This window comes from Lactuca serriola, chromosome 5 (genome assembly GCF_051521515.1).
Source record: "Lactuca serriola cultivar US96UC23 chromosome 5, Lser_US96UC23_V15, whole genome shotgun sequence".
Lineage (NCBI taxonomy): Eukaryota > Viridiplantae > Streptophyta > Magnoliopsida > Asterales > Asteraceae > Lactuca > Lactuca serriola.
The window spans coordinates 263231960-263304048 of record NC_136412.1 but is presented as its reverse complement, the minus strand read 5'-3'; the positions used below and the strand labels follow the sequence as shown (position 1 = coordinate 263304048).

General features: G+C 36.9%; 2 protein-coding genes and 1 pseudogene across 4 annotated transcripts in view; all 3 read right to left on the bottom strand.

The window, feature by feature from the left end:
* LOC145054172 (uncharacterized) overlaps positions 1-2962 on the bottom strand; it is a 3276-nt gene extending 314 nt beyond the window's left edge. Inside the window, exons 1-3 of one of the 2 annotated variants that reach the window (XM_079002319.1) lie at positions 2827-2962; positions 1233-1627; positions 207-1090 (exon numbers count right to left, since the gene is read on the bottom strand). In XM_079002319.1, coding sequence (XP_078858445.1) covers positions 240-1090; positions 1233-1560 — 1179 coding nt within the window. In that variant the 5' untranslated portion in view covers positions 1561-1627; positions 2827-2962 and the 3' untranslated portion in view covers positions 207-239. Of the gene's footprint in view, positions 1-206; positions 1091-1232; positions 1628-2776 lie in introns of both variants that reach the window. The other variant, XM_079002320.1, reaches the window with a different exon arrangement.
* Positions 2963-30586: 27624 nt separating this feature from the next.
* LOC145050439 (putative mitochondrial protein AtMg00820 pseudogene) lies at positions 30587-31027 on the bottom strand (annotated as a pseudogene).
* Positions 31028-38223: 7196 nt separating this feature from the next.
* On the bottom strand, positions 38224-40744 carry LOC145054171 (TATA-box-binding protein). Of its 2 annotated transcripts, none has more exons than XM_079002317.1 (10): positions 40492-40744; positions 40164-40275; positions 39713-39800; positions 39355-39426; positions 39216-39266; positions 39084-39128; positions 38892-38984; positions 38696-38797; positions 38521-38594; positions 38224-38439 (listed from the first exon to the last, which is right to left on the bottom strand). In XM_079002317.1, coding segments are annotated over exons 2-10 (603 nt in total). In that variant the 5' UTR covers positions 40241-40275; positions 40492-40744; the 3' UTR covers positions 38224-38438. The 2 variants fall into 2 exon arrangements, with proteins under 2 accessions (XP_078858443.1, XP_078858444.1); XM_079002318.1 differs by having other exon boundaries at positions 40164-40273; positions 40522-40744.
* Between the last annotated feature and the right edge of the window lie 31345 nt (positions 40745-72089).

The following is a 72089-nucleotide window of genomic DNA, read 5'->3' as shown; positions in this document are numbered from 1 at the left end:
AAACAAAATCACCCACTTAAAATAAAACACCACATGTTAATATATCATGATATTAAACCTGCATTGATTATGTGTCTTTCACACAAAAACATGAGATCTAGTAGAGGAATCAAAAGTTGGGACAAAAAATGGAATTTTTGTTTTCAACTGTCAAAATTAGTCCTTGTTTGATTTCACAATATAATATGTTGGTAATGATATTGTACCTTTTAGAGGGAAAAAGGTGAGGTGAGGTGAGGTCACTCCTTATTTGATTTAGTCCAGAAAAACCCTTTTCTCCGGGAAAAATCATTATCCGACATTGACATGGATCGACTCCCTTTGGAACCACCGAAAGAGAAGTGTCTCTTTAAAAAAGGTGTTTTTGGTTTCCCCATAGAATTCTTCATGCTAGAGCTTGAACTCATCTTATTATTATTATTATTATTATTATTATTATGGCTTCTACTCTTGCTACCACTATTATCAAACATAATAATATCATCATCATCACCATCAACCACCCGGCTTCTAGTTCTTGATTTCTTCCTACTAATCTTAGCCTTCAATTCCATCTCCGCTTTTATTGCTTTTTCCGACATTTTAAAAGTCTGTTTCTCACCAAAAGTACAAACAGGACATGCAGGATCATACTTGTTCATCTCATCCGTCATATTTTCCAAACACTCCGCATGATAAACATGCCCGCATATCAAAATAGCCACAACCGCCAGCTCGTTATTGGCTATAATCTTCTGTGTTCCCCATGACGACTTTTCTGTTAAGAGCTTGGAACACGCGCCACATGTCTGCATATCAATGGACGAAACACCCCCACTTGATCGGCTCATTTTAAAGTTGAGAGACTCGCTATCAAAAGAGTCGTTGGAAGCGGGTACGGGTACGGGTATGGATATGGACCACCCGTCTGAAGATCCACGGTTTAATTCGTTGCTCCACCCGGACCCGGGGCCTTCTTCTGAGATTGAGAGATTTGAGGACTTTGTAGATGGGATCCGGCTGTGTGACACCTGGCAACCCGGGGAACATGTGGGATGTCTTGATGGGGATGATGATAACTTGGTTGGGTTTTTAGAGAGAGACAGGTCTTCTGAAAGGACAAGTGGAAAAACATGAGATATGCTGCTCATTTGGCAAATACAGTATATAATAAAGCATCAAGATACTAAGTAAATGTAACAAGATTAAGGTAGTGTTTGCCAAGTCATTTTATTTACTGAGATAAAATTGACCTGATTGAGGAACTGGATATCCTTCAGAAGGTGATGACTTTTGCCACGTCAGATTTCTAAAACTTTCCAAAGGACTACTACCCTCTTCTGATGCATAAGCAGTTCCAACTGTTGTTTGAGATTTATTGTCCAGCCTGTCATTTGTGGCAACAGTAACACTATCAGAATACCAAGTCATGGAAGCTTCTTCACCTGCTACACGCCTCCTATTCTCCCACCTAACACCCCATGATGGAGAATACCGGATATTTCTTGGGATCACATCACTAATTGATCCATTTGTTATAGCTCTTCTGTCTCTAGCAGCAACACAACAAGCAGACCCCATTTTCAATCGATCACTTTCAAAATGTGTAACAGTTACTTTGGCCAATCAGTATGCCATCTTCTGTAATCTGAATATTCATGAGAAAGATGATTTTGTTAAGAAAAACTATTGAAATGATGGAAGATTGAAGCTGGATATGGCTAAAGATGATGACTTTTTTTTTTTTTTTTGGGGGGGGGGGGGGGGGGGGGTAGAAGGAGAGATTGAGTAAAATTAAGCATCAAACTATGGTAAAACTGTAAACGTTAGAGGGTTAAGTATTAAGAAAAGATAAGAAAGTGATGGGATGCATTTAATGATGTTTGGGACTGGGGAGACTTGCTTTTACTGAAATACAGAGGGACTGATTGAACAATAATTCAGACATTAATAGCTCTTTGTTTGGATAAGTAAATCATTAAGAAATTATGGAAAGCATATGATATTCTGCTTAAATATTGAAGTCCTGGTACTATTTCAGTCAATAATACAAGCTCAATTAAGCATATGTCAGCCTGGACCCATGTAAAGACAAAAATAGCAGAAGATACAAGTTTAGATTTTCACATATGACTGTAGCAGTAGTACTCTACTACTTTATGATGTGAGCCTATCAAATTAAAACACCAAATGAGGATAAATGAACGAACACTGCCAAATAAGTATTTGCTAATTACAAATACGGTATATTTGTAAATGAAAAGGTCATGTTTCTGATTCAAGTATGGTTCAGAAATGCAAGATACAGCTTGAAACACCATGCAATTTGGAGCTAAATATAGTTAATTTCCAATTCAATAATGATTTAGCAAAACTCACTTTCTACTGCAACAATTTTACCAGAGTTCTATGACTTCTATACCTAGAAAACTCTACAATCAATGAAACGCCAGATAATCGATAAAAATTTGATTAATAGAAACAATCAAAAATTATTCCCTAGAAAAAAATATATATCGAGTATATAGCGTCTGCTAATTTGCAGGGTAAAGGAGCTTAAAGTTGGTACATCAGTCACAGTAACCCTAGAAATAAAGCGAATCAAACACTAAATAGCAAGTAGAGATCCGAAATAACTGCCGATGAACAAATAGTACAGTCGATTTGTCAAATGACAAAATTAAAATTATAAAAAAAAAAACCTAATTATTTCGACATCAAATTAACGAAAACCCCAAGCAATCCTCGTAGACATGTACAGATAATGCATCATTTACATCCATATGTATGTACGCACCTACACATATCAAAATTGCAACCAGCGGAAACTGATGTCACAGAACATACCTATTCACCGGTTGCCGGAGACACCAGAGAGAAAGAAGTGTCTGCTCCAGGTGAGAAAAAGGTTATATAGTGAGAGAGAGAGAGAGAGAGAGAGAGAGAATCCGATTCTTCTTCTACGGAGGAATTGGACGAGCGATGGCCGTCAAATATGGTTTTCAGTAAAGTCGTTAACGATCTGCCGTTTGATTAGGATTTATTTACATTATTACTCCTTAAACTCTTTTCATTTGACTCTACAAGTACAAATACTTCGTAAGAAATTCATTTTCGCCCTTGTAGTATACTTTACCAGTATTTTAGACTATTACTATAAAAGATCTAGATGATTATTTGTCAGTATATATAGTTAATGTGCACCAATATTGTTTTTAGACCAGATTTTAGGGTACTTATTACATTGATGTTTTAGACATGTATCATTAATGCTTACAACATGAAGTTTTTATGATGTGTATTTATATGTTTTTTTTTCTTTAAATATCTAATAAACTTAATGGGAATCATTGTGTCTAACTATCTTTGTCTAAATTATTGAAATTTTAGTGGAAATATAGGTCATTAATTTGAATTATATACTTAGTTGTTCCCCCCATTGAATTACAATGGGTGCACCAAATTTTATGTACTGTAAAAACAATTGTAATGGTAGTATATTCTCATAAATTTATTATTAATAGTGGTGCATATAAAACTTAAAAAAAAAAAAATCAGAGTCTACATTGCATTAGCCATTATATGGTTTTTAGAAAAATAGTGACATGTAATTCCTTGATAAATTTTAGTAGCAATGTCTCAATGTGTTTTGTAACAACTTATTTTTTTTACATAACTCGTCTAATTTTTATGGAATTTAATTAGTTCCAACTAAAACATTTATGTAGTAATTGTCGATATCCATTGTGCCTACCTTAATTGTTTAAAAAAAAAAGAAAAAAAAACATGTTGTGGTCATATGAAAATTCCCTTTATTGGTAAGGAAAAACTAAGCATTAATACAAGAATGTAATTTGTATATACATGCCACATAATATAGTACTATTGAGTATTGATCCTACCAAACAACATATTCCCACCTAAACTCAACCAAGTTTAATGGATAATGTTTTATAAATGGTTTTTTATCGGAGGATAGTTTGTATCTATACATTTAATCTCATATCATTTCAACTCATTGCGAATTATGAAAAATACCAAATCCATACCATTAAAGTGATGGGCAACTAGAAGTGGCTAAAAAATTGAGGGACTTCTTTGTCATTTTCTATTTCATGATGGACTATAAATGAGGATTTCTTACACATGTGTGAAAGAAAGCATGGACAAAAATATAAGAAAAAAAAATAGTCAATTTTGTAATACTCCATAATTCTAATGTCAAATACTCCATAGTTCTAATGTCATCATGAATAAGGTTGAAATTTGTGGGTTCGGGCCACGTATCGCAATGGATGTTGTATTTTATGCATTGGTGGGTTTTATGTCGACACGAGGGGAAATGTATACGTGCCATATATTTTGGAAACGGATGTCGGTTGTGCTTTTGAGTTGCCAAGTTTAAATGAGGAAATGTGATGTCAAAGGCATCCGAAGACTTCTAAGGTACGCGGAGTGCACAGTACACATTCTACTTCGGAAAATTACAAAATAGCCCTCAACTACTTTTGAGAGGGAAATCAACAAGATTTTAATTATGTCGCGTTTATCATATCAATATATGTGATAAAACGGGGAAAAGAACTTTTTGTTTGTTTTTTCTTTTTATTTTTATTATTTCATAAATAAATAACAATTATTTTAACTGTCTCGCGTGGGGAAAAGAACTTTTTATTTCATAAATAACTTTTTTAGAGAGACTAACTTATATTTTTATCTAATCCTATTCTTAAATTTATATATTTTATCCACATAGGAATCTTCAAGCTTTTGGAGATGGGCATATTTTCAACACTTTTAATCATATTATCCCACAAGATGGAGCTTAACCTCTTTCGCAAACATGAAAGTTGTACACTGACCGCTAACTAAGTGGTTATGGGTTAAATCCTTAAAACAGTAAAAAAAGTTATTTACTCTTCCAAGAAAACATGATTAATGTTTTTTTAATTTGTATTGAAAAAAAACTCATTTTTCTATCACGACTATTACAGCCTACAAATTCCCATCGAACAAGTAATGCGCCCTTGTTTTCGTTAAAAAAAAACCATTTGGTTTTGGTTTCTATGATTAGTTCAGGAAGACTTTAATATTCTTTAGACAATATTATAGAAATGGTTCATGTGTTTATATGAAAGTTGCAATCCCATATTAAATTATAGAACTCAAATTTTGCGGTTTGGTTTTCAACACAAAACAATGTTTTTCAAATCAAATAAACCAAAATCAAATAATTTTCAGTCCAAAAAAAAACTAAATTAAAGAAATCGAAACCGAATGGTTTTTCAACAAAAAAGTCGATTTTTTCATCAACATATATTGGTACATATATAAAATAAAAGATTATAAATAATGATATACTAAAAAAATTCGATAAAAAAATCCCTAAAAATAGAAAAAAAATGAATTCTATGTCCTAAACGTGACATGAACCTTCAACCTCAATGAGTGATGACAACACTTAATATCGTCGGACTTCAAAATATAAAAGATATACTTCATATTAAAAAAGGTTAGAAATTTTCAATAACGTACATAATGATCAGGTTAAGACTTATAACGGACCTAACAAAACCGAAACCAGTTTTTCCATAACTGGTTCAACTAGAACTAAACCACCGGCTCGATATAGGTTTTATAAATAATTGAAACTAATCTTTTACTCGGTTTTTCTAAAAAATACCGAACCGAAGTGTTTTTTAACCGAAAAAATAGTAAAGTTTCACTTACAAAAAACACTAAAGAAACCGAATCGATTATAACCGAAACCGGTCTAAAAAAATGGGTTTTGAAAAAACCGAAGCCGCTTTAAAACCTATACATTGCACCTCTGATTACATTAATTAGTTATTTGTGGGTCTTGTTGATTTAGGATCTCATATGGCTATGAAGTATGGTCACAAGATGTTCACTAGAAAAGTGATGTCACTTATGTGTTACATCACCTCCACTACATGTTCATTAACCCTTGAAAATGGTTATCATTCCACCTTGTTTATATTTTTATTTTATTTTTTTTATATTTAGATTAAATAAAAAACATAATTAATAAAAATAAATAAATATTTCACATTACATAAAAACACATTATGTAACATCCCAAAATTTAAAACAAAAAATTTCATTTTTAGTTTAATAATTCATAAAACCAGTGATATAAAAACATCCCATGTCAAAAGTGTCAATAATCAAAACATGTTTTCATAAAACAATATCAGAGTGTAATCCCAAAGATCTCATGTGCGAAAAACATAGTGTGATGCGCTGCGATCGAGCCGACTCATTTCCTTTGAAAACGAGGTACCAGAAACCAAAACTGAAAACCGTAAGCACGAAGTTTAGTGAGTTCCCCCATCATACCACATACCATACATAACACATACTGTATAACATATCCAGATACTAGCTACCCCTCCGGTCTCTTTTAACCGATAACTTGCCTAGCATATTAAGGTGCTGGCCTACCCCTTCGGCCCTGTCGACCGGTAACTTGCCTAACATACCAGGGTGCTGGCTTACCCCTTCGGCCCTGTCGACCACTACCTCGCCTAGCATATCAGGGTGTTGGTCTACCCCTTCGGTCCTTTCGACCGGTATTGAGGACTATTTTACCCCTACTCTACCACATAACATCCTAGTGCATAAACATAAAAGTTGTATACTGCCTAGCTTATCTGGGTGCTGGCTTACCCCTTTGGTCCTTTCAACCGGTACTGGGGTCTATTCTACCCCTCCTATCACATTTCACATTACATCATAGTATACCAGCATATAATCATAACAGACAACAACATACCATATAATTATCACAAAGACAATCATCTCTACTACAACTCTTACTAGTGTGTCGCCCTTGGTGCCTTAGACCCACTTCTACAGGAAGGTAACTCACCTCGCACTGCTGAAGTCCCGTAGACAAAACTCTAGTTGCTGGATGATAGGTTCTCGAACTGTCAATCATCAAAATAACACCCAATCAATAATTGGGTTCCAATACATATCCATAAGTCCATGCTTGGGGTAAAAGACTACTTTACCCCCATCTTAGCTTGATTCAAACTCAAGGCCCAATCCAAAGGCCCAAAAGTCCAACTATGAATCGGAGCCCAACATATAGCCCAATTTTCCAAATTGGGCCCAAACCTTTACATGGTCTTACCCTAAGGCACAACCATTTATTCCAGTCCAAACATTTAGCATTCTAATGGCCTAATATCTCATAATCATAAAGGCCCAATTATGGCCCACTTATGACCTAATTTTCCAAATTGGGCCCAAACCCTCACATGGGCCTTACCTAAAGCCCATCCTTATATTCTTAGAGGGTGTTTGGGATTACTTTTGAGCATCAAAAGTCCTTCTTGTAAAATGACTTTTTGCAAAAGAAGGTATTTAAGATGTGTTTGGATTGGCAAAAAGACTTTTGGTTTAACTTTTATAGGTAAAACAACAAAAGGTCAGGTTTTTGTGACTTTTAGAAACTCCTTATTTTCTTCTTTGCCAAAAGTCATTTCCAGAAGATCTTTTGAATTATCCAAACACCTTTTGACTTTTTTTTTAAACTTTTTGGAAAAGTTAAAAGCCAAAAGTTATTTTAAAAGCAACCGCAAACACCCTCTTAGTCCATATGATTGTTCTTGGATGGCCCATCAATAGCCCAATCACCAAAGCTCAATAGAAATGCCCAACTTAAGGCCCAAGTAAGGTTAGGGTTTTCACATAAAATGACGATTAGGGTTAAATGTTTCCTACATAAACCATTAAGGACTAAATCCATTAAATCCATCAATCTATTGAGTGTATCTTGTAGTGTGGTCAGCTTAATACATAATCCCAATTTGGTCATCTAAAAAATGCGGGCCCCGACACTCCAAAACCCATATATCCAAAATTAGGGTTTTCTAAACCCTAATTAGGGTTTCCAACCCAATCACACCCCAATTAGGCCTAAAAGGTAAGTCTTTAGGTCAATTAGGGTTTCATTAGGTCAACTAGGGTTAAACAAGTCGGGCACCACCCACTACCACCTCGGGTAGTGGTGGTCAATGGCGGCTCGCGGCGGCGGCCACCACCTCACGGTGATGGTTATGGTTCTAGTCTAATTATGTCCAAGGATTCCAAAAAGCGGTCTAAACACAAACAAAAGCTCACTGTCACCCAACACGGCGGCTGGTGGTGGTTATGAGTTTTCTTGATTATACTAGTCACTAATTACAATTTACAATGCCAAAATCCCAAATAGCACACACACACACACTAAGATAAACACACACAACCACCCTTGTGGTGGCCGTCGGTGGTACATGGTGGTAGCCACCACCTCACGGTGGTGGTGGTGGTTGTTCTTGGTTTTTCGGCCAAACAAAACCACACACAAACACACCAGAAACAGAAACACACCCACCCACGCTTTTGTTCACAAAGCACCCAACCACCCTCTTGGTAGCGGTGGTGACGATGACACGAGTGTTGGGTTTTGAGCATTCTAACACTCCTATGGTGTACATGCAACCCTATAAACCTTGGATCTATGTTTTCTCTATTATACATGCAAATAAGAACTTTCCAAGGCTTTAATCCTAGCTAGCATATTATGAAGCTCCTATACTACAAAGTACTAGTTGGATGACATACCTTTTGATGTAGCTTGATGTCTTCAAGCTTTAAGAGCTTAGCCCCAATAGTGTGGAAGCCTCAAGTGGAATCACAAATCACCAAAACACCTTGGAAGACTTTGAGAATATGGATACTTTGGTTCTCTCTAGTGAAATCGGCTAGCCCTTCTTAGTATACCCACACTAGTGCCAATTTCACCAACCAAGGACATCTTTATATAGTATGGAGACTAAGGTTAAACCCATGACCTTTCATTTCATATGATCCATGGGTTAAACACTCCATGGACTATCCATGAAAGCTTAGCCCAACCTAAATGAACTTGGCCCATTCCATATATATAAGAGTCCATATTTAATTAGTTCATTTTGATCACTTAATTAATTCTAAATTAAGTCTTGATCAATACTAATTAAATAATATGATTCCATATTAATATATTAGAACTTATAATATATTAATATAAATCATAAATATACTATTCTCAAAAGACTATCCATATAAATTGTGTCGGTGAAGTGCAACCCAAATGGACCATGCCGAGTCGGGTCAAGTACATACTAAATATAGTTATGGACTTAGACATTAATCCAACAGTCTCCCACTTGGATAAGTCTAAAACTATTATTGAGTATGACTTCAAAACCTAACTGGCAATCGTAGCTCTTAAAGCCGCTGTCGAACTTTGACCTTGTAAATGACTTGTCCATTAGATAAGGGATTATATATTCCTCCATTCTAGATATCATATGGACTGAGACATTGGATTATAATCCTTCTCTCTGTCCATTTGTTGTTTCCTGATTTCCGATTCATGACGAATGACTGATTGAACAAATCAAATCAGTCATGGCTTGGCCAAGCACTCACATGTGTCATCATTAAATCATTGAGGGGCCCACATATATTGCTTTTATCCCGAAGGTAAAATGAATGGATAAACTTCGACTCATATGGCTTGTTCTGCTACTTGTTGAATCATACACAAAGGCACGTTTTATAACATCGAGTTACCAATGCGTTTTCGTGCAATCAATGTACTATCAACTCATAGTAACAACTCATATCTCTAGGTTTGAATAAAATAAGATATTATCGTCTCATGATCACTCGTGATAAAATCCATGAAGAGATTCAAATGAGCGCGGGTTGAATCCAATACTCAGAACTTATGAGCACTCATGAGTGTTGTAGCACAACTTTGTCCACCAACTTGGACCTCTACAAGCCAACCAATGACAGTCTTGATTCATATCTACTTCCAACATATGACCGACTGTGGATGGTTTGAATAACTTAGTCATTCCGGAAGAATAACCTAGTTATTATGGAAGTCAAAACATGCAAAGTGAAACACAGGAATAAATGAATCTAATATGGTATCAAAACCTATGAATATAAATAAAACACTTTCTATTTATCACCATACTGATTACTCATTATTCATTGTTTTGGTTTTATCAACTTTATATTTGAATTAAAACACTAGGTGTCCCATGCTCCAAGCATGTACACTATGTTTTTCTAAACAATAGTTTTGCCATACACCAAGTATGCACTCTATGTTTGTCTATGATCCTTATTTTTGTGAAATAGACCAATTGACCAAACTTTCAATGATTCTAATTTCACACTCCCAAATCGAAATTTGTTAGATTTTTAAACTTAAATGCACTACCCTCTTGCAATGAATGTGTACAAAGACTTGTCAACAACCATTACAGGGTATTTCAATGAAGATCAACTTCACGGAAATTAAGTTTCTTTAACCTTACACAGATTGCTTCCACCTATGAAGACAACTCTATATTCCCATTTAAACTAACACTTCTGAACAAGAGTTGCCTCTTTTCAGACTATGTCAATATGGTCCTTCCAATATTAATAGTATACTTCCAACTGTCCTTGAGTAACCAATATTTGGTAAACCTTAGATTGTCCTCGACAATTGCTTAATCACTTTAGTCATATCCAATTCTAGACATTGTTCCCCTTAATACCCCAAGGCATTTGGAAAATTTTAGAAAGGATAAATATTATAGCACATGTAATCGGCCTTGTACCCAAAGTAAAATGGGACACAATTCATGATGTTTCACATAAAGACATGGTTCTAGACCAGTCTTTTGCCACAATATTTTTTATTTGCCATGTTCTCAAGATTTGACTATGAAGAGGGATGTCGTAATCATAATCGAATTTTGAGAACGCAATATATAGAATTTTCTTAAGTTGAACCAATCCAACATGAAATTCATATATATATATATATATATATATATATATATATATATATATATATATATATATATATATTCTTGACTAAAGGTGATTAAAATCTCAATATAAGCTCTTTAGAATGGTTATAAACTCAATCTAAGCTTTTTAGAATGAAATGAAGTATAATTTCCTGTAACGATCGAAAAATACAACAAATTTTAAATTTTTCAAAAACATCTCAATTCTAATAATTCTTTACAAAAAGGTTTTCAATACAAAACATTTATCGTATTCCCAGAATCATAACACTACAAAATCATGAGGAGCGGTACGATCACGCCTTCGCCTTGCCACGATCTCCTGAAGAACCTGAAAAACATGAAACCACAACTGTAAGCCCGAAAGCTTAGTGAGATACCCCCAAAATACCAACCACAAATACCATACACGCATAACATGCCATAACATATCCGATCATAGATCAGTCATGCTCTCCGGGTCTACTGTGTGACTGGTCCGCCGCACCGGCCAACAGTCCACCTGGTCCACCCTCTGAGTCTATCCGCATACATCGAGTCTACAGTGTGATTGGTCCGCCCGTTCCCGGGCCTTCAATCCACCTGGTCCACTCTCTGAGTCTACAGTATGACTGGTCCGCCCGCATCGGGCCTTCAGTCTGTCTGGTCCACTCTCCGAGCCTTCGGCACGTCTGGTCCGCCCCTACCGGGACCTACAGCCTATCCGGACCGCTCGCTGGGCCTACGGGACAACCGGTCCGCCCTGGGTATCTTGGCCTACTGCACACAGCAGGACCCGCCTCAACCCAACTCCAGTCCAAACATCCATGTGCACATATACATACAATCATCTAATAATTCACAGATAACAAGCAGATCAACAGATCACATAACATGCCACTATCCTAACCAGGATACCGACCTAACAGGTCACTAACATATCATCTCCCTATCTCTTTGGATACCGATCTCAATCAGGTCTCTGGCATATACCATCCTAACTCACAGGATGCAACATGATAAAGCAGCAACATAAAAACAACTACCCGGATCTCAATCCGATAAGGGCCGGCCTTGGTGCCTTGGACCCCTTTGATATAGTGAGGATAACTCACCTCGAAGCTGCCGACTGAACAGATAATCCAAGCTACTCCGATCACTGATACGATCTCCACCACTGGTCAACCACCAATGCTGAACTCAAAACAACAAACAATAATTACCAAAATGCCCCTGGACACCATTGGTCAACCCTTGGACAAAGACAAGGTCAAAGTCAACTCCTGACTGACCCCACTCGCCGAGTCAACCCTATGACTCGCCGAGTTCCCATACTCAGACTTCACTCCATCCGCGACCTAACTCGCCGAGTCACCCCGAGACTCGCCGAGTCCAACAACTCAGAGTCCACTCGCACACAACTCACCGAGTCATCCCTTGACTCACCGATTCTCGACTCGACCAGAGAATATCGGAACTCTTCGACAAGACTCGCCGAGTCCAAAAACAGACTCGCCGAGTCTAAGGCTATCATCAACCTACTCGCCGAGTTGTTCATACAACTCGTCGAGTTCCAGGCTATCTTCATCCGACTCGCCGAGTTGTTCTTCCAACTCGTCGAGTCCCAGCTCATCTTCAAGCAACTCGTCGAGTTCACCCATGTGACTCGCCGAGTATCACCGATCTGAATCCATTCAGAAGCATTCCAGGCCATGCAAATGACCCAAAACATAGATCTAGCCTTATATAACCCATCCATCACGTAAAGTGGCAAACTTTACGTGAATCCCAAGAGATCTAGGCTTCATTCACTTATAAATAGGGTTTGGGACTTGCAAGCTTCACCAAACACTCCAACACAGGGACTTTCATGCTCTCTGATTCTCCTCCCTTCTAGATCTGAGGTAGCAACCTCAGATCTAACCTCTAGACTTCCATTTACATCCTTAGGCAAGATCCCACAAACCCCAAATTGAAGGAACAACATACAATCAGGCCAAGAACAAGATATTACCTCCAATGGACGCCCCCAACTGAAATGAAGTTGATTCCAAGCAAAGCCCCTTGCCCCAAGCCTTCAATTCCCACAAAATTCCTTCAATAACTTCTTCAATGCTCCAATCCACTCAAAAATGGAGCTCCTCTGCGATTTAGGGTTTCTGGTACTCAAGAGGGGAGATAAAGAGGCTGGGGAAGGAACATAATGTTCCTTATATAGGGCTCAACCCCGAGAATTAGGGTTTTCTCCACCCAGCGCCTACTCGCCGAGTCCATCTCATCGACTCGCCGAGTCGGCTACTTAACACGCGACCAAGTCGCGACTCTACTCGCCGAGTCCAGCCATGGACTCGCCGAGTCACTCTTTCCCAAATAACACCTTTAGCCCTTCAACTCTACTCTTGCTATTTCGGGATGTTAAAATTCTCCCCCACTTATATTAGGCTTCGCCCTCGAAGCCTATAGCAGTTCAACTCCAAGATACTCCCGCAACGCGCCACTTGGCCTCGACCAGACCAGGTCCCACAAGGCATACCCAAACGAAACTCGAACACACTTTCCTTCCCTCACGGTGTCCTGACCACCGTATCAAATAGGGCACCGGATTCACCCTCTAATAACTTCACTTAACCCCTGAGCATTACCCATAATGTAACACTGCTCCAAATCACAATCATCACTCGACTCATAATTGCTAGAAAACCATGAACCATTGGATCCCCGATCCGAATCCCACTCTATCCATTCCGACGATGGAAAACCCATTCTCTATCTCAGAGCACTCCCACGAGTCCTCCTCTTACAAACACATACACATGCTGAACTAGCTCCAGTATCCTCAGGTTTGGAAAATCTGACACACTGATGACACCCTCAAACATCCCTCAGGATGGACCACTAATACATAAGCAATACCCTGAACAGAATCATACCGAGAGTCCAGGACTCTCCCCCCCTGCATCCTTTCCAAACCTCAGGGCTCTACACCTACGGAATTCCCTCCGCAACCTCAGCAGACATCCCAAACCGGATGAGCTCCTACTTCACTGCCGTGAACACGATGCTCAAAACCATACTCGAAATACTCTAATCATAACTCTGCTCTGCAACTTTCACTTTCGTGAACTTGCACTCCCTTTCGGAGTTACACACCTTTCTCTCTTCCTTTTCTAAGGAATCCACTTAGCCACATTGCCACCCCCAACAAGTGCCACGGTGCTCGCCCAACGCGACACCACCCCTTTGCGTAACCGCTATTCACATACCCAGGCTTCTCATTGCAGGGGCTCTCAAGCCCATGCATTCTCTCAACACAACAAAGTCACTATCCGGGGCCAGACCTTCCAATGTAATCACACTGCAACATACACATACAGCAATCTCACACTGATCCAACAATACCTGCAGAGTCTTCAGCATGACTGGACCGCCTCATCAGGCCTTCAGTCCATCTGAACCACTCTCTCAGAACCTTCAGCCAATCTGGACCGCTCTCAGAGCCCTCAATTTGGCTGGGCCGTTCTCCGAGCCTTCGGTCTGACTGGTACGCCTTCCGGCCTTCAGTCTATCCGGTCCGCTCACTATCAACCAACATTCCATGCTATCCCCCTCGGAATTCCTCCCATGCATACCGTTCTAGCCCTCTAGGGGTTCCGAACTCTAACTCCATCGACATACTCGATCCCGGCCTGCATCAGGCCTCCATAACCCACGCCCTAGGTCTGTATCCCGCCCCACATGCCCGACACTCGCTCTTATCAGCCTATACTCTAGGCTGACAGAACACTGCTGAAACCCAATAGCTAAGCTCCCTCAAATACTCATCGATCTCCCGGAGAATTCTCCAATTCTCCCCCACTATAGCACTGACTAATAACCGCCAGTCGCCATCAACAACCTTCCAAAACAACCCTGCACAAAGAGACTACTTACACTCGGGCCGCTTCCACAAGCATAAACAACCTTAGCAAAACACATCTCCTCACTGATCAATCCGCTCAAGAAGAATCCGGTCTCCAATTATCCCTTCCACGAACGAAGATGCTACCTGAAGTATAACCCAACGCCGCACCTCCACTAACCACCCTTACGAATGATAACCAGCGAAAGCACCAAAACACTAACCATAATCATATCGAACCCTCAAGAAACAACAGATACCAAGACGAAAACCCGGAACACAATCCATAACCCAAACCACAACCCGCAAAACAAAGAATATCACAAGGAAAACCAAACAATTACCGGCTCATGAACATTACACCACAATAATCACAAGATAACAAGACATCAAGAAAGAAACATACCCGCAGCTGTCTCTGGCACTGCTCTGACCTCCTCTGCAACAAGCTGAAAAACACGACCCTGGGCCCTTGGGGGCTCCGCTCCACCCTGACCTCCACCTGTGATCCTCAAAGTGGCCGGTGCCGGAGCCTGCACCGATCCAGCAGCAACCTGCGGACAGTTGGCCCTCAAATGTCCAACCTGATGACAATGATAGCAGATCCTCAAATCCCGAACTGGCGTTGACTGTCGACAATCCCTCGCATAGTGCCCATCCCTTCCGCACTTGCGGCATGCACCCCCTGTCCTACAAATCCCGGTGTGACCCTTCCCACACTTCCCACAAGTGTGGCTGCTCAAATCCCCCACTCTAACGTCAACGGTCTTGGACCGTTTCGGCGCCGGCTGCGACTGCACCGGAGCCTGCCTCAACTCACGCATCTGCAAATCAATCTTTAACTCACGCCGCCTAGCGGCCTCCGGCAACTCCAACAATGTCTCGCACCTCTGTGCAGACACAAACTGTCTGATGTCTCTCTTGAGCATGCTCATATATCGGGACATCTGGGCCTGCTCCGAAGCGAACTGTGGGCAAAACATCGCCCTCTCAGTGAACATCCTGGTGATCTCAGTCACCGACTCCGAGTCCTGCTTCAGCTCAAGGAACTCCTGAGCCAATCTCTCCCTCTCAACCTGTGGAACATAACGAGTACTGAACATTTCTCTGAACTGATCCCATGAAACCGCAACCCTCTGCGCCTCCGAAAATGACCCCGTGGTCAATCTCCACCAATCCTTCGCCCCGAGCCTTAACAGGTTCAGAGCACACCTCACCCTATGATCAGCAGGGCATGAACACGTGAAGAAACATCCCTCCACGTCTGACAACCACCTCATAGCAACAATCGGGTCCTGAACTCCGTCGAATGTGGGAGGCTTCGTCCTATCGAAGTCCCGATACTGAAAATCCCGACTAGCTCCTCCCCCTGCCGCTGCTACAGCTGTTGTAGCCGCCACGGCAGCCGTCTCAGTGAGAGCCGCATAACGCTCATCAAAATACTAGACCATGGCGGTCTTAATCGACCCAAACAGCTCTGGCAACTCAGCCCGGAACAACTCCGCAATCTCCTCACGCAGGATCTCACGAATCCTCGCGTCCAACTCGCTCGTGCTCATCTGACCAACAACCTCGGGCGGCACCGATTCGCCCGGAACCCTCTCTCGAGCTCCCGATCCTGACCCGGATCCACTCTCATCATGCCCCGGAATCTCCATACTGAAAAGAAACACCACATAAAATCTCAGACTCTTCCCACACCCTGGGATCCAACTCTCTCTCAACCCACCCTAGAGATCATGGTTTCCCTGATACGCGTATGGGTCCTGTGCTTTCAGTAGTACGGGCCCATACTACCTTCCACACCTACCCACATTTGTATGAAGTACTACCACAATACCCTAGAGAACAAGCATAACAATAATCAACCCTCACCACTAGAGAAACACTGAGAATCTCCCATAAGAGACCCTAGGCTACAGGCATCACAAATCAGGCAACATATCATGAAATCCTGAAGATCCCTAGCCTAACACTAGCATGTTGTTCTATCAAAGCTCAAAAACAAATAACATGCATGGTATTTTGGGGTTACTTACTGGCTCCGGCTGATCGTACCTCCGCGTCCTCCTTTACTCATTTTTGAAAACCGTTTTTAATTACTCTTTCTAAAACTCTCCTCGATTTGAGACTGGAGTCACACGAGTGTTTCTCCAATTCACTCAAACCAAGGCTCTGATACCAACTTGTAACGACCGAAAAATACAACAAATTTTAAATTTTTCAAAAACATCTCAATTCTAATAATTCTTTACAAAAAGGTTTTCAATACAAAACATTTATCGTATTCCCAGAATCATAACACTACAAAATCATGAGGAGCGGTACGATCACGCCTTCGCCTTGCCACGATCTCCTGAAGAACCTGAAAAACATGAAACCACAACTGTAAGCCCGAAAGCTTAGTGAGATACCCCCAAAATACCAACCATAAATACCATACACGCATAACATGCCATAACATATCCGATCATAGATCAGTCATGCTCTCCGGGTCTACTGTGTGACTGGTCCGCCGCATCGGCCAACAGTCCACCTGGTCCACCCTCTGAGTCTATCCGCATACATCGAGTCTACAGTGTGATTGGTCCGCCCGTTCCCGGGCCTTCAATCCACCTGGTCCACTCTCTGAGTCTACAGTATGACTGGTCCGCCCGTATCGGGCCTTCAGTCTGTCTGGTCCACTCTCCGAGCCTTCGGCACGTCTGGTCCGCCCCTACCGGGACCTACAGCCTATCCGGACAGCTCGCTGGGCCTACGGGACAACCGGTCTGCCCTGGGTATCTTGGCCTACTGCACACAGCAGGACCCGCCTCAACCCAACTCCAGTCCAAACATCCATGTGCACATATATATACAATCATCTAATAATTCACAGATAACAAGCAGATCAACAGATCACATAACATGCCACTATCCTAAGCAGGATACCGACCTAACAGGTCACTAACATATCATCTCCCTATCTCTTTGGATACCGATCTCAATCAGGTCTCTGGCATATACCATCCTAACTCACAGGATGCAACATGATAAAGCAGCAACATAAAAACAACTACCCGGATCTCAATCCGATAAGGGCCGGCCTTGGTGCCTTGGACCCCTTTGATATAGTGAGGATAACTCACCTCGAAGCTGCCGACTGAACAGATAATCCAAGCTACTCCGATCACTGATACGATCTCCACCACTGGTCAACCACCAATGCTGAACTCAAAACAACAAACAATAATTACCAAAATGCCCCTGGACACCATTGGTCAACCCTTGGACAAAGACAAGGTCAAAGTCAACTCCTGACTGACCCCACTCGCCGAGTCAACCCTATGACTCGCCGAGTTCCCATACTCAGACTTCACTCCATCCGCGACCTAACTCGCCGAGTCACCCCGAGACTCGCCGAGTCCAACAACTCAGAGTCCACTCGCACACAACTCACCGAGTCATCCCTTGACTCACCGATTCTCGACTCGACCAGAGAATATCGGAACTCTTCGACAAGACTCGCCGAGTCCAAAAACAGACTCGCCGAGTCTAAGGCTATCATCAACCTACTCGCCGAGTTGTTCATACAACTCGTCGAGTTCCAGGCTATCTTCATCCGACTCGCCGAGTTGTTCTTCCAACTCGTCGAGTCCCAGCTCATCTTCAAGCAACTCGTCGAGTTCACCCATGTGACTCGCCGAGTATCACCGATCTGAATCCATTCAGAAGCATTCCAGGCCATGCAAATGACCCAAAACATAGATCTAGCCTTATATAACCCATCCATCACGTAAAGTGGCAAACTTTACGTGAATCCCAAGAGATCTAGGCTTCATTCACTTATAACTAGGGTTTGGGACTTGCAAGCTTCACCAAACACTCCAACACAGGGACTTTCATGCTCTCTGATTCTCCTCCCTTCCAGATCTGAGGTAGCAACCTCAGATCTAACCTCTAGACTTCCATTTACATCCTTAGGCAAGATCCCACAAACCCCAAATTGAAGGAACAACATACAATCAGGCCAAGAACAAGATATTACCTCCAATGGACGCCCCCAACTGAAATGAAGTTGATTCCAAGCAAAGCCCCTTGCCCCAAGCCTTCAATTCCCACAAAATTCCTTCAATAACTTCTTCAATGCTCCAATCCACTCAAAAATGGAGCTCCTCTGCGATTTAGGGTTTCTGGTACTCAAGAGGGGAGATAAAGAGGCTGGGGAAGGAACATAATGTTCCTTATATAGGGCTCAACCCCGAGAATTAGGGTTTTCTCCACCCAGCGCCTACTCGCCGAGTCCATCTCATCGACTCGCCGAGTCGGCTACTTAACACGCGACCAAGTCGCGACTCTACTCGCCGAGTCCAGCCATGGACTCGCCGAGTCACTCTTTCCCAAATAACACCTTTAGCCCTTCAACTCTACTCTTGCTATTTCGGGATGTTACATTTCCTCTCCCTTAATTATAGTAAAACAACTTTTTCCCAATTGAGACCTTTTGTTTTCTATAATTAACATTGCTAACTTGCAACCTTTATCATAATTATCATGCTCCCACTAACATGATGATTATTAGCATAACACTTATGCTCCTACTAGCTTTGACATGTACTCAGAAATCAACTGAACTTCTAGGAAAAACAATACTTTATTGACTTTCTTACCAAAGTTTAGATTTCTGATACTGGATTGCTTTGATAAGGCTTTATCAAAATTATACACCTCTCTTAGATAGCTCACATGTGTGTCTAAACAATTATGAAGAGGGATGCCGTAATCATAATGTTTAGACCTTTTGTCATTCCCACAATTGCTATCTACTCAAAATCTACTTAGTGAAAGAGTTTCCTTACCATCATTTTCATTAATCGAAGAGAAACCTTATGACACTTAGATTTTATGGTGTAAGTGTTCATATCCATGTGAATTTGTCAAAACCATAATCACAAGAATAGGTTAGTGACAAATCCTAACTCATATGGATTGAACTTGTGCAATCTTAAATTCTTGCCACCTGGCATCTCAAGGGCCTGCCATTGCTTCCAAGTAGCTATGCAAACAATTGAGAACACGTAGAAATCAAATGTATAGCCAACTTAACTGGAATGGGCACAGAAATGTCAACACGATAGGTTATAAACCTCTAGTTGTGTGCTAGTGATGAAATACAAGTTTTTTTTTCTTGATTACTTCTTGAAACCCTTTCAGGATCTTTTAGACTCCCACTGTCTCCTTGACCTATAAGACTTTCTTGCCAAATATTCAAGAGATAGTGTGGATTCTAATCAAGACAAACACTTAACACAATTGGCCTTAGTTGGTCTTTGTTTTATCCAGAACATCACAACTTACCAATTTCAAATGTACAAGAGTAGAAAACTTTTACTCTTACATTTGACAAGTGTTTTAAACCTTCTTTAAGACATGTCACTCAACTTATAGTCTTGGAGTATGACTCTAATACTTGTTTTGGAACGAAGTATGAATCATCTTCTTGATTTAACCATTTCAACAATTCATGCACTTAAAGGATGAATTGTGATAAGGTCTCAAAATCATTAAGATGATCTTAAAACATGATACTAAAGTACTCTCCCATCTTTTCAGATTTGAGAAACTTTTATCCTTCTGCCTAATTTGATTCTTCTTATTCGTTCTGCCATACATTGAAAATCTTCCAATGTTTCAGAATTATACTTAAGCTTGTAAGTATAATCATATTTACTAAACCTTAGCAAATCATGACGAATAGTCTTATCCATCTTTTGTGGTGGGCTTTGACAAGTGCACAAGAAAGTATACTTGATCCCTTAGTCCTTCTCTTGAGTCACATATACATGTGACCACGGAACTAGTCTTAATTTTCCAAAGTTGAAAATTCTCATACATCACACTCAACACCTTGTATGATTCCAAGTTTCGGTCCAATTGAAACTTGGGTGATGAAAATATTTCCTTATTTGGTAAATTTAGACACTACCACAAATGAAAGAATCAAATTCATATTTCCAATATTGCTATAAACATACAAACATCAAGTTTTCATGAATGTCATTGTAAGGAGATAAAAATAAAGTAAAACAAACTTTTATTTATTTTAAAATGCGGAAAACTTTTCCTTACAATGCAACTTGAAATGAAAACTATGTTGTTACATGTTTCCTAGCAATCTATCATAACTCCTAAGAAGTAGCTCAAGAATCTGATCTTCAATCAAGCGATAGAAATCCATCTTCGCAGTCAGATTCAACATACTCTATCTTTAAGTTTCCTTTATTTTTCCTTTGATTCTTAAAACATCAACATGTGACCCAGTCACATCATGTAATAAGAATCTCCAAGTAGGAACTTAATAGAGTTAGACAATGGACTTTACCTGAAATAAAGTCAAACTTATTGACTTTACCATCCTTAGGTAAGTTTGGCAGCTTAGGTAAGTTTGGCAGCTTCGTAACCAAAGCCCCTTTCTTTGGCAATAGAAACATATGGACCCTTAGGTAATAATACATGGGACTATCTCAGACTTAGCCTTTCTATTTACCATTTGGTCAACCAAGTTGACTATGGCCAATCCCTCTCTATTGGAAAGAGAATCCTTTTCTGGATTTCTTGTGTCACTATTGTCCCTGTCCATAAAGTTTTGGGAAGTTGATCTCCTAATCAAATTTGCTTTACTAGTACACCAAATCATTTCTGATTTAGCAGCACCAAGCAAATAGATAAGATCATTAAGGGTCTTGTCATAGTCTATTTCACAGGAGTCCCAAAGGAATTCACTATGTGACTTAGAAAGTGATTGAACATCCACTTCCTCTAGACTTTGACACCTAACTCTCCCAGCTTGTCAATACGTGACTTCATCTCCAAGATGTGATCACACATAGACCTTGCTTGCCAATAGGGATAGAGTGACCTTAAACTTGTGGGTTAGGGAGAATAATTGGAGGAGGTGGAGGAAGTGAAGGTCCAAGAGATTTGGGAAGATCATAGATGTTTGAACCAGACATCTTTTTGGGAGATATTCAAGATAGTTGATTTAAAGTCCTTAATATAACACCCAATATGAAATATTAAGGCTAGGACCCAACACAATATTTTATAACTTGGAAGAGGGATGCCGTGATCCAAGTTATAGAATATTTGAAGGTATGTGAATGACGATTCACCAATTTCCACCATGAAAACAAAATAATTTAATTAGGTTTTACTTGGATTTGAAACTCCTAGATCTTTTGAGATTCATTGAACTGTTCAATGGCATGTTTCAATCTCGAGTGTACCCTTCAGTTTTTGTGACTGGGATGCCGAGGATCACAAAACAAGGTGTGAAGTACCCATGCAAATTACTTGGTACCCTTAAGTGTTTACCCCTCAATCGATGTGCCGGTTAACCACACACGCTCCATCGATACTATGATAAACATTAAGTTACCCTTTGCCTACCTTGTTAAATACGAGTTAGTGTGTCGGTTAACCACACACGCTCCACTAACAGACTTAAACAAAGTTCAAAGTGTAATTTCATGGATTAGCACCTTATTCACATTTTTCTAAGTAACTAAGATTGGGTATTTATAAAATGTTTAGTTACTTAGTATTTATCATTAATACTTTTAATGAAGGGATAATTTATAGTCTTTGTCCTACCCGTTCGGCTAACGACCCTCCACCAGTCAAGGAAGCGGTGGGTGAGAGTGGACACCCATTAAACTGCCATTTTATAGGTAGTAACCTTCTATCCCCCTTATAGACCGGCTTCGTGAATGAGGCCTACTAACGGTAAGACTGACTTGCTCTTATATATATATATATATATATATATATATATATATATATATATATATATATATATATATTATTAACTTATAATATTAAAAAGTATAAGGGTTGAATTTTAACTTTTAAAATTCTAAAGGCTAAACTTGGAATTAAAGTACTCATAAGAGAAAACTTTTCAAATTCCAAAACTTGAGGGCAAGTTTTGTAACTTTCAAAACTTTTATATTCCATAACTTATGTGTTTAAAGTAGTTTTAATTAAAAAACTCTTCAAGTTCCATAACTTGAGGACAAGTTATGGAAGACTTTAAACTAATTAAGAAAGCGACTCTTCATAATTCATAACTTATGGAAGCTTTATGAGATTAACTAAGGTTACACATATTTTATTTAATGAAGAGACTCTTGAACCTCCACAACTTGAGGACAAGTTATGGAGTCATAAAACCATTTAATGAGAACAAGACTCTTCATTTTGTAACCTATGACAATTTTTATGAGTTTTTTAAGGAACTTAAATGTGACTTTTCATGTAACTTGAGGACAAGTTACACAAACACATTTTAGAATCAACTTTTAGATTAAAATGTATTGAAAACAACTATTCAATTAACTTTTCTATTAATCTAAGCAACTCATATGAACAAAGATAATACAAATCAAACTTTTTCATGTAATTAGTCTAAACTTTAAACTAATACAAAACATGAATCTATTGACAATTATCTTTGAAATTGGATTAGCATCATTACCACATCAAAAAAAAGTTTATAAGTCCAAAAACATCTTAGGGTAATGTTCCTAGTCTAATTCCAGCCAAAACAATCGAATATATGCTGTCTGGGGGTCTAACTCGTCGAGTGCACGAACCAACTCGGCGAGTTGGATGCATTTTGTCTTAGACTCGGCGAGTCCCTTTATGGACTCGGTGAGTCTGTTGAGCAGACAACATAAAAACTCGATTTTTTAAGCAGTTTTGCAAGTGTAACAAGAAAACAAGCCTATGCTCTGATACCATTGTTGAGTTTTGAGCATTCTAACACTCCTATGGTGTACATGCAACCCTATAAACCTTGGATCTATGTTTTCTCTATTATACATGCAAATAAGAACTTTCCAAGGCTTTAATCCTAACTAGCATATTATGAAGCTCCTATACTACAAAGTACTAGTTGGATGACATACCTTTTGTTGTAGCTTGATGTCTTCAAGCTTTAAGAGCTTAGCCCCAATAGTGTGGAAGCCTCAAGTGGAATCACAAATCACCAAAACACCTTGGAAGACTTTGAGAATATGGATACTTTGGTTCTCTCTAGTGAAATCGGCTAGCCCTTCTTAGTGTACCCACACTAGTAGTGCCAATTTCACCAACCAAGGACATCTTTATATATTATGGAGACTAGGGTTAAACCCATAACCTTTCATTTCATATGATCCATGGGTTAAACACTCCATGGACTATCCATGAAAGCTTAGCCCAACCTAAATGAACTTGACTCATTCCATATATATAAGAGTCCATATTTAATTAGTTCATTTTGATCACTTAATTAATTCTAAATTAAGTCTTGATCAATACTAATTAAATAATATGATTCCATATTAATATATTAGAACTTATAATATATTAATATAAATCATAAATATACTATTCTCAAAAAACTATCCATATAAATTGTGTCGGTGAAGTGCAACCTAAATGGACCATGCCGGGTTGGGTCAAGTACATACCAAATATAGTTATGAACTTAGACATTAGTCCAACAACGAGATGGCGACAACAACAACAGCACCACCGACGACTGATGGACGATGGCAGCTACGTCTTCCATGGAGGCAGCGCCGCGGCAGGAGAAAGGGCGAACGACTCAACCACGCACCACAGTGGTCTCCACGGTTGTCGACCTTTGATTCCCACGACTGAAACAGGATAGGTGGCGACATTTTTGTCTTCGTCGGTAGTGAGACGACAACGACGATTTCTCGATGGTCTTATGGCTCCAACAACGGCGACAATGGCCTGAGCGACGCGAGCGAGGGACAGAGAAGGGTCAGCGGTCGTTCGGAGCTTCAACAGATCGTAGAGCGAGAAACAGTCTGACGGAGGTAGCGGAAGGGTTCACGTGTGGCGCTTCTCTCTTGACTGTTCACAGCCTCCGACGATGGTGGTGGAAACGTCTTCAACAATGGTGGCGAATGAAAGGTCATACCCAACGGTTGCTCCTTAGGGTTAGGGTTTAGACGGGGGATGACGGGTTATATACCACGAGCCCCATAAACTTATTGCCATAATGATGCAAATGGTCCCTCCCTTTAGAAATATTTTCAAAACTAACCCATAATTTATCCTTTTAGCCCTCAGCATTAAAATCCATTACAATTAAGGTACAATACTTACCAAACAACCCTCCATTTTCGAAATTCTTTGCAAAGCCAGTCCATAAATTACCCTTTTAACCTTGGCTCCCGTAATTCCTCTCATATTAAGTCCAATAGTTACTATTCAACCCCTATGCCTTCAAAATATCTTCAATTTAAGTCCCAATAATTTACCAAGTAGTCCCTGCCTTCATTAATATTTACAAAACCAATCCGGAACTTACACTTTTAACCCCCAACTTCTAAATTATGCTAGTTAGCTCCTCGAAACCAACTCCTTGCTATATAATTACGGACTTTAGGGCTACAAATCATTCATTAATTTGTTTATTTATTTATTTAATAAACAAGGTGTTACACATTACATAACTTAAATTACTAAAAAAACATAAAAACATAAAATTTCAAACCTAAATTACTAAAAAAACCATAAAACCATAGAAATTTAAACATAAATGACTTAAAAACCATAGAAAATTAAACATAAAAATTAAAAACGTTAAAATCTAATTTCAATACTTGTTAGGAACTTGTTTTTGGATTTTCAGAAACGCTGTTAGATTTTCTAAGTCGATATCCGGTTGCGACTTTGTGTTTAAAAGTTAAAGATCGGTAAGTGTTAGTTTCCGACGACGAGCTTCCCCCGTTGCTTCATTTTTTTTTTGTAAAAAACTTAGAGTTTTGTCAATTTTTTCCTTAAGTGCCTCTTCACTACTCACTTTTCTGCTTGAAGACGCTGCCTTTTTCCCTTTGTCCCTTCCCGGTGGTCGACGAAGTTGGACTTCTGACAGACCCTCCCTCTCAGTGCTCGTCGAATTCTTCATTGAGGTCGACACCAAAACCCAAATCAGACTCGAAAGTTCTTGGCCTTTTGTTGGAGCTGGTGGTTGATTCCGAATGCGAAGTCTCCGGTTTAAGGACCCATTTTGGACCCTTACGACAAATTTCTCACGCCTTTTGGTGGCTGAATGTTTTACCGTCGTTGGTAACCTTGTATTCTTAGCAAACTGTTGATAAGATATTGAAATCATTGCTACCACTTTTATGCATACTTTCAGATTTTCAAATATGTCTCTAAACTTGGTGCAAGCTGCTCGATGCCATTTTCCATTGACCGCGTCGTACGTTCGATCCGTTTGCCTTCCTAGAAGCGAGTAAAAGTGATCTAAAACACGTAGCCAAAAATTGTTTCCCTTTTGTGTGTTTCCCGTCCTCGAGTCACACGATATAAAAATCCAAGTTTTAGATAAAGCTTCCTCCTCATCTTCGTTCCAAGTCGTTTCTCTTTTGTTTTGTAGCTTTTCCTTTTGGTTGCCTTCTTCTAGATGGTTGTGTTTCTTGGACCCGTTCATCGTCATTGTCGAGGTTTATAGGTTGGGATTGAGATAATGGTACTTGAGATGATTGTGTTTGGAATTGTTGATGTTGAAATTGTTGAAAAGTTTGGAATTGAGGTTGATTGAATTGTTGTGGTCTTTGTTGTTGGAAGTAGTTTGATTGATATGAAATGTTAGTAAATAGAGGTTGTTGTTGGATTGGGGATGTTAACATTTGTATGTAGTTAAGATGTTGATATTGATCATTTGAAGTGTTTTGAGTGGTTGGAGTATTTTGATTTGAATCCATACTTTCAGAAAAAGATAAGATAATATAGAGAGATTTGAGTGGTTTTGAGGCATGAAATGATTATAAAAGTGTTGATATTTATAATGTAAGTGTTTGTTTTAAATATGAGAAGTAATTTTTTATATACATAAAATGCATTCAACAGTGGTATTTTTGACTGTTTGAGATAAATGGATTTCACTGGTTGTGACAATTGACAACCCGTGATAGTAGTCATTCTGCATCACATTTACGCTACTGTAGGCAGTGTTCACTCGTGAACATCCCTTCCACGTAGGCCATTACGCGTAAAAAGTTATTCCATACCATATGACCTAAGGGAGTTAATTTTACGCCTAATGTCTTAAATTATAGGCCTGGTGCTTCTCGGATATCCCAACTCGAATTTAATGATGTTTCTATCTACTTTACCTTAATTACCATGTAACCTTTTCATCACACAAAAAGAATTTCATCTTATATGTATAATGGCATTTCTAATTTGCTTTATTATGTCAAAAAATGTAAACCATGTATTTTTTAATTTTGTTCGTGTATCTAACTTTAAATTCATCATATGCAATTTCTTTTTATAAAATGACCAAAACTTAGCTTTGACCATATCCGACTCCGTGATTTAATCATTCTCCACACAGATATCTTTATAGGTTTTTGTCTTCTTTTTTCTTCAAAATTCCATGGTTTTCCCTATTTTTGACCCAACACTTAGTAGCTTCTCTTTCCTCCACAATGTTATGAGAACCGAGACCCTGATCAATTAACCTATCAATTTTGGTCATTCTGAGTTCAACCTTCTTATTCTCGGCTTTGGCAAAAGATAAAGAAAATGATTGCCAAGATTTTAATCCCGCCTTAAGATACTTCAATATATCGTTGAAATAAATGATAGGATTCACATTAGAAGAATTATGAAACGCCACCCAATAATCTCTAACAAATTTGTCAAACCAGTCATGACTCCTCCTTACCATATTTTAGAAAACAAAAGATTGATTTTATATGATTTTCTCTCAAACGAAATTGTTTTTTTTAATAAATTTTACCATTCTGCATGAGAAAAAAATATCATAATGAGTACAATACAAATTATGATTTCTCATTAACATTATGTACTTTTTTTTTTTTACTGATTCCACAATACGAATACTAAGTTCATAGTACGACTTCTACGGACTCATTCTTAATTTATTTTTTACGCAGACTGGTTCTTGAGAGAGAGTTAATAGAAAAGCTTCTGCGGACATGAAATTAGAAACGAAAAAACTAGCACTTTAAATTTTAAATAAATATCGAGTTTGTAGAAACCCTTCTACGTACTCTATGATATTTTGGAAATGATCGGTTATTTTTTATCACTAGAGTTTGAAATTGATATTTTTTGGAAATTTTTAAAGAAATAGGAGGACAAACACACTTTGAGAGTGTAGCACAATGGAGAGTTGTATACTGTGTTCAGACTATTTTTTAATATGCAATTTGACATAATAGAATATTATCCAAAATTAAATATGAATATAAGAAGATAGTGTTGGGGATAAGATCTCAACAAAACAACGCTTCATGAAAGTGGATTGGTTGAATTCCGCACGTCGGAGGCGTTTAAGTTCTGTATGTTAATCAATCAACCTGCTAACACTCTTCAAAAATACCAAAAATGCCATCGTTTTTCTTTCAGTTTCTTATTCATCAAAACGATAGTCACACAACTTTTAAAGCGTAACGTGTTTTGTAAATTACAAAATTGTACAATAAACATTTTAAAAATTTTCAGTGTTTTGTATGATACAATTTTAAAAACTTGATGATAATAATTTTTAAAGTTTGATTGATTGTATGATGTCGACTTCTTAATCATATGATTTTTTTATGACGCCTAGCTTCTAAAACGTATATCTCATGCCAACAATTTTTTTATAAGGAATCATGACATAATGAATTTTAATAACACATATTTATTTCTTGACAAAGTTACTTTTAAATGCTTTATAGTAACAACTTTAAAGCAATTAAAGAAAAAAAATATGCAAAGTATGGCTATGAATCATAACATTATTCCTTAGTTAATGGTTAGATCAAAACCAATTTAATAAAGTTATATGGTAGATAAGATTAGTTGATTTGATGCGAATCCGATCATTAATAGACCAAAATTGCATTATTATTGTCTAATTGCTATTAATTTATATTCCTATGTAGAAACATATGTTTTTAATATACCAATTAGGTAACCTTTCTTAATCTCAACATAAACTTAAATGTGCTGGTGTTAATGATAAGTAAACAAAATACAGATAAATATATAACTTGATATGATATGAACATATAAATGCTATTGCTAAACATGAATGATAAGAAAATATAGAGCACTACAATTTTTGTAAACAATATTAATGGGCTACTTATCAAATATATATCGTATATACTAACAAGTGTTAAAAATCGAGGAAATTGTAATGTAAGATATTTTGGAGCCCATGATGTCTCTCTCTAGCCTTCACAACTCTTTTTTGTCCGGGGCTCCAACTTATATAGATATTTATAGGATTTTGTGTGTAAATACGCTAACAATAACTAAATTATTATGTATTTATTCATAGAGTAATTTACTGATCATATATTTCGTATTTGATTTATCATCTCAAACAACGCCCAATTACATTGAGAAGGAAGATCCAAGACAAACAGGCAGCATCCTAGCATTTCATGGATTGTAAAACTAATTCAATTAAGGTTCATATAAGTATTGCTTATAATGAATAAGAAATAATCTGTTGTGTGTTTCATTCAATGTAAAATTATAAATTTATATAGAGGAATACAAATGAATTGAGAGATAAACTCTCCTAACTATACGGTAGAGTATACTGACTATTTGACTACCTGACTATATACAAATTTTATACACATGTTAATACCCTCCTGCAAGCTAAAGGGCGGGACGGACTTGCAGCTTGGAACGAAGAAAAAGAACACGACTTTTTCCCAATGGTTTTGTAAAGATGTCTGCCAACTGATCAATTGATGAAACATAGCATATGTTGAGTTGTCCTGATTCAACTTGTTCACGTATAAAATGGAAGTCAAGTGCGATGTGTTTAGAGCGGGTACTAATCACGGGGTTTTTGCTCATGAAGATGGCTCCGACATTGTCACACATAATTAATGGAGGATGGCTAATTTGGACCTGTAAATCAGAAAGTAGCTGCTTTATCCATAATAATTCTGCTGTAGTGGATGCCAATGACCTGTACTCAGCTTCCGTGCTAGAACGTGCAACAACTTTTTGCTTCTGGGAGGTCCAACTTATAAGATTTGAACCATGAAAAACAGCAAACCCGTATTGAGAGCGACTATCATCACGATCTGAATTCCATCCTGCATCTGAGTAGGCATGAAGTGACTTTGTTGTTGTGGGCTTGAAGTGTAAATAGTGAGTGATCGTCCCGTTAAGATATCTTAGAATTCGTTTCACCGCCTGCCAATGATGATTTTTTGGGGAATGCATGAACTGACACACACGGTTCATAGAGTAAGAAATATCCGGGCGTGTAATTGTAGCATATTGTAATGATCCAACAACTTGACGATATAGTGTTGGGTCAGGAAAGGGATCACCATCATGTTGAAGCTGACCTTGGGGATCAGAAGGAGTGGTAATAGGGGTAGCCATGGACATATTGCTGCGTTTTAGAATATCTTTGATATATGCTTGCTGTGACAAGGTAAGACTGGTGGGACTTCTAGTAATCTGTTATCCAAGGAAAAAAATGCAAATCACCAAGATCCTTGAGGGAAAACACATGATCCAAATCAGTAATAAAGTGTTGAAGATGAGTGTCATTTGTGCCTGTTATAATCAGATCATCGACATATACAAGGATATATATTGTAGATGAATGTGAAACTCGAACAAATAAAGATGGGTCAGATTGACAAGCATGGAAGTTATTTGTGACTAGATACTGTTTGAGTTTGGTAAACCAAATCCATGGTGCTTGTTTAAGCCCATAAAGAGCTTTGTGGAGTCTACAAACATGATTGGGTTTGGTTGGGTCCTCAAAGCCTTTTGGTTGTTTCATATAAACCACTTATGATAAGTCACCATTTAGAAAAGCGTTGTTGATGTCAAGTTGTCTGATACGCCACCCCTTAGAAAGAGCATTGGAGAGGACCAGTCTGATTGTCGTGGGCTTTATAATTGGGCTAAAGGTTTCAAAGAAATCAACACCAGCTTCTTGGCTAAACCCTTGAGCTACAAGCCGAGCCTTGTGACGGTTAACAGAGCCATCTGAATTGCGTTTTACCCTGAAAATCCACTTACATCCAACAATATTAGTGTTAGTGGGACAAGGAACTAATGACCATGTCTTATTCTTCATGAGAGCATCATATTCTGCTTTCATCGCAATTTGCCAACATTTGTGCTTAAGAGCTTGGGTGAAGGTATGAGGTTTAATATTTGGGTCCATGTGAGTAGTAACTGTTAGGGCTTTAGGTTTGAAGGAATTAGTGCGAGCTCGAGTTACCATGGAATGCTGATTTTGCTCAACAGGTCGAAAGTGAGTGAGTATTGGGTTTGTTTATTTTGCACGAGAACTAACCATGGATTGTTGATATCGAGAATTTAGAGGTTGAGAGTTGATGGTGGATGGAGAAGAGTGATGATCAGATTGAGGGCTGACCGGGGTGAAGGCTGGAGTGGAAGGTGACACATCTGGTGTAGGTGAGGTAGGAACAGTGTGAGAGATTTGCTGTTGTGGAGAAGATCTAAGAGAATCTGCACAGTCAAGAAGTGTAGATGAGGTGACATTAAGATGAGCAGGAACAGATACAGGTTGGGGAAATATATAAGGAAAGATATCTTCATCAAAAACCACATGTCTGGATATATAAATACGGGAAGTGGATTGGTGGAAGCACAAATATCCTTTGTGGGAAGCACTGTAACCAATGAAAATACACGGAAGAGATCGAAAATCAATCTTGTGGTGATTATAAGGTCTTAAGAAAGGATAACACAAACAACCAAAACTTTTGATAAAATCATAGTCTGGGATTTTGTTATAAAGCTTTTCATAAGGTGACTTATAATTGAGAATAGGTGTGATGGTTCGATTGTGTAAATAAGTTGTGGTTTTGAAAGCATGTTCCCAAAACAATTTTGGTAGAGATGATTGGGCTAAAAGAGTAAGTCCTTTTTTGATGATGATACAGTTTCTGCGTTCAACAGCCCCATTTTGTTCCTGTGTGTAAGGACAAGAAACACGATGTATAATACCATGGTGTTGAAGAAATGTGGAGATATTTCTATACTCACCACCCCAATCAGTTGAAGGCTTTTAATATCACAAAAAAAATGATTTTTAATCATGGTTTGAAATTGTAAGAAGGTGGAAAACACTTGAGATTTTTGTGATAAGAAGTAAATCCATACAAACTTAGTGCAATCATTAATAAAAAGAACAAAATATCGAGATCCATTTAATGAAAACACAGGGGAAGGACCCCAAACATCTGAGTACACCAGTTCAAAAGGTTTAGAAGAAGTGATATGGGAAGTTGGTAAATGAAATCTATGACTTTTACCCATTTGACATGAGTCACAGACATTTGGGAATTTATTGGATGAAGTAGGAAGATGAAACTTTGAAACTAATCTTCTTAACACCGGTTCATGTGGATGTGCAAGTCTCTTGTGCCATCCATGAAGAGAGGTTCGAACACCAGTGAAAACGACTTTATTGCGAGTGTGATGTAGTCGATAGAGCCCCTCATTGACGTCCCCTCGGAGGATTGTTTTTCCCTGAAAGTTCTTAACATTACAATGATTACGCCAAAATTCAACATAAACAGGATTGTCTTCTATTAATTTGGAAATGCTAAGGAGATTTTTCGTTAAGTTAGGAACAACAAGCACAGTTGGCAATTTTAGATGAGAAAGAGAAGATGAGCCAACATGAGAAATAGACAAGTTATTACCATTGCCCACTTGAAGTTTGTCGTCCCCTGTGTACTCTTCTGCATGATGAAGTTTGTGGACATCAGGAGAAACATGATCTGTCGCCCCTGTGTCAAAGTAACAGGCCGGATCTATCACATGTGAAGGACTGTTGTACTGGACCACATTAGCCTGTCTTGGCTGGTTTCGGGGATTTGGACGACGAGATGGGAAATCCGTTTGATTTTCCCTTTGCTAACAGTCGATAGCCTCATGACCAGGTTTATTACAGAGTTGACAAACCGGTCGACGACGTCTAGAGTCAGTATTGCGAAAAGAGCCAGAGCTTTGACCCTGAGAAAAGGAAGAATATCGATTGTTGATGGTGTGAGAACGATGTACTGTAAGAGCATTGGATGGGGATTGAACTGCAGTGGGTTGAACTATAGTGGGTTGAACTGTCATTTATCGAAGATGTTTCTGTTCAATGCAAGCTTCTTCCTGAAGAAGAAGACCTGCAAGATCATCGATGGAAAATACTTCTGTCTTCATCATGAAGGATGTAATAAAGGCAGCATATGAGGAATCAAGGCCATTGAGGAGATGCATAATTAGATCTTCAGTGGGAACAGGGTTGTCGTTTTGAGCAAGAGTGTCCGCAATTGAACGTTTTCGTTCAATATGTTCAATCATGGACATGGACCCTTTTAAAAGGGATTGGAGTTGGGCTTTTAGTTGCATGCGATTTGCCCTAGTTTGGGCCTGATATGTTTTCTCAATGGCCAGCCAGGCCATATGTGAAGAGGTGCATCTGGTGACAATAGCTAGGGCTTGCTCTGATAAAGTGGATTGAAGCCAAAGTAAAACAAACCGATCGCGTTTCTTCCATAGAACAAAGTCCGGATTTTGTTGAGTAGAAGCCGGAGTAGCGGGAACAGCAGGAGAATCGGCGGTGGCAGGAGTTCCATTGGTGGCTGGAACAACAATGGTGGTGGGAGGTGGAATGGGATTGAGAACAAAATCTTCTAGGTCAAAAGCTTCAAGAGCTGCAATGATGGTAGTGCGCCATAGACAATGGTTGTCTCTGTTAAGTTTGACAGTAATTGATGGCATCTGAAAGTTGAGAGCGGAGGTGGTGGTGGTTGCCAAGTTGAGAAGGTGAGGAACGGATGTTGCCATTAGAAATAATTTAGTGTATGAGGTAAAGCTCTGATACCATATAATGAATAAGAAATAATATGTTGTGTGTTTCATTCAATGTAAAAGTATAAATTTATACAGATGAATACAACTGAATTGAGAGATAAACTCTCCTAACTATATGGTAGAGTATACTGACTATTTGACTACCTGACTATATACAAATTTTATACACATGTTAATATTGCTCATGTCTATTTTTTCAGAAATCCTGTAGATGTGTCGATATAGGTAGGTCTTGGGCTGGGTCATACTCTAGTTTACTAGTTACTTGAATCTTTGGGTGTTAAAAACTTTTGTGGGACCAATTTCCCAGATTGTGGTATTTTCTTAAAATTTCGGATAGGTTTAACCTAAGTTTAGTCTTCAAGAAGGGTCCTAGTCTTGAATAACTTTATAAAACCCATAACTTGGATCTAATAACTTTATAAAACACACACACACACACACACACACATATATATATATATATATATACACACACACACACACACACACACATATTATAGCCCCACCTAAGCTTAATTATTAAACCTATAAAATATGTTGTTTTAACTTAGTAATTATACTCGATTTGGTTTTCACTTGGTAAATATATCATCCTCGATAACATCTTTTTCCTCCATCATCGTTTTACGATCCCTATTTTCTTTTCTCCATTATTGTTTATTACTTCACCCTAGTGAACATTACTTTTTCCACTGTTAGGAAGATCTAAGATAATTAATATTCTTGCTTTCTTATCATAACTATTGCGTAGATCGTGAATCTACATCTTCAATTGTTAATCGTGAATCCCAAACCGCAATATTTATATAGTAAAACAACGTATTTTCATTGGTGCCTTTGACCCACGAGTACAGTGAGGAGACTCACCTTAATATGCTGATAATCAAAAACTACTCGGGTCGCTGAACCGGATAAACTCACATCAACTAACAATAAATACAACATTAATTAATAATTAACCCACTAACCCAAAATCCAAGGCCTAATCCATAATCCAACTTTCTAAAGGGAAAAAGACCATTTTACCCTTCCCATAACTGGTCGAACCTCTCATGGACCAACTTCCAAAATTCCTAAATTGAACACCTTAGGAGTACGCCTTGCATACCAGAAGTGTACGCCCCACGTACTCACCCTCATAACACAATGTACAAGATGTTATGCACGGAACCAACATTACATTGAGCGTACTCCTACGTACGCCAACCATACTCATTAGAGGCCCCAATAATTCGAAATAAGCTCTTAATGGTTGAGTCAAAAGCATCCAAACACCTATCTGACCCTAAATGATGTCTTAACATGTAAACTTTACTCCTTTGCATGATTTAATGGGACTAAATCCTTGTTTTTATCCATATTAAGAACACCAACTCATGCATACATCAACAAGAACCCACAAGACAACATTTTTATGACTTAACAACTTAACTAGGACCAAATATGGGGCTCAAAGGTCCTAGGGTAGCTTCTACTCACAAGGACAACCTTGGGACCAAAACATGGAAAAACCCACCCAAAACTAGATCTATACCATAAAACCATAAAGTTTGAAGCTTTATACCTCTAGAAGGTAGATGAAGATGTACAAAGCCTGGATCCATAAGCTTCAAGCAATCCCACACTTCCTCAAGAATTTCCTTTTTCTTCAAAGAGAACCAAAATGCATGAAAACACACCAAAAGCTCAAGAACCACACCAATAGAGGCTAGGGTTTCGTTTCTAGGATTTAATGAGATGGAGTTTGAAGATAAGAGGGTTTGAACACAAGTTAAGGATCTTAAATAGGGTCCAAGACCTTAAATTAGGGTTTGGGTCTGACTGGATTAAGCCTTGTGTACTTCTGGTACGCCCAACGTACTCCATGAGGCTTCCACGACCACCCTACCTAATATGCCCAACGTACTAGACTTAGCCTTTAAGCCTCCAACTTCTGAAAGCCATAACTTCCTCGTTCTAAGTCCATTTTCGATGATCCTTATATCCCCGAAAAGGTAATGAGAAGCTCTACACTTATATCAACTCTCCCTTGCCTTTAAACCCCTGAGAAGCTCTAACTTACCGATATACCCTTGGGCTCCAAAACACAATCGAACTCCCGGGTCATCCATTCTACATTTTCCACACCCAAAGAGGTTAATTCTCTCTACCTAAAGTCCCTAGGCCTTATGATAATCAATCTTCGGGTCAGGGCCCCAAATTAGGAAAAGATTTGAATAGGGTGTTACAGTTGGAGGACAATAATCGAAAAGTTTCATGCACGCTTATTGAGTTGGAAATCCAAAACTTTGTCGTTTGGAGGTAGACTTACATTAATCAAATTGATGCTCAACAATCTCTAAACTTACTACTTCTCACTTTTCAAAGCACCAAGTGACATCCTAGATGAACTGGAAAAAAAAAGACGGAGGTTTATGTGGGGTGGAAATGATAAAAAGTCCAAATTGCATTGGATCTCATGGTAAAAAATAATTGCACACAAAAAAGATGGTGGACTAGGAGTTGGATCTCTGAAGGCATAAAATCTAGCTCTACTCACCAAATGATGGTGTAGACTCAAAGAGAAACATGGTGGTTTATGAGGAGATTGCATTTATAGTATTCACGATCTATGCAGGAAATCAGTCACATACATTGCTAAAACCTCGATAAGTGGTATTTGGAGCAATATATAAAAAGCAATTAAAAGCCTCCCTGAATGTGACATACATTATCAGGATCTTTCTACCTTAAGCCCTGAATTGAACACCAATTTCTTATTCAGGAAGGACAGGTGGTATGACCCTCTAACACTACAAGAAAGATACCCCCGATTATATGAGTTAGAAAAATTGAAGTTCTGTATTGTATCTAAAAGGGTATCAATGTTCGGTTTCGATTGGCACTGGAAAACACAAAGTATGCAAGTCGAAATCCTGTATGATCTTGAAAATTTACATTCCTTACTACAGGGCATTACCATCAATCATTCACAATATGGTTTGGGCTTCAATTTTAGTCCTGATGGCAAGTATTCCGTCAAAACAATGCGTAAAAAGCTCGAATTAAGGCTTACTTCCTACAATGGATTGGATATCACCTAGTCAAAGGCAATCCCGTCAAAAATAAAATGTTTTATATGGAAAGTCTGCTTGGGTAGAATTCCGGTGTAGACTAATCTAACAAAGAGGGGTATCTTGGTACAATCAACCCTATGCCCCTTATGTAATACTTCCCAGGAGACATTTGACCACATGTTAGTGGGATGCTCAATTGCGGTGGAGGTTAAGGATTGGATCTTAAAATGGTGCGGAATACATGATATGAAAGTCAATAATGTGAGTGGCTTTTTCAATTTTGTGGCTAATTGGGGTAACTATTTGAGGGAAAAGGGAGAGGGTCACTGTGGTGTTATATGACCATTTATAGTTCATTTGGAAGGCAAGGAACAATAAGATATTCAAGGGTTTAAACACCAATTCTGAAAAAATAACTGATGAGGTCATCACTCACACATATACTTTGTTCAAATATCAAACCTCAAAGGTGGGTTGTAGATGGATTGACTAATATATCTCTCCATTTTGTTAAAATATGTTTTGTCTTTGATCTTTTTGTTGTTTGTACTGTGCCCACGTTTTAATTACTTGCTAATCATGTGACTTAGTAATGATATTTGTTGTTTCCAAAAAAAAAAAAAAAAAAAAAAACCATTGGACCTTTAAATCAGTCAATATATAATGTGTGGTTTAAACATTCTTACTTCTCTTAACCATTAAGAGATTGAAACCAATGGTCAATACAATTTACCAAACAACCGATGACATGCTGCCAAAACCCCACCCTATTTGGACATTCTTCTTTGAAACATCCTATTCCAATGATTTCTTATTATTTTTAAGTAATTTATGTTCAATATGAATACAAAAGATATATTATAACACAACAATCTTACCCCTTTTAGTTCAGTGATGTAGAACATTATATACACTAAAAGATATGGATGAATCTGAACCAACATTTAACTTATTTTCTTTCTTGGTAAATTTTCATATTACCCTTTTAATCCACTAAAAGATTAAATATAATTTGAAAGGATTATTTATGATTTATGAAGAAACTTCTTGAAATTATGAACTCTAACCTTATGCTTTCATATTTGGTGTGTGCGTTTATTTCACAAGCAATGATCGTATTCTACCATAATGACTAATTAAGTTTCATCAATCTTGAATATACAATAACTAATCGATACAATGTTAAAACAATCAACATAAAAATCAATCAAAATGTATGCTTAAACGATAACCCTATATATACTTTCCATCATAAAACATTAATTTGTGACCCACGATATAAATATCTTCCAATAAAAATCAAAATGAAAACCCACACATACACATGCATGATGCATACCATAAACTAAACAAAAATTAATACAATATTACAATATAATATCCTCTTGCCTTACAACCCTCGTTTTATATAAAATTAGTTTTTGAACATGAGATATTATTCTATTTGTTACGAGTTTCTTTTATCCATCCTATAACCACATACTTGTTTTTTATTTTTTAAATCCAAATTAAAAGGATTGAATTTACTAAGTAAAGACCAAGTCCAAAGCTTTAACTGTCCATTCCAAGTTCACACATAAACGAGTCAAAACTTCAAAAAAAAAAAAAAAAAAAAAGATTCCCATTACATATTATATATATTTACACTTGTGTTCGAACTCAAAGGCCAACCCAAGCCCTTTCTCACCCATAAAACACCATTCGGTTGTATGTATATCCATATTCCATGATATATTATCTGCATCAAAAAAACATGACATTTCCATTTAAAAAGATTAATGATAACATGAAATAGAAATTAATTAGTAAAGTATGTTACCATTGTTGGTTTTTCCTGAATTCAGTCAGCACAGGGTATATGTTCTCAAATGCAGTGTAAGTCTCATCCCTAACCTGAAAATGAACAATAATATAATAATATAAGGATTAAGGATTCAGTAAGAGCAATTAAATATAAAAAATTAAATATGAAAAAAAGAAAAAGAAAAAATGACCTTAGCTCCAGTAAGAACAATTTTCCCAGAAACAAAGATAAGCAGAACAATTTTCGGTTGTTTCATTCGATAAATCAATCCCGGGAACAGTTCTGGTTCATACTATATTAACAATCACATGTTACTAGACGAACATATGAAATAGTGGCTAAATTTGTCTTTTTTCTCAAATGTAAAATATATTTATCAATCTTACACTTGAAAAGGCACCATGAGAGTATGCGAGGCCTTCAAGTCTAATGGGAAATTTAACATCACATGACCCAACAATGTTCTGAATCTTGAAATCCTATATCAAAAAAATGAAAAACACACAAGAACATAATAAAATATAAATGAAACATTAACTAAAAGCAAAGACTTATAAGATGATGATGATGATGAATACCTTAAATTTGGCTGGAAACCCGAGTTTCTGAATTATTCGAGCATACTAAAGCACCAACAAAATTAAGAGAAGTGTTTCATTTCATGATTTATGGCATAAAACTTATATTGATATTATACTCTCTTAAAATACCTTGCGTGCAGCTAGTTTTGACTGCTGTTCACTCTTGGCTCCTGTACAAACCTGAAGCAGCAACACATTAATTAATTCTAGCTAAAAAAAAAAGATAAACCATTTAGATTTAGGGAAAAAAAAGTCAAAAACATGTTACCATCTTCCCAGAAGCAAAGATTAGAGCTGTTGTTTTTGGTTCTCTTATCCTCATGATAACAGCAGCAAAACGCTGAATAACAATAGAAAAAAAAAATTATATCACCTTTGTAAAATCTCTTTTGTACCCTTTAAAGTTCCATAACTTTTCCTAAATATTATTTGATCCATATATACATTGCAAAATGGGCAAAATACGACAAGTATTATAATCAAAGAACTAAAGATGCTAAGCTCAATGCAAGATTTCTATTCAAGTATAATGACGGATTTGCATTCTTTAAGTGGCTAACATAATAAGGCCACTATGTAGTGTAGTATGTGGTATGTGCATACATATTACATAATGATAATAATACCTTTGGATTATATTCTGCATTTCGAGCTTGAAGTGCAATTGCCTTCAGGTCTAGCTTGCAATCCAGATTGACAGTTGACACGATGTTCCTATATGTACAGAATACAGATGCTAAAACTTTCAGTTCAAAGATTATATATATATTTTTTGTATTTCTAGTCTTTATTTTCAACATCGAATCCCATTTCCTCTTTTAGTTAACACTTTCATATTTTCAACTAATAATTGCATTTGCATACATAGTTACATACCCAACAGATTCACAAACCAAAAACTACATACAAACAATCATATGAAACCTGAAATTCTAAAATTGAACAATTTCTATGGGCATTGATTAGATGATCAGAAATGATTCATCATGTAGAGATCTTACAACAGTTTTACTTGAATAAATACATTCAATCATCCTCTATAACAAGAATAAGAATCTGAATCGAAATAAGACGTACTGAAGAGTAGGAACAATTCCAGATGGATGCTTAGTAAGGTCAACTGGTTGGCTACCCTCCAACATTTGATCTGCCATGAATTCCTTTTCTTATGCCAAATCGTCCCACACCTCTTCAATCAAAAACAAAATCAAACTCAAAATCTTGACATACCCATGAATAAAGAACTAACCAAACAATCATTTGACTTCGTTTTACAATAATTATTTCATGAAATTGGTCGGCGAATTAGGTTATAAGAATCTGGGAACAAGATGACGAGCTTCAAGATCAACTGAAAACCATTTATAGGTCTAGAAAACTTGAATTTCATAGGAATGGAAAGAACCTAAGAAATGATATGCGAGATCTCACTCACTTGGGGTTTCTTGAAATTCTCAACGGATAGCGAGAATAGGAGCGAAATTGGTGAGATTTGAGCAAAAAGGTTGTAGAATTAGCGGTGAAATTTTGAAAAGGGGATGTTTTATAGGAAGAGATGATGATTTATAGGTTTTTGTAGAGAGTGATACTCTTGTATGAGAAGAGAGGAGGCGTGTTGTTGATTGTGGGAGTAGATCTGGAGGGGTGGAGAGCCGGGTGAGAGGAGTAATGGGCTGATTAAATTTAGGTATTTATTGTGTGCCGATAATACCCTTCTTGATATCTGATGTCGACCGTGTGTCATGGGTATATTTGTAACTTGGCAGGTTGTATAGAAGGAAACATTCCCGTGACAGGCTTGTGATGTAATGATCGGTCAACTACGACTGGGCCGAAGTTATGGATCCAATCACTTTGAGCTCCATTAACATTGAGCCTAGTTGGGCCGAAAGAAAACTTCCTAGCAACCAACTAATCAAGAGTATTCCATAGGTAATAATCGTGAGAATTGTATAAATGTTGTAAAATTTGAAGATATGAATTTATTAATTTGTAGAAGCTTAGAATATGTAAGTAGGGGTGAACATTTGGACCGAATCAGACTAGACCAGATCGGTTATAGAGAATATTGTGGACCATGGACCAGACCTGATGAATCGTGTCCGTGTTCGTGTCTGTGTTCGGGTCCAAGTCCAAGTTTTCTGGTTCTTGGATCCGTTTGGACCGGTACAACTTTAATTGCATAGAGTACAAGTCATTAAAATAAGTTTTTTAGTTTGATACAATACAACTTGTAAAAAATATTACGTTTCCGTTTCATGTATAACTAATCTACCTTGATGTTATAATATAATAACTTGCAAAATTATTTTTCCAAATAAAATCAACTAACATATAAATCAAGTTCCCCAAGATTCCTTATCTATCAAAGATACATAAAATTCAAAATTATAGTGTAAAATAATAGTTAAAAAGTTGAAATATTTCAGCTTTGATACCTCAACTTTGAAGGATTATAACTCAATATAATACCAAAATCAACAAAATTATAGTCTAAATTTATCTACAAATTGTAAACTAAATGTTGGAAAAAACCGTAGGTCAATCCGACTCAAAGCGAATGAGTTATGGTTGTTTAAAAAATTTCACAAATTAAAAAATTTTAACAATCTTGTTGAAAAGCTGAAAATTTTCAACTTTGATAGCTCAACTTTGAATGACTGTAACTCATTGAATATTATACCAAAATCAACAAAATTATAGTCTAAATTCATCTACAAACTTTAAATTAAACATTGAAAAGAACCGTGTGTCAATCCGACTTAAAACGAATGAGTTATGGTTGTTTAAAAATTTTCACATATTACAAAATTTTAAAATTGTTGCTGAAAAGCTGAAAATTTTCAGCTTTGATAGCTCAACTTTAAAGACTCTAACTCATTGAATATAATACAAAAACCAACAAAATTATAGTATAAATTTATCTACAAACTGTAAATTAAACGTTGAAAAAAACCATGTGTCAATCCGATTTAAAACGAATGAGTTATGATTGTTTAAAAAATTTCACAGATTACAAATTTTTTTTAAATCGGGTCCAAACCCGGTAAAAACCAGACCGGACCGGGAAAAAAACCGGATCGGTTTTGATTGATTACTACAACCGAGAACCAGCCCGAGGGTCCAAAAAAGCGGTCCGATCCATCTGTCCAAATGTTCACCTGTATATGCAAGTACCACAAAACATAATAAGATTTTTGTGAAGGTGTGAAGAAAAAACGGTTGTATTTGGAGAAAATGTTTTCTGTTAAATCGTGTGTCAATTGGGATTTAAAAAAAATAAATCGTTAATAACTATGTTTATTAAAATAATAATATATATATATATATATATATATATATATATATATATATATATATATATATATATATATATATTATCATTGATAAGGGTTTTTTTTTGTGTATAAATTTTGCTTATAATTATTAGGAAGAAAGCTAAAGGGACGAGAGACTTCAGAATTAAACATCTTGTATTTGAGTTTTTATGTGGTGTTTTGTAGCTTTCGTAACCCTTCAATTTTCACTGATAAAAAGTTAAAAAAAATGAAAACATTTTTTATTCACATTCGTTTGGTAATAGGAATGATAAACATGCTATTAACTGGATTGATCGGCTACAAAATCCGGTTAATGCTATCCCTTTGTAATTGTTTTTTCTTAATAGTTTCAGTTTAATAAAACTTCAGAAGTTCAAAAAAATACGGCTGTAGGAGATTTTCTTGAACTTTTATAAAAGATCTTTAGGGTTCCTTTCAGGAGACGATGTGAGTGGATATGTTTTTTTGAAATTTTGGTTTTTAACATATCCTACGTCGGATGGAAGTTGGAAAAGTCAGGAAGTGACAAGGGTTATAAAAGTGAATATGATAAAAACCTTTCTCCAATTGTTATTTAGCGCTCTACCCATTATAAAGAAACAAAATGGACAAATAAAATAAATCCTTAATCTTTGAAATTTTAAAACTTTAAAATACAATTAACGAGTACTTTACGACTATTGATTCTAAAACATCACTAGTTATATACGGCTTGGGAGTTGAATTTAACTTAAATCTTCTCCAATTTGACTAGAATGGCTTCTGTGAAATTACAGTGAATTTAACTTAAATCTTTTTCAGGTACCCACCAATTTTTAATAATTGTGATTTTGCACCAAATATTGCTTTTGAGAGACAGACTAAACGAAAATGCAATTAGCTCGCTACAAAATTGTGCATCCATCGATAACAAAATCCTTCAATCTAGACGTGATTATTCGATAGCGTTATCAAGATTCAAGAAGACACCAAAAGTCAACTGTGAATTTCTGTTTTATCTTTAGCTGAACAACGATTATATCTTGAGCAACGTAGACATGGACCTTGAAGTTGATAGTCGATGCAAATTTTGCGATGAATCAATGATCGATAGAAACATGAAGAGCAATTGTAGAATTTGTGATCGACTGATTTCCGACCAAATAATATATTAATTATCCACATGCATCGCGATTGGCATACCAAAATTGTCCTGATTTATCTTTCTCTGCACGTGTTTGATAAAATGCCTGAGAGAGAAGTGGTTTCATGGACGTCAGAAACATAACGTGATCATGGATGATGAGAGTCCCCTCAAGTGTTTTAGCTTCTTCGAGAAGATTGTAATGGAGGAATTTGAAGTAATTTAATAATCTGTTGTTAGAGCTGATGCTGTTCAGCAGTTCAGATAGAGTGAATTGAATCATTCTTGATGAAATGGATGATGGAGATGTTTAAGACGATGGCAGGTTTGTTTTTCTTTTGTTTCTTTCATTAAATGAGATGATTACACACACACAAACACACTCAAAGTACCCCAAAGCTTCATTGAAGTAATATATGTTTACATCAAGAAATCAAGATTTAGATTTTTCACATTGCGTTTTGCATTTCTTCCATCTACAATCTTTTAAAGACATAACATGTGATTTACTTGCTTTATGATCAGTTTCTTTTTGGTGAGTGGAATAGGTTGTTAAGTGGTTATAGTAGAGACTAGAGATTAGAGATGATAGTATCCCGTATAAAAAGAGCAACAATAACGGGTCACCTATTCACATTCACATTGCCCAAAAGTTGCTTACAATCTTTCTTTTCATCAACTTTGTTTCTTTTACTTTTACTTTTCTTATAACCTGTCAATTTTCACTTTCATGGTGGCCAATTCTCATTTGCAATGACATATATAAACTCTATAGCAGTTGAATTTGCCTTCGATCTTTTGAGTCACTGTTGGTATTATTTGGGACAAATTTTCGCATTTCACTGAGAAACTGACATGCATGTTAGATATTCTAGTTGCAATAAAGCAAATCAACCGTTTTAATTAATTAGCAACCATTAGGTTTTTTTTTTCAAACCATGCACACTTTTTTAACACCGAGAAGAATATACTTAGGTTATTCGATTACACAAGGTCGTTATTATTACCTTACTGAAAACTTTTATTTGACGCTGATATATTAAAACCATTTATATTTTATAATGTTGCTGACATAAAGAAAAAGAAACGTCATAAGGTACACATCCCTTTCCATCCAGTATTTTTGGAACAGGTAATTGTGATCACATGTACGTCACAGATAAAATATATTAAAAAAAAGTGTCCACTTACAAAAGTGGGATGTATACGTCTATCAAACATGACGAATGACTATACCTGATCTTTTATTTTCTTTCGTTATTTCTATCTTATTACTAGAATTAGATGACCAATACATCAGGGGTAAGTTTTAGAGAGACCCCCTCTATAGTTTCTGTCTTTATTTCATATCCTCTAGTAATTAGGCATTCGGTAGGATGGAAAAGACTATTTTACCTCTCAACCCACTCGCACACGCACACACAAACTTGTGTTCTATAATTTTTTTGAAACTTAAGTTGTGTCCTAGTTACTTTGTATGGAAATAAGTTTGATGAATCCCATAAAATGAAGAATGAAGAACACAAAACATATATACGAAAGTATATAAAGAAAACTAATAGATATATAAACTGATTCTATGTTTTTAAGTAGATTTAATCATACAAAAACCAAAGTTTGAGAACAATTCGGAATGTTTACACACACGATAACCATTCTAAAATAATATTCATGACTGATTCATCATCAATCAAATAAGTCGTGAATACATGGTATCCATGAGGACCATGACTAATTAATCAAAGAGCTAAAGGAATTCAACCTTGATTAAGAGAAAAGAAACAAGCACATGATGTAAAGTTTCTCAAAGAGCATAAAAGTCAAGGAGATGGACTTACCACCACCACCATCAACCACCATATGGTGGTGGTTGAGGGGCAGAGAATCTCAACTGGTGGGGTAGTAGCAGTGGTGGTTGTGCTTGAGTTGATGAAGAGACATCGATCAGACATGTAGAGAAGAAAGAAACACCAACCACCACCATGGTTTATACTTTATAGGTTTAAGTTTGTGAGCACCATGATCACTCACACAAACATGCTCATCATTAAAGGAGCACCTACTTGCAATAAAATAAAAAATGGAGGGTGGAAATTGAAATTCGAATAGATCTGAGGGGAGGTCACTGTACTTTTCCAAAACATAAAAGGACCTTGTAATTCCAATCACATAGAAAAAGACAAGTCTTTGTCTTTCTCTTCTAGTTTTTCTTAAAGAAATGATTGATTAAATTGATACTTTTATTTAATTAGAACTCTCAACATCCACCGTTAATTTTCAACTAATAAGACAATTCCCTTGTTCCGTGATTAATTTCTTTGTTTAATTTTTTATTCAAATAAACATGAGTCTCGGAGTTCATACATACTGTTAATTCCACCAATAACCTTCAAAACAACAAAAATCATGATAAAAAGTTATTAATCTTGATCTTATAAAGGAAATAAAGCTATGGATCGTGTGCATACTTTGTGCATAATGTATGAAGATAAATTTAATTAGTTGAAGATTACTTTAAGAATTATACCAGTAATCACCCACTAAACCCAAACCAAGAAAAAGGACACTTTTTTCAGAACTCATGTGAACCATTCAAATTATCATGTCTGGCCACATGCTCCACAATCACATAAAGTACACTCTTAATTAATTTCCCTTCTTTTATAATTTCAATCAAAGATCTTGAAAGTGAAATAGCAAACCATGACATGAGATTTCATCATCTGTGTCCCCTCTTATTATACTTCTAGATCTTAAATTAATTCCTCAGTATTCTCGAAAAACCGTTTTTCACTGTTGTATCCTGAAAAACAGACGATCTGATAGCAGTGACGTGAGGCAAATTAATTTGTTTTGAGGAGCTTGTATCAAACACAGTCTCGGTGGTTTCATTGCTTCAATTTTGTTCGTTCATTTTCATATTTAATATGACTATTTCCTACAGAATTCACATGTATATAATGCCACCAACTTTTCTTTTATATATATATATATATATATATATATATATATATATATATATATATATATATATATATATATATATATATATATATATATATTCTATAATGAACTACACCCTCTTTTTGCGTTTGTTTTATATACTAATTGCTTTCCATGCATATAGTGATTAGTTAAAACATAACATTTGTTAATGAGTATCTTGATTTGTACATATATTATAAAAAGGTGAAGGACATTTAATTAGTTGATTAAGTTTCAATTTCTTATATTCTATGTGTATATATCATCCATATGGTATTAAAAGAAATAAATATATAATCTTGATATAAGAAGAAACGATCATGGCATCCATAAATGGAAAATGAAAAAAGAAGACAAATATTTTAAACGAATAGAACCTTATAAAACCACCCACCATTAATCCATACCACTCAACATGCAGAATCAAAGGATCGATCTGGAAAGTTTTATCTTGTTGGGTGAGAATTATATATTGTCTTCCATTCAAAAAGAATATATCTCAAAGAACAATATATTCTTCGATCAATATTCCTCAAGTTTATTTAAATAAGCCAAAAGATTTGATGTTTGGATATATTACAAGTAAAGTGTTTCTAGGGAAGATGCAACGAAGTTTCATAAAGTTCATAAAAATGAACCCTTTTGGTATCATCATCAATGGTGTTGTTGGTGGTATGAGGTGGACTTTCCATAAGTGTTCATATCACATTGATCGGTGATTCGCTAAAAGTATGAGCTTTCTTATACCATTCATAGCAGTAGCTAGCGTTGCACTGTCTTCAGATCAGTTTTTGCAATTACATCCACATCGTTACATTACCGACACTCTTTCAAAAATGGTATCCACAGACACATCAACAATAACTTTATACTAATTTTTTAACAAAAATTTTGATTATTTATAATTAATAATTATTCAATAAGATATTAATTATATAAAAAGATAATTCTTTTTTAATGAATAATGGAACCATGGCTCATTTGCAAGTCTTTCATTTATGTATTGAAAGACTAGTGATTAAGTGGCCTTTCAAAACTCATTTGCGTGGAATTAGAAAGACCAATCTGGAAGGTCTTAAAGGCTTTTTTTTTTATATCATAAATATTGTACAAAAAGATTAAAACACTGCTAAGTGCTAATCAACACGCTTAAGTAATTAAAGTCCATATTTCACCACTCAAATCCAAAACATGCATTGAATCTACCATTGCCCTTTTTTTAGATTTGAACTTTCAATGATCAAGCCAACCTATAACTTTTGCATACGTTTCCCATTTTGGCCTTCTCTGAGAAGCTATTTAGTTACCACTCCTGTTATGTTATCGGAGTGTATGTTGAGGGCACTTTGGTAATTTCAGTGGGGTTGGCTGCTTATTGTTGGTCGTGATGTGTGATTATTGACTAAGGTAAACAATATCATCCTTAAATAAGTTTATATATTGGAAAGTAATTCCCATGGGCTTCATACTGCATCATAATTTCTTTGCTTAGATTGTGACTTGAACATGACAGCTCTTTGTCCTTTTGTCATGTTTGTTCTTTTATCAAAGAAAAGAAAAGCAAATGCATAAGAGAGAAAGAAAAATAAAAAAGAAGAATTAGGTTATGATTGCAAAAGTTCACCAATTAATTAATCTTTTTGAATTGTTTTGCGTTGTTTGTTTCTTGACTTGAGTAAAATGAAGAAAAGTTGAATGGAATCTAAAGAAATCAATTACTTGTATTTCTTGAATGGAGATCAAGTTGCAGCCCCATTTGCTAAATGTCCTTTTGTCACTTTCTTCACATGAAAGTGTGTAGCCAGTACCAAATTTCCTTTTTCATCTGTTTATAAATTTCTTTTAATATACTTTAATTAAAACTCTTTTAACAAACAGTTCGTGTTGTAATAGAAAATAGACTTCTAATTATTGTATCAAACAATCTGAATTTGACTAAGTTAGACCTAATAAAAAACATATCAAACAACCTCTTATATATAGTTATACCAGTTGAATGTATGCATGTTACATAGGAATATAATTATGTTGTTAAAAATATTGACAAATCTATGTTCTTAAAAATAGCTAAGTTAGCTTTTTATTATATGATAAAAGAGACGTTTATCAAAGGGTTTGAAATTGAAGACATATACTATAATACTTATAATTTTGGTTGCTTTTATCCGTAGGTTACAAGCAAATAGAAGTTTTGTATAACTTTTTATTTAATATTATTTTTAAGTATTATTAAAGTTAATTAATTTAAATGCTACCCATTTAATTAGTTTACAATTTCTTCAATTATATTTATTTTTTAAATACCAACTACCGTTTTTAAGATAACATAATTTACTATAATTTTAGCAACAACATTTTTTACATTAAAACAAAAGTATATTTCAATTTCATACGCTTGAATTAAACAATATAATTTGGGTTTCGAACAGCCTGCGACCCACTTCATCTTTCACGAATAAACTTTTAATTAAATCATCCCAACTACGTTTATTTGACGTTTTACCAGTCAAAACATCATCTTTTGAACCAATACATGTGCCATACTGAGATAGTAAAACCACATGATGAGACAAATACAAATTTTAAATACAAAAAATCAATTTCATTTCCAATTGAGACAAGCCAAAACTCTAAAACCAAATTCAAAATTTTTATCAGGATATCTTCCAAATGTAGATCTATGTATTTTAATTCAAGTATTCATTATTTCTATAAAAATTCATAAGTTGGAAAATGTAGTTTTTATCTTAAATCATTGGTTTTGTTATGTCTAATTTCCACTTTACACTTCACAAATTGGAATTTTCGGAAGACTTGTAATTGTTCTATCAAGAAACATGAAATTTAAATGTGTCCGCATGAACAATGATACAAAAAAATAAATGTGAATCATATAATTGCATGACCTTCTCCATGATTTGTAGCCAAAGTTTGTTGAATTTCGATATTTTATTTTGTAGTAGTCTTCATGATTTGATCTTACCCATCAATTATCAAATAATTTTTTTTCAATAAAATCCAAAATAATTTTATGTAAAGTATAGATAAATATAAACATACCAAATTTCATAATATGATGATTTAAATTCAATCCATAGCGAAAAAGACTTACTTCTAATTCTCTTATAGCTTCCCTTTCTATCCAAAGTATCATTGCAAGAAAGAATTATATATATGCTCAAATTTTTTTCAATAAGAATTTTATATTAGAAGAAACAACTTAGTGATCACCATACGAGTGAGAAGACAAACGAGCAACAAACTGTGTCGTTAAATCTTTTTTGTATCGTAAAACCAATTCTTTTGAAGATTACATTCATAGATCTAGAGGATATAACATTACTATGCATGATCTGTTGTACTCTATTAAGAAGCTCCTCTGCATTTGGCGCGAAGAAACCAAACGTATCAAATGCAAATGATATAAACACATGCTGATTTTCCATGCACAATTTCTCAGGTTTTGTGAGTTTACATCTAGCAGCTTTTAAAGCAACTTGTTTCGCCTCAAAACCCCCAACCCTCAAGTCCACGAGAGGGGATACCCCTATAAGGTTTTCCCTCCAACCCATCCAAAGACCAAAACCTCAGTCAGTTTAAGGATTAGCTTTCCTTCTGTCGAGCCAGTCAACAAAATTCATAGGTGTCTCTTTCTCGGTGGAAACCCCGGGACGCTTAAATATGTCAAACAAAACATCCATAACCATATCGTGATTGCATTTGAACTCATGGAGTTCTTTACAATGAACCGTATGCTCTCCAAAAGAGTCAAAACATGCCTTGCTGCACACCTGACATATATCGTCAGTTGGAAATATTGGGACCATGGGTCGATATTTAAGGATAATACGATACTCCAGAGACATATGTTGGCCAAGCCCATCTATAGGGATGGCTAGAAGAAAATCTTGAGCATGTGGTGCTCGTAATCATTGGAAAATTGCTTTATGTCGAACCGTTATGTCAAAATGCACTTCCATATCTTTGATAATTTTACTAAAAAGGGCAATCGCTAGTGTATTATGGGATTTAGGAGAGGGGGAGGGGTTTCATTAGTATTAAAATTGCTAAAGTCAATGTCCAGAAGATTGTTACGAAGAGAAGTCAATGCACAAGCATAATTAGAATCCAAACCACATGTCGCTATCCTATAAGATGTGGTCTTGTAATACCCAAGATTGGACCCTTGATGCAAAAAAGACATATGAGTTAGTCTGTACTGTTGAGTACAAACCCGAACCACCAAACCTAATATGTAGGGGTTCACCATTAAAGAGAGAAGACCAAGGTAACCCCTTAATATGTAAAAGTTTTGTGAGAGAAGACCATTAAAGATACAAGTTGAAGAATTAGAAGTTTTAAATAAATATAATTTAAGATATATGATTTATTTTAAACTATATTGAATTAGATGACCTCTATTACAAGATTTATAAGGATAAGATATATGAAAATTTGAAAAAAAATCATGAAAAGCTAGGTAAAAAGATTTTCCTAATTTTTATTTATTTTATTTTATTTTATTTTTACCTTTATTTTTTTCTATTGTTTTGTAAATTAGAAGAATCTTGATCAATGAACGATCATAAATGTAGATGGCATCAATAAACATGAGTGGTTGTACAAGCTTTTCAATCACAAGAAATGTTGGGTCTTTTTTATGAAAAGAAAACTATTCTAAAGGTCTTTTAATACATAATATTATTTTAACAACCACTTATATTACTTTGTTGTAATCGATAAAAATTTCTTGCAAAAACAATGAGGAAAATATAGCGTGAGACAAACCTTTAAACAAATGATAATGTTACTCTTTTATGAACAAAAAGCCATTTATAATGCCTCTTTTCAATAGACAGTATAGGGTTACTTATTGGTTGGAAAATCTAAAAAGCACGTTTACAAAAAAATAAAAAAATAGTACGAAAATATATGTTATATTTTTGAACCGCAAATATATTAATAACAGAAACTAGCAAGAAGTTAGTAAAAATTACAAAATAAAAGCAAAAAACGGAGAAATAGACCAATCGGACTAACAACTGTTTCTAAACATCGATTTATTCTGAAACCAATTAAAAGATGACAATTGAATTTCATCTGTCTCCTTAAGAAAGGAATTTCTCCTATTGCTGAAGACGAAGACATTACGAGCTTTTCAAATAACCCACACCACCAATTATAAAAGCGTCAACTCCAACTTTTTTCTCTTTCTACTTCCCACTAGAATCTTCAATATAGAAATCAAGTCCTCTAACACAAGCCGGAGCAGTAACAAACAGACCACTTCAGGCTCCAAACCAAATCCAAATATGCGCAAAAAAAGCAATTAAAAAATTACATGCTCTATGGAATCCATCTCACAACGACACCATTTGCAAGACAACTCATTAATCACGACCCCTTTAAGCAATAAATTATAGGGATAATGACTTGATAGGGTAAGATATTTTTTGAAATGTACACATTTAGTCTTTATTTTATTTTTTTTGTAAAATAAACCTTTATACTTTATTAATATGTACACATTAGGTCCTTTTCATCGGATTCTATAGGTTTTGCTGACGTGGAAGAGTTTATTTTACAAAAAAAGGACTAAATGTGTACATTTCAAAAAGTATCTTACCCTATCAAGTCATTTTCCCTTTTTTTTATTTTGTTGAAATGAAATATCCAGGTGGCATCCACATATCCATAACGAGATTTTTCCAACTTTTATTCATCATGAAAAAGAGGGAGAATCCCGATCTCCGACGACTCCTTTGTGTGTTCCTACACATCACTGGTAGCAAGGAGGAATGATGGCAAAAACAACACGGTCGAAGGGGGAGGCAGGAGGAAGTAGAGATGGTAGTTGGCGGCGAGGAGCTGCTCTGGTAGCCCCCTCGTCGATTCTTTCTTCTTTTTCTGACAACATATCTCAAAGATGGAGGCAAAGAGAGACAGATCGAAGAAACACAACATGTAAAGGGTGTTTGGTTGTTGTTGTTCGACCGGAAGGAAGAGAGACGAGAAAGAGAAGGGTCGCCGCCCTTTTCTTGTTGCTGGAGGATCACCTACCTCCGGTGGCTAAGCTATTTAATTGCTATTTAGTGCCATTTGTGCTTCCACATCAGCAAAACCTTTAGAATCCGGTGAAAAGGACCTAATGTGTACATATTAATAAAGTATAAGAGTTTATTTTACAAAAAAAAAAAATAATAAGGACTAATTGTGTACAATTCAAAAAGTACCTTATCCTATCAAGTAATTTTCCCTAAAAGAAAATTCCTATATGACCAGTATACCGGGTATAGCCGGTCACAAATACTGCATTGTTACAAAAAATAAAGTATAAAAGTTTATTTTACAAAAAAAAAAAAGAATAAAGACTAAATGTGTACATTTCAAAATGTATCTTACTCTATCAAGTCATTTTCCCTAAATTATAAACAAACGGATCTTCTTACAAAGTAACCTCCAAACGAAACAATTAACTTTGATAGGGACCCAACTCACCCATTGAAAGTCAGCCATGTTGCAAATGGAAGTCCAGTTTTTTTTTTTTTTTTTGGCTTAACGACGGAACTATTATTCTAATATTCCATTTTAGCAGATATTAGTGGAAAAAAAATCTTGCCAAACAAAAGAATTTGGACTCGTATAAATGGAAAATAAAGAAATATAGATGGTTAGGAGTTAGGACAATCCTTAGAACAAATTTTACTCGTTTGTTTTCGATAAGTCACGAAAATAGTCTTTTTACAAAGGCTACAAGGAAAAAACCTATAAAGTCTTTTTGTAAAGGCTACAACGAAGAAAAACTATGATCATATAGTTGTCTGTTGATTTTCACAAAACAATTAAATCTTGATGTAATGGTTAAAATAAAGACATGTGATGGACCAAACATCTAAATAGCCACCAATGTTATTCTTTTATAATAGGAAAAAGTCGTTGAAATGCATCTTTGCAAAAACTGTAAGAAAAACATTTTATATAAAGATTTTTATATTTATTGGTTATTGCAGTAAAACTAAAGAATCTTTATGGATCAAACGTCAAACATGAGTACCGTACCAAAAAAAGGGTGGTGGGACAAACATTTATACAATTGGAGTCGTTGCCCTTTTATGATAAAGAAAGTCTTTACAAAATAATCGTAAATAAAATGATTGCATACAAAGATTCTTATGTTGATTCTTGTAAAATCCAAGAATCTTAATATTTTGAAGGTCGCACATGTGTATGTTCCCCAAAAAAAGATGGGCGGTGGATTGGTGGGTATACAACTGACCCTAGTTACTTACTGTTTTATGATAAAAAGTCACTAAAAATGTAATTTTGTAAAAAAAAGATATAGGAAATTGCGGTATTATGGTATTCTTGTAAAACGGGAGACTCTTGATGCAATGAAGATCAAATATATGTATGGTTCACCGAAAAAATGGATGTCGAGACATATATTTGTATAACTAAAAATGTTAAAGTGACCAAAAATGGTGTTGCATACAAAGATTTTTGGTTTGATTCTTACAAAACAGAAGAATCTTGATGCACCAAAAGACTAAGATTGTACATGTGTATGATCAAGAAAGATGGGTGGTAGGACACAACTTTTCGATGTAATTCGTAAGACAAATAAAATTATATATAGAAATCATTATGCTTCTTGTAAAGTCAAGTGATTCAACGACGCCATGTGTATGTGTTGCATCAAGAAAGATGAAGCCCCATTGTTGGTCATATCGTTGATGTTTATTGGATCCTAACCGATGCTTACTAGCAACTAAACTTTTTGTAGTTTGGATATGCAACTTAAAACCAACTAGCAAGAATCCAACTGTGTAAGAAAAATGCATTACGTATTATTCTAAACATCTAATTGATACAAAAAATCTATAAAGGTTAATGGAAGACACATGTTCAATAACACATGGAGTTTTTTTATATCTCGAAATGCTATCGATTCCTATTAGTGTATGTGTAGCGAACTAGCTTGAACAAGCTGCTATCACATCATTGGTGTTTCTATACCCACAAAAAATGTAATTTATTGTATTAAGCTACACATCCTTCCAATAGAGCTAGACCCAATAGGTTGAGTTGGTAGTCCGTGCCATCCCATAAATTTTGGGTGATATATATATATATATATATATATATATATATATATATATATATATATATATATATATATATATATAGAGAGAGAGAGAGAGAGAGAGAGAGAGAGTGTTAGGCGTGTCAAACCCAACAAATAAAGGGCTATGATATACTCCAAAAGAATCCCACTATATTGCACTAAAAGGTAGTACAAGGCAAGCAGGGTTGATCTACAGAGACACGGGATAATTAGTCTATACCTCTTTACACAAAGTACTATGGTCACCAACAGTAAAAATGGGGGTTTTAGAGTGCAATGACTAAACAAACGAATTAAAAACACACGCAATCAGCTAAATGAGTGAATTAGATTCAGATTTTGTAAGGACTTCAACTTCATGTATGACAACTTAGCAATGTGACTCAAAGATGACACAATATTTGTTCAATTCTATCTAAGTTGGTACTTGAAAATGCTAATAAGCTCTAACACTTCCCATTCACTACATTAATTAACCAAAACAAGCTTTTTGATTAACCCTAACCTTATTAACCTAATCTAAACAAGCTCTTAGAATTAGATTATAAGATTGCATTAAGCTTTATGTGAATGTTCCCAACAACACCCAATACTCCTCATAAGCTCGGGAGTGTAAAAATGTATGAATAAGATTTACACTAAATTCATTCAATAGAGATCAATTTAATGCTTGTTACTTGTTCAATTTCACAAAACAATTACGGATTTTGTAAAAGAGATAACTTGAATGACCTAACCCTAATTCAAATGGCCAATAAGAATCACAATTAGAATCAAACATTCGATTGAAGCAAAATCAAATTCATTAGATAGGAATTAAGAACAAACATCATGTCATATGATTGAGGTCACTACCAAGAAGTCAAAACATGAAATTGGAGAAACTAGAGTTCTAGCCACACATGGCTAGAACAAGATCACAAGTTTAAAAGATGGAAATGTATGCAATTACAACTTACAAATACTCGAAATAATGTTTCCAAATGATTGCTAATCAAACCCTTGCAAAAACCTTCGAAATCCCCTCTCCAAATGTGCTCTGATATGTTGTGTGTGTCTAAAAATGGCCCTTAACCCGTAATATGAAAGATAGGAAAAACTGCCAAAAGTTGGTTTCTGAGTCGAACACGACTCGTGTTGGACATAGAGTAAATCTGACACGGCCCGTGTTCCCATCTGACTTCGAATCCAAACTTGATTTTTCCAACTTTTTCGTTCTTCGCGCGATCATCCCGAAATCTTCACCAATGCTTCCCGACATTTCCTAAAGTGCGCTCTAACCTCCGGTTTACCTGAAAAAGACATGAAAATGTGCAAATAAGGTTGTTCTATAGACTAACATGAAATATGATGAAATGCAAGACAAATGAAAGACAATTATGCTAAATAGATGCATGAGATGGGACTAAAAGGTGTGGAAAAAAAGGTGCACAAATTGCACCTAACAAATCTCCCCAAGCTTAGACCTTTCTTGTCCCCAAGAAAGAACAAGAATCAAACAAAATAGGACGATTTCTAGATGGCAAAAAGAAACATAGAGCAAAAAGGGACAGAAGGATCCTAAAGGCTAGGAATAAATGCATGCAATGCAAACAATGAAAAAGGAAAAGAAAAAATATGCACAACAGCACTAAAGAAACAAAATGTATCAAAAAGAAATTTAAGGCACAAGTAAATAATCTATACAAGTACGATCAGAATTTACATCAATATTACTTCAATCATTAATACCTAGGCAACCATCCTGCTTCCTTCCACATATCAAAGACTCCCAGAGTGAGGAAGACCCGAAACGGTGTAACCCAATAATCCAACCCTAGTTTTATTAAAAATTTATACCTTACTAAGCTTTATGGGCGAAAATAACATAGTCCGGATCTCATGTCCTTAAGACTAGATGACCAAGAATCAGAATCGACTCATCCTTAAGAACCCGTGATGGCGAATCAGCTTTCGCTGAAACAGTGAGCCCACCCGAAGGGGCCCTAGCTCCTATGCTTTCACTTTTTCGAGAGCCACAAGTATCATATCACACAGTTCTTCATTCGCCAGATTTGACTTGAATTGGCTTTTGATTTGATTGAACTTTGATTTGTACTTCGTTTTGAATTTGGATTCTTCAATCTTCATTTTTGGAATTTCTTGAGATTTCTTCATTTTGGCATTTGAAATTCTGATTTGGGTACTAGATATGACAGTTGTACCCTTCCTTCTTTCTTGACTGTGTCGATCTGATACTTAAGCTCTCTGTCACCACGAGGGTGACGCGTGTCAACAAATAGGTTTGTGTTCTGTGGGTCCAGAGTTGCCGATAAAGATTCTTTTTAAACATTCAGAAGCAAATCATCCTAAAGCTGTTATTACCGCCCAAAAAACGTTTCAATATAATTTCTTTTTATTATCTAAGGCTAGGGTCTCGAATTACGGTGTTTGGGTCCCCTAATTATGACAGCTGATTCTACACTTCCGGTAACAATCCGGTTGCTTCGGTATTTTTTTTTCATTTTGATTTTTCGTTTTTCCACTTCATGGAGCACTTGTATGTAAAGAGTGTCATCATCTCGTATGAAGGTTTTTTTTTATGCATGCAATTGATGAAATGCAAAAAACTTAAAATAAAAGTAAAAATAAAAATGCTTTTGGTTTTTATATATGCAGAATGAAAGAAAAGAGAAATAATTTTTTTTTGAAAATGCATGAATGAACCTAGTGTACAACTCTACCCCTCCCCAAGCTTAAAGATAAGCATCGTCCTCGATGCTTGGAGAGGGTGGAACAACCTATCTAATCACCGGAAGGTGGTGGGGGATGGTAGTCGGGTTGGGTAAGAGTGTAAAACAGTCACAAGTGCACACATATTGAATTTTAAAGCAAAATATGAATGATTAAAGATATTGAAAGAATTTACCGAATCGTTGTTGGAGCCTTGCAGTTGATGGGAACCTCCTCAAGCTTGCCTACATGAAGTATCAAGCCCAGAAGCACAAAACAAATTGTGAAAATTTCAGACGTAGGGGATCTTGGAAGAGAGAAATTGTTTTGGGGGTGAGTTATGGGTGTATGGAGTGATAAAGCCAATTTTTATACTTAAAACACATTTGTTCTGCAGCACGAACACGGCCAGTGTTCTTTTAGTGTAAAATCGGTTTAAAATTTTGAAAATGGATGAACATGGCCCGTGTTGGGCATAAGGAAAAAATGACATGGGTGTGTACCCCTCTGACTGCGAAAATGTTTGCCTCACTTGAACATGACCTGTGTTCAATATAAGGCAAAAATGACACGGGCCGTGTACGGCTCTGTTTGCCACTTCCCACTTTTTTAACCCAAAATTCCCTCTCATTTAAACGAAATGGTTTTGCATCCCGAGGTCCGTTTGGTGATTTAAAAACATGCTTAAATGCATTTGGAACATTAAAAACCAAAAACTTCAAAGAAATGGAAATTGTTTTTAAAGAAATGACAGAAATACCCCCGGGTTGCCTCCCGATAAGTTGCACTTGTTTTAAGTCGTTGGCTCGACTTTGCCACCGCATATGCTTCGTTCTAAGTATGTGGGCCTCTCCAACACATCAATCTTCTTGCCACCTCCTTCAACTGAACCTTCAACCTTCCTTTGGATTTCTTTTTGCGAACAAACCAAAAAGGACTTAAACCCTTATTATTGGAGATTGTCCACGTAGTCCTTTTTTGGTATTTATTTAGCAGGGTTATCAACTCACTCTCTTCCTTCTTCGATAGTTTATTTGAGTTGATGACCGGTTGAGTGCTCTCCTTCTCGACATGTATTAGCTTTATAGGGTCCGGTGGAGTTTTTGCTCTCGAATCTTGTGCTTGTTCCACCGGTGGAAGGAATTTGGCTTTGGTGGTAGGTGGCTCTACTTCTCTTCCATCAATCCACATGTGCTTATCATCCTTGAATTTCAAAATCTCCAACACCTCCTCGTTTATACCGCGCTCCTTTGAAAGTTCTTTGGCTTTGTACCTGTCTAATTTTTGTGACAAGACTAACTCCATAAAATCATTGTTAGTCGAGTTTAAGCTCTTTTCAGCCAATGGTTGGATCATATTCACAAAATTAACAGATTGAACATCAGAAGGAACCTTTTTTTCTTCATGAACATTGAAGTTGATAACTTCACCATCAAATTCCATACTTAAAGTTCCGTTGTAGACATCAATTTTTGTTTTAGAAGTTTTAAGAAAAGGTCTACCCAAAAGTATGGAACTTGAACTTGGAGAGTCATCATCTCCCATATCTAAGACATGAAAATCAGCCGGGAAAATGAGTTCATCAACTTGCAGTAACACGTCCTCCAATACACCTTTTGGATGTACCAAAGACCGGTCGGAAAGTTGGATGATCACACCGGTTTTGCTCAATGTTCCTACACCAATTGATTTAAAAATAGAATATGGTAGTACATTTATGGATGCACCTAGATCGAGCATGGCTCGGGGTACATGAAGATTCCCCAATTTGCAAGGTACGGTAAAGACACCAGGATCGTTGCACTTCGGGGGCATCCTCTTTTGCAAAACCGCGGATACATGTTCCCCAACTGTTACAACTTGATTTCCTTTTAATTTCTTTTTAGATACACAAAGATCCTTAAGGAACCTTGCATATCTAGGTACCTGCTTGATGGCCTCGAGGAGTGGAATGTTGATTTGAACTCTCTTGAACATTTGCATGATCTTACTCTCCTCCCGTTCTTTCTTTGTGCTCTTTGATCTTTCGGGAAATGGAGCAGGTGTGGCTTTAGACTCGGTGATGAAGGGATTCTTTTTGATTGTTTTCTCTTCCTCCTTCATTTCTTTGGTTGCCTCTTCGACCACTATTTCTTCTTCCTTTTGATCAACCGACACTTTTGGATCATCATAGCTCTTTCCTCCTCTCAATGTGATGGCACACACATTGTGCCTTGGGTTTGTTTCAGTTTGTGCATGTAACTTTCCTTGAGATTCTAATTTGCTTACGAAAGTAGCAAGCTGTGAAACTTGTTTCTCTAAGTTCTTTATGCTTGCTTTTGTCTCTTGTTGGAAAGCTTGTGTACTAGTTGCCAAACTCTTCACTATGTCCTCTAAGGACATACTTGATGAACCTGATTGTTGAGGAGGGTGTTGTGGTTGCCTTGGCTTAAAGTTTTGTGGTGGAAAGGTGGTCTTTGTTGGTATTGATGTGATTGACTTGGTTGATAATTTCCTTGTTGATTTCCTCCCCAACCTTGATTGTTACTCCATCTTTGATCACCCAGTGGCTGCTCATATCCCCTTTGATTAGACCCAAGAAAACCTCCCATGGCTTTTGCTTCTTCATAATCTTCCTCTTGAAGTTGAGGGCACATGTAGGTTGGATGCCCCACTTGAGTGCAAATATCGCATGGGCGGGGTGTGGGCTGCACACCTTTGCCTTTGGCCAACATCATTACTAATTTTGTGAGTTCAGACAATTGAGCTTCAATCTGAGGAGTTTGAACTTCCTTTACACCTCGGGGTGCATCCGTGTACCATTCTTTATCATGGCTTGAATGTTTGGAATCTTTAGCCATGTTCTTGGTTAGATTGCGGATTTCAGTAGGAGTCTTGTCAGGTAAAGATCCGCCGCTGGAGGCATTAAGAAGCCTTCTTTCCATTGGAGTCATTCCTTCAATGAAGTATTGGAGAAGCTGATATTCGGTAATTCCAGGCTTTGGGCATCGAGCATAAAGTTTCTTGAATCGCTCCCAATATGTGTGAAAAGCTTCTCTCTTATGCTGCTTGATTCCAATGCTTTGGGCATCGGGAAAGTACTTATCCAAAAACAACCTTGCAAGATCTACCCAAGAAGTCACCGTCCCCGGTGGGAGGTCATAGAGCCAGTCTTTGGCTGCGTCTTGCACTGCGAAGGGGAATGCCCTAAGCTTGATCTGATCCTCCGTGACATTGTGTGGCTTCATGACCACACACACAACATGGAACTCAGTGAGGAACTTGTGAGGATCTTCATTTTCCAGACCTCTAAATGTTGGAAGTAAGTGGATGAGCCCGGATTTTAGTTCCAAGTTTGTGGCAGCTGGATATGTGATGCAAAGAGGTTGTTGAGTAACCTCTTGCCTCGAACATTGACGGAGAGTTTGTTCGGGTGGGGGGTTTAGAGGTGGATTTCCTCCATGGTTATCTCCCATGGTGTGAGTAGTGGTTGAAGTTTCTATGGGTATAGTGTTTGGGGTATTATAGGTAGGTGAAGATGGTGGAGTGGTATTTTTGGGTGAGGATGGTTGTGATGAGAGTGAGAGACTTTCTGTTTCTAATGCGGAGACACTTGAGAGGGGTACGTCCTCCCAAATGTTTATGATCGGGGGAGTAGATGACGAAGAAGTCCCAGAACCCGGATGCTTCTTACGAAGCTTGGCTTGCTTCCTTAGCTTCTTTGCAGTCTTCTCTATCTCCGAGTCAATTGGCAATGGTGTACCTGTACGAAAAGATCTAGGCATAAACAATTAGTAATACCGTGTCCCCGGCAATGGCGCCAATTTGTTAGGCGTGTCAAACCCAACAAATAAAGGGGTACGATATACTCCAAAATAATCCCACTATATTGCACTAAAAGGTAGTACAAGGCAAGCAGGGTTGATCTACAGAGACACGGGATAATTAGTCTATACCTCTTTACACAAAGTACTATGGTCACCAACAGTAAAAATGGGGGTTTTAGAGTGCAATGACTAAACAAACGAATTAAAAACACACGCAATCAGCTAAATGAGTGAATTAGATTCAGATTTTGTAAGGACTTCAACTTCATGTATGACAACTTAGCAATGTGACTCAAAGATGACACAATATTTGTTCAATTCTATCTAAGTTGGTACTTGAAAATGCTAATAAGCTCTAACACTTCCCATTCACTACATTAATTAACCAAAACAAGCTTTTTGATTAACCCTAACCTTATTAACCTAATCTAAACAAGCTCTTAGAATTAGATTATAAGATTGAATTAAGCTTTATGTGAATGTTCCCAACAACACCCAATACTCCTCATAAGCTCGGGAGTGTAAAAATGTATGAATAAGATTTACACTAAATTCATTCAATAGAGATCAATTTAATGCTTGTTACTTGTTCAATTTCACAAAACAATTACGGATTTTGTAAAAGAGATAACTTGAATGACCTAACCCTAATTCAAATGGCCAATAAGAATCACAATTAGAATCAAACATTCGATTGAAGCAAAATCAAATTCATTAGATAGGAATTAAGAACAAACATCATGTCATATGATTGAGGTCACTACCAAGAAGTCAAAACATGAAATTGGAGAAACTAGAGTTCTAGCCACACATGGCTAGAACAAGATCACAAGTTTAAAAGATGGAAATGTATGCAATTACAACTTACAAATACTCGAAATAATGTTTCCAAATGATTGCTAATCAAACCCTTGCAAAAACCTTCGAAATCCCCTCTCCAAATGTGCTCTGATATGTTGTGTGTGTCTAAAAATGGCCCTTAACCCGTAATATGAAAGATAGGAAAAACTGCCAAAAGTTGGTTTCTGAGTCGAACACGACTCGTGTTGGACATAGAGTAAATCTGACACGGCCCGTGTTCCCATCTGACTTCGAATCCAAACTTGATTTTTCCAACTTTTTCGTTCTTCGCGCGATCATCCCGAAATCTTCACCAATGCTTCCCGACATTTCCTAAAGTGCGCTCTAACCTCCGGTTTACCTGAAAAAGACATGAAAATGTGCAAATAAGGTTGTTCTATAGACTAACATGAAATATGATGAAATGCAAGACAAATGAAGGACAATTATGCTAAATAGATGCATGAAATGGGACTAAAAGGTGCACAAATTGCACCTAACACACACACACACACAGAGGTAGGTTCAAATGTTTCTCAAATCTATTGTGTGCTAGAATGCACCATTAAGAATTATTTGTATATTAAATGATATTCATATTTATAATTCCTTTTATGGAATTATTTCTAATAAAATACACTCTCATTGTTCATATTTCATGTAACTTTATTGTATTTTAAGTGAGTGGGTCCTGAAACAAAAAACAAACTCATACATAAAAAACCTAGATGCGAAATCATTCTGAAAGAATGTTATTGTTGATATTAATGACAAATTTAATTAGTTTTCATATAAAGAGAATTACAATTATGGATATCATTTAATATACATACAATTATGGAAATCATGTAATATCTATCTTTATTTATTTAAATAATTATTTAATTTTATTAAATTCCTATTGGTGCAATTTAGCACATAATAAATATAAGAAACACATTAACCTATATATGTGTTGCGTTGGGTAGCCACTACAAGAAACGCGAGTATTAGCAGCGACAGGCATTGCCGCTAAAACGTAGGTATGTTGCCGCTAAAACGTTGCGGTTGTTACCTCGCTGCAAATGCTCCATATGTCTCCGCTAATGGTCACAGTCGCCGCAAAAGACATGTCGCCGCTAATACATACATGTCGCCGCTAATTGTATTTTTCTTTTTTTGTATTTAACATTGAAATTATAAAAAACAATATAACATGTATAAAAACTGCTATGAAACTTAATTTTGCAGAAAAATAGTTCGAAACATTAACCACACTTAATACTATATCCAATCCAAAATATTAATCTATGTTCATCCAAACATAGTACAATATTATCCAAAATACTAACCCAAACAAAACATTTCATAATTCCTAAAAACGTTAGTCGTCCTCATCACTCCCCTCGTTTCCTTCGTTTTCATTTTGTAACGACAACGATCAAAACCAGTCTTCCAGTACCGCTCTACAGGCCGGGTCTTTTAGTATTGTTTGCAGCATTTCTAACTACAAAGAAAACAAAATATATTATCAACATATCATAATAGCATTGTACTTTCCAAAAATTACCAAAATACAAAATACCAAATCATTATAGCATTCTATTTTCCAAATACACTTAAACACACATCATACACAATATTGCATATACATTATAACATTGTATTTTTTTTTCATTTTTTCCATTATAGCATTGTACGTTCCAATAATTACCAAACTACAAAATACCAACATATCAAACTATAACCAAACTACATCATACACAATATTACATATATATTATAACATTGTACTTTTTTTTTATTTTTCCATTATAACATTGTACTTTTCAAAAATTACCAAAATACAAAATACCAACGTATCAAACCATAACCAACATATCATTATAACATTTTGCTTTTCAAATACACTTAAACATACATCCTATACAATATTGCATATACATTATAACATTGTATTTTTTTTCATTTTTCCATTATAGCATCGTAGTATATACTAAACAAACAATTATCAACATATCATTATAGCATTATACTTTACAAATTAAGTTCATGATGATTATAACATCCAAATTTTTTATTTTTCCATTATAGCATTATACTTTTCAACTTAAACTAACAATTACTTGTGATTATGGTGGTGACTATGTCATAAGTTGTTCCTAATTGTACATAGACACAACCTTAGAAGTTTACACCCGATGCCTCTGATATGTCCGTGTCGAGAACCGAATTTTCTTTCAAACTTTTTTTTATATCATTTAGTGTTAGACCGCTTGCTTCAGAAGAAGCCTATGTTTGTTGATTGATCTCTTAGAGTAAAACATTATGTAGTTTCAAAAAATGATAAACATCATAATAATTAGATTATTAAATACCCTTTGACGATATAAACACATATATGAAAATACAAATAAACCACTTACATATTGTTTTTTGGCTGCAGGACTACTAAATACCCCTTGACGATTGGTATTAGTCTTACAAAATGCTCTGATTCGAGTGATGCCCTATTTAACATTAAAAATTAAATTAATTATACTTTAAATAAACAGTTAAATATATCATAACTTACTTCTTTGAAACATGTATAGCTATACGAGCACGATTGCCCTCTGTTTACAATTTGTTGTTGTATACAGACTCCTTTGTTTGACGCCGAACGCTTTATGAATTCGTGTGTTTGAAAATGTTTGACTGTTTGCGCCCAATTTTCACGTGACATACCCTTAGGGGGTTAGATAATGTCCTTGGCATATTTGCAAGCTCCTCGACATTCTGAAATAAGCATGCACTTTACTTTTCCGACCTTTGTAATTTTTTTTATATTCGCATCAATGCTCTGTAGCAACTGAGCATGCTCGGGATCCAAGTTAACCCTATCCAAATCAAACTTATTCTACAAATACAAAAAATTTAGTTAATTAAATACCAATCACAACTAAACTTAAAATATTATCCAAGTTTCCTTTAGATGCACAACTGTTGCATTCCTTAAAGCGGGTGAAACATTATCCTAACCGATATGTTGAAAGGGATGTTCATCCACATATACCTCCCAATCTCATGGGTAAAACAATTACCATGATTCCCGACAGGGGAATACATAAGTTCCCTTTCGAAATCCAAATCCATGGGCTTTCCCTTGTTTTCCCGTATCAACTTTGCTAGCTGGATTTTTTTTTATAGACCTCTTCTTTTTTTAAGGAAGCTCGGTTAAAAATATAATTGAAAATATTAGTCATGATAGCTTATAATAAATTAATAAAAATAGCTAATAAATATATCATAATAAGACTTACCATCTCTTTTGTGCTGTCCGCGATCAAAGCCTCGTGGAAGTGGTGGATCCCTAGCGCCATCACCTCCATGTCTTAGGCCCATAAAATATGATATCATGTAAAAGAGTATCGCCAAACTTAACCCAATATATAGCCTGTAAAATTACATGGTGTACAATATATAAACACAATATGAATAAAAGTTAGTTAGCCTGCAAAATTGTAAGATGTACAATATAGACAAACATTATGAATAAAAGTTAGACAAACAATATGAATATAAGTTAGACTTCAAATAAAGTTTCTATTACAAAAAAACATATGATTTTTTAATCAGAACCTCCCTAATATACTTTAATGTCTTCTTCATTAGTATCATAATCAGAATTGTCATAATCATAATCAGTCTCTTCCTCGGAAACATTATCGATTCTACCCGTCGACGGAGGTACTTGAGTCTCATCCTCGTCATCATAATCAACATTGTTTTGAGCTACATCAACATTATTTTGAAAGTGTTATGAGAAGTTGGTAAAAATTCAAGCACTATGTAACATCCGGACTTCCAGGTATATTGTTTATTTATTTATTTTGAGGACTATTGAGCAACTCGACGAGTTGGTGCTACAACTCATCGAGTAGAGTCGTGTTGTGCCATGCGGGATTAATGATCTCCTCGATGAGTCAGAGAGTTGACTCGCCGAGTAGACGCTGGGTAGTGAAACCCTAAATCCCCGGGTTTGGGGCCTATATAAGGGCACTTATGGCCTCATTTGTAGCTCATTAGCTGCTTAACCTTTCTGTGTCAAACCCTAATCGAGTGTAGTGAGCTAAGGGAGTATCCAAGCTAACCTTGAAGGATTTTAGTGCACCTTTGAGGAGGAAGAGGAGTTTGTTCAACAAGCAACAAGGAGCTGTTGGGGTTCAAGCCATCTCGTCCAGAGCTTCGAGAGGAAGGTAAAAAGCTTGAATCTTTCCCCATTATTTGTTTAGATCTTATGAGTTGAGAAATTAGGGTTTTCATCACATTTGTTTTGAGGCTTTCAACATACTAAGTTATCAGAGGTTTAGACCTTTGATCTGGACCTTGTGAGGTCCCTAGAGCCCATAGGTCCCAACTTTATTCATCCATATGAGGGGTATGGTGTTTAACACCTTGTGAGAACATGTATTGGTGGATAGAAGCAAAACCACCATGCATGAGCGTAAAAGATCGAAGCTTTACATGACAACCGAGCTTTAGGATGGTAGATATAGTGTTTGGAGTGATAGACCTGCCTTAAAATGTCTGAATGAGAAATCAAATTTAAGAGACTCGTCGAGTTCATGAACTGACTTGACGAGTCGGTTAGGGTTTGTCCTGATGGGATGGACCATGCGATAGCTTGGCGAGTTAGGGGTTAACTCGACGAGCTAGACCTTCATGACACTTATGAGGAACGAGTGGACTCGAAGAATCACATGAGTGCACTCGGTGAGTCGAGTCAAACCTGGACTGTTGACTCGAGTTTGACTTCTATTGACTTTAGGGTTTGGTCAACATAAGTAATGGAGACCATGGAGGGGTAAAATAGTCTTTAACCCATTCCAAGAGTTAGAGAGAATGAGAGAACGACCTTTGGTGTATTTGAGTATGAGTAGAGTATTGATTAGAGGCAATTATCCAATGTGTTAGGAGGAGGCTAGTTCGAGATTTCCAAGTATGAGACTTTCACTTGCTAGCTTATGAGGTGAGTCTTCTCACTATACTTACCATGAGTGGTATCTTTGTGTGACTGAGTTGTTTACGTGCTTACGTGTGTATCTTAATATTTTGCATTATGTCTTTGTGATTTATGCTGAGTATTATTTTTATGAGCTTACTGAGTTAGGGTCGAAGGGTCCCACTAAGACACATTGTCCGGAGGATCTTATTGAGTTATAGACTAGAGTGGCTATTGAGCTGTGTGTGGTATTTTGGGGAACTCACTAAGCTTTGTGCTTACCGTGTTATGTGTTATGTGTTTTAGGTACTTCTCAGGATCACGGGAAGGCTTCGACTTGATTGTACACACATCAGAGATTGAGTTATGATTAAGAGGATCCTGGAGTTTTATATACAGTTTTTGGATATGAGTTTTGATGATTTGAAATTGTGACATTTTGTGATTTTATTATTGGAATAAACATGTTTTAAATTTGAAAATTTACGTTGTTACAATTTGGTATTAGAGCTTTGGTTTGAGGGATTCGGATGCACCTCCGGGTGTGTTTGGACTCAAACTGAGTATTTAAGAAAAAAATTCAAAAGAAATGATTTTTTCTAAAACGAGAAATAGTTTTAAAAGAAAATGAGTTGGAGCGGTGTGTACAATCAGCCAAAGCCCGAACGGTGATTTCCTAAAATACCCTTACCTTCGTGTTATGAGATATTTATGAGATGTTTTATTAGAATTACATGCTAGAGGGTAGGCTAGATATTTCATATTCTATGGCTAGAGTTGCCTGATTTGTGATGCCTTAGCCTAAGAGATGCTTTGATCAGTATTATATGTTGTTTGCTTGAGTATGTGCCGAGTCCTGAGTCGGGAGATAATCTAGGAAGAGATACTTAGATGAGCTCGAGAGGAGTCTTCTGAGAGACTAGTATGTGATTTGTGAGATATAGAGTATTTGTGAATTAGAATCCTAGGAGGAAGACTTGGGAAGACTACGGGTGGGGTGTGGAAGGTAGTATTGGGCCCATACTACTGAAAGCACTCGGTCTATATGCAATCCAAGTTAGAATCCTTAGGATGCTAGGGAAAAAGTAGGGATGAGTAGTCGAGTGTGAGTATACTCGAGCGAGTGTCTGATGATTTTTGTGTTGTGTTTCAGAGAGATCATGGTAGGTACACGCCACGCCCCAGAGAGATGTGGAGTTAGCGATGATGAGATTCGCAGGATGATTCAAGGCGAGGTGGCCGCAGCCATACGAGAGGCTATTCCAGAGATGTTTGGGTCTATCAAGACCACTTTGATCGAGACGTTTGACGAGCGATATTTTGTAGTTTCTGAGGCGGCTGCTACTGCAGCTGTCGCTGCTGCCAAGCCATAGGGAGGTGACTCGTTGCTGTACTGGGAGTTCAGCAACACAAAGCCACCAGAGTTTGATGGGACTCAGGATCTGATCATTGCGATGATGTGGATCTCTGATATCTAGGGGTGTCTCTACACTTGTTCATGTCCAGAGCATTTGAGGATACGGTTCTCGTTGAACCAGCTTCGCTGCAGTGTCTTGGGAGAGGTTTACTTTGATGTTCCGAGATGAGTATGTTCCCCTAGTAGAGAGGGAATGGTTGGCCCAAGATTTTCTGTCTCTCAAGTAGAAGACAGAGTCGGTGACTGAGATTACACGGATGTTTCATCAGAGGGCATTGTTCTGCCCTGAGCATGTGTTGACTGAGTAGGCGCGCATGAGTCAGTATTTGAGCATTCTGAGGAGGGATATTTGAGAGTTCGTGGCGAACTCGTCTTATCAAACATTTTATGAGCTTCAGGAAAATTCCAGGAGGAGGGAGATCGAGTTGGAGACTCAGGCCAGGGAGGATGCAGAGTCTTAGGGGAGAGACTGGAGGCCAACACAATCGCAACCGGCAGCGAAGTGGGCTAAGCCCGCTGATTTGAGATCGGGAGGCCATAGGGGCCGCACTTGTGGCAAGTGTGACAAGAGTCACGAGGGATCTTGTCGTGCGGGGATTTTCTACAAATGTGGAAAAGAGGGGCATATATTGAAGGATTTCCCCAAGGGATTCACAGTCTATTTTCATTGCAATCAGACCGGCCGTCAGAAGGCCGAGTGTCCTCAACTCGTTCAGGGATCAGCCTAGGGTTCCACTCCTACTGCATTGCGTGCTACTGATGTTCGGCCGATGAAGGCCGAGTTTTTGAGGCCTCGTGGGAGAGCTTTTCAACTGATATCAGAGGAGGTCCACGCAACATCTAATGTCGTGGCTGGTACATATTTCCTTATTTATTTATTTGAGATTTATTGTGCTTATTATGTGCTATATTTAGGTATATTTCTTGTGAGTTATGTACCTACTTTGGTTTTATTTGACTCGGGTGCAAGTCGATCCTTTGTGTCCTTAGCTTTTAGTCGTCACATCTGTGTCCGACACGAGACGTTGAATCGACCTCTGATGGTTTCTATAGCAGACGAGCATGCGGTTTTCGCTACTTATGTGTTCCGAGGATGTGTGTTGGAGATCTTTGGTGTCGAGTTTCCGATTGATTTGGTACCGATTGCAATGGGGGATGTCTGTGTCATCGTGTGCATGGATTGGTTGAGCCGTTTTGGAGCAATGATCGACTGCGAACGTCAGTTGGTGACTATATGAGACCCCAGTGGGGAAGTGATTACAGTGTATGGCGAGGGTAACAGGTCTGTGTTAGCTTTCTGCATTGCTACCAGGGCGAGGCAAAGTTTGCAGCAGGGTTGTATGGGTTTTATAACGTATGTGATGGATATGTGGGTGTAACGACCATAAAATTTCAACCAATTTAAGCTTTTCAAAAACAACCCATATTCATTAAATTATTACAAAAAGGTTTACAGTTCATTTATTATTAGAGTATCCAAGAAACATCAACATAAAACTGAGGAGCAGTACGATCACGCCTTCGCCCTGCCACGGTCTCCTGAAGTACCTGAAACAATACACTGAAACTGTAAGCCCGAAAGCTTAGTGAGTTATCCCAAAAATACCAACCACAATACCACACACATATCATAAACAAAACAACCATGCATATCGAGTCTACAGTGTGACTGGTCCGCATGCACCAGGCCTTCAGTTCACCCGGTCCACACTCTCTCCGAGTCTACAGTGTGACTAGTCCGCCTGCACCAGGCCTTCAGTCCACCCGGTTCACTCTCTCTCTGAGTCTACAGTGTGACTGGTCTGCCAGCACCGGGCCTTCAGTCCACCTGGTCCACTCTCCCTCGGAGTCTACAGTGCGACTGGTCCGCCCGCACCGGGCCTTCAGTCTATCTGGCCCACTCTTCGAGCCTCGACATGTTTGGTCCGCCCTCTTGGGGCCTTCAGCCTATCCGGACCGCTCGTCGGGCCTTCGGTCTAACTGGTCCGCCCTGGGTATGTTGGCCTACAACACAAAGCAGGACCCGCCTCAACCCAACCCCAGTCCAAACAACCATGTGCACATAAACATATAATCATATAACAATTCACATCTAATCAAACCGATCTAGCAGATCACATAACATAGCAACATCCTAACCAGGATACCAACGTTAACCAGGTCTCTAACATATACCATCCTAACTACCAGGATGCAGACATAACAAAGCAATAACATAACAAACAACTACCCGGATTGCCATCCGATAAAGGGACGGCCTTGGTGCCTTAGACCATGTCGATATAGTGAGGATAACTCACCTGCTATAGCTGACTGAAGGGATAAGATCACGCTGCTCTGACCACCGACACGAACTCCACCCCTGAACACTACTGATTAACCAAATCCAATAAATACCAATAAATACCAAAATACCCTTGGAAGTCAAACTGTTCAACCCTTGGTCCAAGTCAAAGTCCTCAGTCAAAGTCAACCTTCCTGGTTGACCCTACTCGTCGAGTCAACCCGTCGACTCGTCGAGTTCCCATACTCAAAACTCTCCATATCACAACTCAACTCGCCGAGTCGCCCCAAGACTCGTCGAGTTCAACAATCTCTGAGTCTCATCCTGCTCCAATCACCGAGTCGTCCCTCGACTCACCGATTCGCGAATTAACCAGAAAAAGTTAGGGTTCCACGAACAGACTCGCCGAGTCCAAGGCAATCTTCAACAGACTCGCCGAGTTGTTCTTCCAACTCGCCGAGTCCAAAAGTGACATCTTCATTCAGACGATTTCAGGCCATTTCATTGCTTCCAATACATAGATCTGGACTCCTAGGGACAGATTCACACGTAAAGTTTCCAACTTTACGTGCATGCAAGGCTCAACAAGCCCTAATCAAGCTGAAATGAAGGTTTAAGGCAAGGACACTCTCAATCAAGCCCCAAAGCTATCACTTTCCAGATTCATGAGTCAAGACTAGTCTAGATCTGTAGTAGCAACCTCAGATCTGAACCCAATACTCGAAAAGAGACTCATATATGACGATTTGGCCCTAAAACTTCATCCATGAACAATCTAAGCACAAAAAATTCAAGGCAACAACTTTTTACCTTCAATCCGATGCCAACAAGCAAGGAAATAAGATCCACTTCACTCCTCCATGATCCGACCAACTCTTGCTTCAAGTATCCTTCTTCTTTAAGCTCCAAAACACACTTAAATCCTTCTCACTCTCAATTTAGGGTTTGAAATCGATGGGGAAAGCTTCTGGACATCAAAGGGAGTGCTAAAGAGGCTAGGATGGGGCTTAAGGTTCCTTATATAGCGTGCAAACTCTAGAAATTAGGGTTTCTTATTCCAGCACTGACTCGCTGAGTCGGGTCACTTATTCACGCGATCCACACGCGACTCGACTCGCCGAGTCCAAACCTCCATTTACACTTTACAACCCCGATCTCTTGCTTTGGAACTTGGGATGTTACAATTCTCCCCCGCTTAAATTAGGTTTCGTCCTCAAAGCCTGCTGCAGCACACCTTTTCGAATAACACTCCCCCAACGCAGCCACTAATCTCACACTGACTCTGGTTTCTCCAACACTGCTATTGGATTCCTAAAAAAAACCCCAATTCTTTCCTTACAGAGTCATGACAACTGCTTCAAGCCGACCACCAGCTTCTTTCTCTGATAACCACACTTATCAACCAATGATCACCCACTGATACTTCCA

Bases quoted from the DNA above. Each gene is read 5' to 3' on its own strand.
- LOC145054171 (XM_079002317.1), bottom strand. From the start codon at position 40,240: ATGGCAGATCAAATGTTGGAGGGTAGCCAACCAGTTGACCTTACTAAG. The intron at 39,129-39,215 runs GTATTTTAAGAG...TTGGTGCTTTAG, and splicing joins CAAAACTAGCTGCACGCAAG to TATGCTCGAATAATTCAGAA. The intron at 38,595-38,695 runs GTCATTTTTTCT...GTTCATTTTCAG, and splicing joins TTGTTCTTACTGGAGCTAAG to GTTAGGGATGAGACTTACAC.